Consider the following 60,948-nt stretch of genomic DNA (forward strand, 5'->3'; position numbering starts at 1 on the left):
TTAAAACCTAGCGAGCGGTGACCGTAGCAGCATCTATTAGAAACTGATTGAAGACGTGAAAGAAACAGCACAAACATGTGAAGGAACTCCTTGCTCATAGTGGGTTCGAGTGGGATGAGAGAGACAAGATGCTTGTCGCCAACGACTCTTATTGGAATAAATACATCAAGGGACATTTAATTTTCCTTCCGTGTTTTGAAATTTCTGGTGACATCAACAATAATGTATAGTTATAATTATGAAGTAAGCATGGTATAATTATTTAAAATATATATTATTAAAAATTAATTTTTTATATAAATTTTATATTTATTTAATTTTTTTTAAAATGATTGCACGGTAGTTATATATTCATGAATGCAAGTATCATTTTTTTAAAATCAATTCTCGTTCGACCTTTCATTTTTCTTTTTTCTTTTTTTTTTTTAAGTTAAAATAAAGAAAAGTGAAACCTAACTATGAATTTTGAAATGCTAAGTATTAGCAAATAATTCTCCGAAGTTGCTTCCATACACCTTTTACAGTTTTTTCTGTTGTGCATTGCTTAGTTAAGTGAATTCATTTCAGAGACACCCAGATGCAAGGCAATTAAAGAGACAGGTCTATTGAGAACCATGATGAGTTGCAATGATCGTAGGCAAGGAGCCATCAGATGGGCATTGGTTTAAAGCCAGTGCCAAACTTGATGGCAATCCTGCTTTGGATGATAAAGAGGGGTCGAAACTCCGATACCAATGTTTGCTAATGAAGAAATGAGCCAGGATGATGTTAGTGATGGCATGCAAGGTTCTTCTCAGCAGAAATGGGCTAGGCTGCCTTGATCATCACATTCCAAACGGCCATCGAAGAGGAGCCGTTCAAGTGATACTATGTTTGAAATGATGTGCTCCATGGCGGCAAATATTGGTAGGATAGCTGATGCATTGGCGGAAAATAACAAGACTGTGCTTGGATGAGCTGTTTGAAGTAGTACAGACAATACCTGGCTTTGATGACGATCTAATCATCGAGGCATGCATGTGAAATGTGAAGACCTTTGTTTTAATGAGAGGAGGGTTATCAAGTTCATGAAATTAAACGAGAGACTAAGAAAAAAGTGATGGTTAAAACATTTTGCGTGGTGAGAGTGATTAGAATACCCGGTAATGTGAGTACATTTTCACCTGTGAATGGATTGCATGGTATTCATTTTTCCTGCTTTGCACTTCTTTTACTTCCTTCATTGGGTTGTGCTTTGAGCGTTTGGCTCCTGGGACTGGATATGAATTGACCTTTGGAGTTTTCTCGACCAATATAACTATTCATCTGCCATTTTGTATTCCCAACAAGAGTACGACACAGGTGGGGGGAATGGTTATCAGACAAGCCAGCAAAGTGTCTAGAGGATTGTTTGATGGGTGCAAGTTTTTCTTCTTTTGATAAGTGCGTATTTTGGGGAATTGAAAAGTTTTCACCCCATACAGAAACCCGACGTGTGGGTCCAACGGATGATCATTGATGTACGTAAAATGATTAAAAAATCTTTCAAAAATCCTCTCAAACATATTATGCAGAGGAAATGCAAAATACTTTTTGGCATTTCCGCTGAATAGCATGAGAAAAACCAGAAGCTTTACTCTCGGACACAAGCTGGTGAAGGTATTCAAATAGATAATCCATCCCAGAAAGAACCACAAATGTACTACCACTTGGACCTTTCGAACTGAAACTAACTAGGTAACTGTAAGATCGTATAAAAATTGGAGTGTGGTGCAAAGATTTCTTCATTTCCTAATTGTATGACATTGTAGGAACCAGGAGGAAGGTTCTCTTCTTCATCAGTATCCTCATCATCTTTTGATTCAAGTTCTTCAATATTATAATTTTGTTCATTCTCAATGTTACCTGCTAAATCCATGTAATTTGACTGATCAAAGACTTTGTTCCCACCATTATTTTGCACTTCGAATGCCACAATTCAGACCCTACATGGAAGGCAAGAAAGTACCATGCACCAAGCTGTCCCATAAAAGTGTTGTTGACGTAGAGTATGCTTCACATATGGGAGAAGACTGCTTGGTGGTGTAAAGTGACTGTGCTTTCCCGAGTCCCGTCCGGATTACATGCAGGTGCGTCAAGACCTGGTAGAAACAAGAAAGACAGTAGCAGTGAGTGTATCGAATTGGCTGGACAAACATTTGGGTTTCATCCCTTATTTTTCACTTATCTACCACTCATTTGATGCCACATAATGGAAGTACAAATTAAATATATAACAGATGCTATAACCTGTGACAAACAACAGCCATGCACGATGAGTCACTGTCCAGAATCCACATCCCCAACTCTTGAAGCTGCATCTGAATTAAATTTGGACCTATCTCAGTCGACCAAAAAACCATCTTCTTCCCATCCCCAATAGAAGATTGATTAACACCATCCGCACCAATCTTAACGCTGAAGCTTGACTCATCAACCCTCTTAATCCTCACACCCTTCTGTTCCATTAACTTTGCTGTTATATACACAAAATGAATTCCATCTCCAGGCATCGCCACTTTCCTCGAGTCGTCCACCATTGCTGTGATCTTGGGCAATAAATCATCAACCCAGAATTTCTCGGCAGAAGATGAGCCACTAACATAAAAAAGTTTAAAGCTCTTCCCAACATAGAAATCATAGGTGGGATCAATGGTCTCGAGAAATAGGTCACTACGAACGAAAAGCATGTTCGCATCCACCATCCAAGAATTATACCTAAACCCCAAACAACTCTTGATTACATATGCCTTCACTAAAATCTCCATGATCAGCTCTGCATTGGAGTGTCGAGAAGGACTCGATTTGTACGCCCTAATGTTATTAAAAAACTTGTCTGCATTAATCACTGGATGCCCCCTTCTTGAGAGATCAAGCAGCAAGTCAGATTCAGGGCCCATTAGTATGTAGTTCCAAATATTTAGCCTCTCAAAGTGACATAGCATGTTCCTGGTGACCGACGCTGATACTCCAAAGAGGCTTACAAAAATAATGGTCTCCTGTTTCTGCACAGCATAAAGAATCGAGCCAAGTTCATCACCGCTCCCTATAGCTCTTCCAGGATGTACTTCTCTGAAACAGAAATCATACCATTTCATATTACTCAAAGGTGGCATTTCAAACAGACTGAAATCAAGGGAGGTTTCATCCAACAATTGAGAATCAGGCCCAGCTGTTTTCCCATAGTTAACACCAGCATCCCTGTGAGAGACACTAAGCGCTCTCTCACGTAAAAAATTGGTGTAGATATTAAAATAACCACGAGAATGAATAAATTTAATGAACCAAGGAGTCCATATTCTCTCTCCCATCTTCTTGTACCATCCAGTTGTCACCTGTGATTTCAGATTTAATTGAGCTAATATGTAGCACCTTAAGACATTACCAAGAAAGCCAGAAATCAACAAAATATGAATGAAATTTAAATCTAATTACCATCCCATCGAGTAATGGCTTAATTCCCTTGGCCTTGTGTTTGTCATACCACAACCTGAATTCTTTCCAAGGTTTTGGAAAGAGCAGTTGACCCCAAGTGCCAACTATCTGGTAGAAAAAAAGTCGTGTTCCACTATCCAGTTGTATTTTGTTTCCATGTTTACCTGTAATCAGAAAACAAAAGCACCATAGGAAAATCATATGAAGTAGAAGAAATGTAACAAGGGCCATTGGCAGAATAATAGTGCACAGGCATCAAAAGAGGAAAAAGGGGGGAGGGGGAAAGAAGAACAATGATTTCTTTATAGGTAATCAAGAATTTTTAATCATAAGAAAAGGAGGCATGGCCCGAGTACACAAAATGTATATATGAGAAGTATCTAACTAGGGTTTTCAACCGTGGAAGGACATTGATATAATAGTCTTCAATTGCAGAAAGAAAAATAAAAAGTAACACATGACCAATCAACCTGGTCATGAATGGCACACACTGTGAAACTCAGTCAAACAGTGAAAACTCAGAACTTCCATGGAAGAGAGAGACAGAAAAGTTTGGCTGTATAGTTTAGCATAAAAAACTGCTTCAACAGGCAAACGATTGTTCACAAGAATGATGTTTGGCACAAGGAAGTCCTAACACCTAGGAAAAATCAAAAACAGGAGAGTTCGTCCAGTTAGTGAAACCTCCCTGAGAAGTCCCTGGCGGTAGGGGAAGGTTAGTCTAGCTAGGAGAAAAACTGATTATGACCCAGTGAATCTGCTCTCCTACTCAGCATTAACGATAACGGCTATTAATTGGGATTGTTAAACTTTCTGGTTCTTAATCCTAAATCGGAAATCTTAACTATAGTATCTACTAACAACTTTTCAGATACACGTTCTACAATATTTTCCATCGTAACGGATTTTTCAGTAATCCTAGTATGGTATCAGGAACGCTAATTTTTTTCTCGACGTTGAACTCCAAAGTCAGTCTCTTTACAAAATCCTTTCTTTTTTCTTGAGGAAAACTAAATATGAATACAAGGATTCACCTATTAAACTATGTATACAAATTTATAAAACACTAAAACATTGTCTTCTTTCTTTTAACTTTCGGTAATTACAATCGGTTTTCAATATGATGAATCGATACATAGATCTGAGTCACCAAAGTAGACTCCTCGAATTATAGGTTACTAGAATTCTAGTCTAGTAAACAAAATGGTACCTGGGACGAACCTTGGTCTCTGCAGCGAAGCCCCGTAGACGGACGGACTAAAATTTGAAGCATTATAATAGAAATTCAATATCAAACTCCTAAGAAACTTGTAGTAGAGCGGCGAGACCTCCAAATCGTCTTCGACCACGAAAGCGAACTCATCGTCGGAGCTCGGCCACCACGTCTCCAACCACTGCGCCTGCAAACCCACGTTCTCAGTCCGATAATGCACAAGCTTTTCCCCGAACCTCCATTCGAACGCATCCACAAACCCCAGAATCCGATGCGAACCGTCCAATTTGCTGTCCAATTGAAGGGAGTCGTTGTTTCCGGGGGCGAAATGATCAATGTAAATATGGAGATGGACGCGGTCGGAGAGGTAGTCTGCGGCGGCGAGTGACCGGAGGCACCGGGAGAGCGAGTCCAGGCGGTTGAAGGCGAGGACTTTGATAATGAAAGTGAAATTTGGGGAATTAGGAAAAAGGGGATTAGCAATAATATTAGATTTTTGAAGGGAATGGATGAAATTAGTGTCAGAGTTAGGGGAGGAGAAGTAGGCGGGGCATAAGAAGAGGAAGAAGATGGCGGAGAGGGAGAGAAAAAGAATAGGAAGGAAGTGTCTTTTCCGAGCCACCATTCTTACTAGGGTTTGAGAGGTTCCGAGAGTTATACTGAAAGCTTCAATGAAGAAGAATGAGTGGAGTTCAGACAGGGGGAGCTGTACGAGATCAGGGACTCGGTCACACGGAGCCTCCATGAGAGAGAGCCGATCCCCAATTTTTATCAGACGTGGTCGGTCCCGATCAATTATTTTTTATTTTTAAATGAGGAAATTAGATTAATAAAATTAAAAAGTAAAATTGCAAGAAAACCTACCGGACGAAAGGAAAATAATTTAACTACAAAAATATTATATAAAATTACATTTATGAATTAATACGGGCTGATATAATCTGTCATATTTTAAAATTATTTTTATTATAAAATAGATATTACGAATCATATAAAATCACATTCAAATCAAATTATTTTAAATTATTTTATTCTTAAATCAGTATATAGCATACAATTTTCATAACTTGAATAATAAGATTTAAGTTGTAAAATTTAAATTTTAAAATTTTTCTTTCAATTTAAATTATATCATATAAACATCTTATTAAGTATGTCATTCACACTAACTTGTAAATAGAATTTTTCTACAATTATTCGTATTCGGGACGATCTTTGACGAACTCTTCTATTGTATATTTATTTTTATAAACTCTTGATTGCATTCATGGTACAAGAAACTGAAAACAACTTACAGCAAACACTACCAAGCTCTTAGTACAATACAAAGAATCAATTACAAATCAGCATCTACAATCACCCAATTTGAAATTAAATCAGGATAGGAGTGCCACCATTGTGTCGCATGTTCAATCCTTTTTGCATGTTGAGCTAATAAATATGTTGCTTCATTACCATGCCTTCTCACACGAATAACCTCATAATCCTTAAAGGAAAATTCTTCTTGTCATCCTCACACTTCACATATCACATTTATTTTAATTTTTTTTTTCATTTTTTCTATAATAAATATGTAGTGTGTGGATGATAAATAGAATAATTTAATTAGTTTAATAAGAATCAAATGAAATAAATAATATTTTAATACATAAAATGTGTAGTGTAGGATGATGTGTAACATTCCTCGTCCTAAAAACATTGTAGGAGATGAAATTTCCATTATCAAAGGCCCCTAAGTACAAAAACTAGATTATGGGACTTTATCACTTTAATAACTAGCAAAGAATCCTCTATTAATGTTAAACCAACATAGTCCAAATGTAAAATCATCTACAAACCTCTCAAAGCAGCTAAACCTTCTATGTCATCCACAATTTCAAAAAAAAAAACTACTTTTATATATATATATATATATCCATGGATATCAGGGCCAGTTTGAGCGCACCTGAACTAATCCCACGGGATCCTGTACTTAATGGTCAGGTAAACCTTTAGTGGCCATGGAGGTATTCGAACTGATGACCATTAAAGAGTAAATCTAAAGCCTGATCAACTAAGCTATCCCTCAAGGTTTCCTTCATACTTAAAGCAAACAAAAGACCACCTGTATCATCTTTTAGAATTGTCTCCACACCAGCAGCATCAAAATCACAAAATAAAACCCCATCAAAATTCAATTTAACTTTCCTAAAGTGAATATGTTGCATTCTCAAACAAACAAAGATTTTTATATTTCCGAACACTCCAAGAAATGGTAAGAAAATAGGAGACTAAAGACATATTGATTTTCATTAAAATCCACAACAACTCATCAAACCGAGTAGCACTAGATAGCAACTGAAAATATTTACCACACCAAGAGGCCCAGGTTTGGTTAACATTGAAGCACAAACATAAAGCATGAATTTGATCTCCATTCTGACAATTAGCACACAACCCATCAGAAGCCACACCCCTTTTCAATAAATTTATTTTAAAAATTTTATGTGTAGTCACTTTTAAGTATTAGTTATTCATTTCACTAATGTGATTAGCTGTGTTACTTTTATTTTAATATAAAATAACTGATCATATTAGTAAAGTGTACAAGAAATACGCAGAAATGATTATATGTAACATTTTTCAATTGATTTTTGTTGGAAAGCTATTGTTACAAGCTCTTCAAGCAAAATTCTTGATTTTGGTAAATTGAGACAAATTCCACAACTTCCTCCAATATTCAGGCTTCCTTTCCAACTGTACACTTTCAGGTTGGACAGAATTTAGAAAGAATCTCAAAGCAAAATAATAGTCTAATTTAACAGTATACTATCCACTTTTGTTACCACCCAAACAAGCTTATCAACGGTCCAAGAATGCAAAAGAGTTTGAATAATCTTTTCAAAAGGGGGAAAACATTTTCAATCAATTCTACATTCCACAATCGAGAGGAAGCATCAAACAGCATATTAACAGTTGCTTCTAAGGGTAATAACTGAGAAGCTTTAGTCCCAAGAGATAGATTCTAACCATGTTGATACCCAAAGATCTTTCCAAACATTAATCTATCTCTATTCCCAATTCGCCAAAGACACCCCTTGATAAGAATATCATTTGCTTTAGAAACACTCATCCACATATAAAAAGAATCGAGTTTTGCCACATATAAACGAATTTGTGTACTAATCTATGTACCTATGTTGATGCCTTCATATTCAAAATTCAAATTAACATTATTTTCAATAAAGTCTATTTTTTTTTTTTACAAATTATATTGGATGAATGCACATATTAATACGTAAAATTACTTACAATTAGATTTTCCCAAAAGGATTATACCTAATAGTTGACTATAAAAAAGAAGAATGGGGAAATACTCGGCTTTAAAAACTTTATATAGCAATGAATCAGAGTTAGTCAATAATCTCGTTGTTTTGCAAGCAATGAAAGATTAAACATTTCAAAGTCACAAACCCCAACCCTCCATGTATTTTAGAAGCACATATCTTAGGCCAACTAACTCTTCTATTGTATTGTTGAGAAATAGAGCTGACAAAAAAGGGACATGAAGCAAGCATGCGTAATGCCACTCTTTAAAACAAAAAAAATATCTTATCAGTTATAGTTACATTTATCGACGTTTTCAATTTCTTAAAATTTCTCACACACCAATTTATAATCGAAAATTATAATATTTTACATGAAGAACAACATTTCTCATATTAAATTATTTTTCAATTTGCAAACGAAAAAACTCTAATATTTCTACAAATACTATATAATAAGCTCTAAACTAAGTGGATAAAAAGGGTTCCCACTAAATTCCTTATCCTAGTCACGTTCAATTACCTTGAATTAGTTGCCATAAAGCCTCCCTTTTTTGTCCATGTTAGCCAATTAAAGGGCTATTAATAAAAAGTAATGCATTTTTATTGCAAGAAAAGGATCAAAACAAGGTAGACAACCAAAGGTCTACAACGCTACTCTCAATTGATGCAATTGATTAGATATATATAGTAAAAAACTTATTATTAAGAATCAGATTTGACGTCTCATATTAATTTATAAATTAATTTTTATAAAATAATTTTATAAATTTAGTAATTCTCAAAGATTTAATTTAATATGATTACTCAACTAAAGAAATCCTCTTCATTTGACATTCATAGCAAAGAAGAAGGGGACAAAAATGGATAATCATTTGAACGACACCGCCATGAGTTCCTAAGGCTTGCAGTGCGTAAAGAATTAATAGAGATATGCATTTCTCCTTGGCGTTTTATACGCCACAAAGCAAAATACCAACAAATTCACTACAAGAAATTAGCGCTTTTGCAGCGCTTAAAATCGTTGCAAATACATTCAAAAAATGCTGTAATTGATCAATTGCAGCGTTATTACCCTCCTTGCATGTTCGACAGTATAAAAGTGATATTTTTGATCATTAGCAACGTTATTGAAAAAACGCTGCAAAAGACTTCATTTACAGCGTTTTTAAACCGCTGCAAACTCACTAATTTCACGTTGCAAAAGGCCACCCCATGTGACTGCCATGGCGCTGCATTTGATCAATTGCAGTGAAATTTATCCTTGCTATATCATTAAATTTCGCTGCAATAGCCTCCCACCAACAGCAGCGCTACATTTGGTTCGTTGCTTTTGCCATTTTTTGCAACACTTAAAATCGCTGCAATTGATTTATAAGCGCTGCAATTTGTGTACGTCAAAAGCAACATACCATTCTAGCGCTGCTTTTGATACTTTTTGCAAGTACTAAAATTGCTGCAAAAATTCAAAAAACGCTGCAAATAGCCAAAAGCAACGTTTGCTTCCTTTGTTGCATTTTGCATTTTTTTCAAGGACTAAAATCGCTGAAACTGATGATTTGCAACGACTTTTGGCCTATTTGCATCGACTAAAAATCGCTGCAAATACTTAATTACAAAATAAAAAAAAATACTACTGAAACATACAGTTTCAGTAATTTTTTTCACTGAAACTTTTAGAAGCAAAATTAGTAGATCAGTTAGGATTTAATTTCCTTTATTTAATAATACAAAGGATACATAGAAAATAACAACAAAGTACTCAAGGATCCTTACCCAAGTCAAATTATAAATTCATTTACATTATAATTTATATAGACGGAGGGGTAGCTTGATACATTTTAAAGTACTGCTAAAATTTCTCTAATCATCCAACCCTTATTGCACCTATTCTTTGCAAAAATGAATAAGATGTTCCAGCAAAGCCACCTCCAACTCCAACCTGGCAGGAATTAATAAAATTTCCAGTCATATGATTGCAGATACTTATTGACTTAGCAATTTGTCTTGACGCTAACACATATTTAGATGCGAGGCTCACTGGAAATATGTGGTACACAAAAGCAAAATGCAAAACTAGAACCAAGATACCCAAAAAATAGCGAAACTAGAAGCCCGACTAACCATTAAATAAAATTGTTTACAATCATCTCACATTATAGATAGAATAAATAAACATAATTAAAATATTGTCTAACTACTGCGATGATAAGTAGTCCTAAAAAGATTGCATATTTAATTCATAATCCATTGGTGTATTGAACACAGTTGTTGAGATTGTTATAATAAATTTCTTTTCCAGGTTAGTCACATGGCCCAACATGTCTTTTGACATCAAAACTGGAAAATTTCAGAATGGGGATGGTATTCTTAATGAAATTTAGATGGTTCTGCTCTTAAGATGTTAAAGATTCCTAATTGGCTTTAGGAGGAAAAACAAAAGCCTGGAGATAGCACTTGTGGTATATAATTCTGTGATACTTTTAAATGGAGTATCTAACCCAAAACATGTATAAATACAAAGAAACTCACTGCACTTTTTATCTTTGCCACCTATTTTTATCAGTCATGGTATGCATCTATGGAATTCTAGTGTCTGTCAAGTGTAACAGCATTCTCACTAAAACCTTGTATCTTCAAAGGCTTTGAATTATAGTGTACCTGTTGACTGCTCTTCACAATTCCCTTCATTATTTCAACAAGTTTCATGCTACCATCAGCTAGAGTAATGGCTTCTTGGAACTTCACATGTTGGCATGTACAAGGAGATGTTAGTAGCTTATAGCAGTGACTGGAAATTAACATACCCCCTGCACATAATTAGTCATCAATTAAACATCTAGCAGGTCAACATCTTTGGAAGAATAAAAGAGTTGACTGATGCAATCTCATGTAGATTTTCAAAGTAGATGCAATAGGTATTGAATATAAAAGCACACCCCATCTATCATGAAAATGATATGCAGGTTCTTTCAAATAGAAAGCACATACTGCAATTGAGTTTAAGTGCAGTGATTAGCAGAATAGCAACTAGACTCTTGCTTTTACAAAGGAAGGATTAAGGTTTTCCAAAATAGACTATCCTCTGGCATATCAAGGATTCCTTTTATTTTCTCTAGTATTTTTCTCTCTAATGAGTAATGAGGGCATCTGAAATCTCAAGATTCAAAGAATCAAACCAGATAGTTATTAGATTTTCTTGTGTGATACAGAAGATTTGCAACATTATTGGGTGTTTTTCAAGTTTTTAATATAGTAACTTACCCATACAATTTCCATATGGTTGTCAAAAGCTATTCAGATTTCCATTCCTTCTGCCATCTAATCAATATCATGCTTACTATTTAGAAGTCCTTAAGAAAGCTAAAGAGGTGTGTTTCTCTGTTCCTTGGGCTGTAATGGGTTTAGGCTGTTAACATGAGATTTATATTGCTAAGTATAAGTTTGTGGATTGTCCTTTTGCAACACCATAGAAAAGGAACAGTCCAAGCATGATGTGTTACAACAGGTGGCTGATAAATATGTTACTTCCTCTATTTAGTGCCAAAGTTTGGTTTGTAAGTAAGTTTTGAGGTTTGTTGTAATGCTGCTGTTGCCAATCTTGTTGAGTTTTATTGCACTCGTTACAATATATTGAGTAATGGGCACGTATGAGCACTGACCATAGTCTGTGGGGTTCTCTTTGAACATTGCTATTGTATTAATGTCTTTTTGAAATTCAAGAAAATAAAAAGATATCAAGTCAGAAACACTCAAGTACATTCGTCTGATCTTCTTTGCTCACTAATATCTTTTTTCGGTCCTTTGTTTTCAGTCTAAGCTACCCGGCAAGGCCTCTGTTTCTAAGAAGCATGATTCAGTGGGGCATGGGGTGGACAAGAAAACTGCTTCTTCAAAAGAAGGTGATACTCTCTATGGAGGATCTGCTAGTCTTGATATACCATATAATTATGACAAGAAAGAGAAGTTTATGCCACTAATTGCAAAGTCTAAGAAGGATGGGCAGGATCCGCCTTCCAAAGCCACTGAGCCACAAATTGATGCAGCGGCTACTGCATCAATTCTTCAATTAAGCTACAAGGGGTATTAAGAATGCTGGTTTAGAATTTTTCCCTAGGACATCACCAAATGGTAGGACATCACCTCCCTAGCATTGAGGGTGGGCTTACCTCAAGCTTTGGGAGTCTCCAGTTTTGGACTAGCACTAGAATGCAGTAACTTTATATGAAAGGCAGAGAGGTGAGAGCTTAGTATATGTATATAGAAAGGAGACTATACTAATGATCACTACAAGGAGATGATTCTGGGTTCAGCTCACTGAAAAGGATAGAAAAATCTAGAATTGTTTACAATTCCAGTGAATTAGCAAACATTAATCACATTGTAATCTGCAAGTTAGACCTTATAACCAATTATCCCTAAGAAATTCAAGCCCATGCAAAAGCATTAGTAGTGTATACTGTAAAGGCTTTGTATTGAAGTATTGATTGAGTTTCCAAGCCAATAAATTATATAAATGGTTTCAGATTTATATCCTATGGGAGATAAAAGAAATTAATAAAACACAGGAACTCACTCAATGACAGGAGCAGAAACTAAGTGAAACTAACCCAACAATAAAGGCACAATCATCAACTTGGCATGAAAGAAAAATATGAAAGAAAAATCTAAGGAAATACAGAACATAATGCACAAAACCTCACGAGATAAATCCCAAACTATTTAGGCAGCACATTCTGCTGCAACGACTCAATACAAGTTAGAAAAGACATTCATGCCCAACTGATGTTTCCCTGAACCTTACATCATCAGGTTCCACTCACTTATTGAATGACCCTTTGACTTAACATGGAAACAAAAATGGAACAAAAATATCACTGTTGACAGTATATAAGGACAAGATCTTCAACAAACTAAATGGTTTTCATCCTACCTCCTCAAAATGAAGGTAACAACTCGACCTGTTCATTGCTATCACTGCTCCTTGGAGACCAAATCAACCCTTGTATCATGCCAGTAAACTTGTTTATCTTATTGCCCAAAACAGCTAATTCTCTCCAACCCCTTTGGCCAATTGCATCATTACATCCATTCTGCATAACCAAAACATCACTGGTTCTGATTGGAACATACATTTTTTGTGCAATTTTTTAAACAAACTTTAACTCTCAACAATCAAATTGGGTGAGAAATATATATCAAGGAACATGGGAAAACAAAGTGCTTAAAGACTATTGAAGAGGTGGAAAGAAAGATTACCTTCACTAAGGAATCGATAGCACCTAAGCTAGTAAGCCTTAGATGTTCATAAGGCCTTTCCTTGTTCTCAGTGGCAAGTAGAGGGAATAGATACATTGGAATCCTAGATGCAAAAAGATCATGAATTTCAATTAGAAGGTCACCATATCCTTAAAAGGCAGCCAACTTGTAACAATGCTTAACTCCATCTAACAGTGAATATTTCTATGAAAAGATCATGCAAAAGCTAGAGGTTATTGTAATAATTGCAAAATTGACTTAGTACTGCAAGGTATAATTATTGTAATAATAAGACAGCAAAGCTAGAGGTTAGAAAAGGAAATAACATTATGTGATAAATGTATGCCCCTGCATCTTAAAACAAAGCCAACTAATCTCTTAAACAGTTAAAACAAATAGTGATGAAGAAAGATGACTAACTTAAATCCGAAAGCCAGGCTTGAGAGTTTGATAGGAAGAATCCCATCTAATCTCAATCTCCATGAGCTCACAGTAGCATCCATGATCTCACAGTGGTATTGTTTGCAATAAAAGAAGAAAAGGGAAATTGGTGTTTTAATTAGATTTGTTTGATTATCAATCCATTAATGATTACTTCTTGTATTAGGCAGCATTGCTTTTCAGACTGGCTGGAGAAAGGGAAATTGGTATATCACTCAATGAATATTCTTGTGACCCCCTTCCCGTTTGGAAAAGATACTACATATCATTCATATCATAGCTTATAAAGACTGAGAATCTCTAGACTTTCTCATTCTTTAATTACCCTGTCATGGCATAAAGCAATACACTCGGTTTTCAAATTAATTACCCCGTTTTTCTTCCCCAATTGAGGCCATTCGCCTGAACCAGACAACTAATAGTAATAGTAGGTCAACTCGTTAAAAGCCACCACTGTTCTGTTTGGGATCCAGCTTTGAATTCCCCCATGCTTTCGGTTCCAAAATCATAACCATTTGTTTATTAGTCAATCTAACAAAAGAATGTTTGTATTGATTTTAAAATACATTATAAGCAATTCCACAGTTACATTATACATACACAAACACATAGGCAATTTATGCATAAATTGAAAGAGCAAACCACCCCTGTTTCTACTTGACCTAAACGGTTTCATTAAGAAAATATTCTATCTAAAAAACAGAATATCTTACTGAGTGGAGGGGACGATGGGATGGAAGCGAGTTGGATAACCCACTACTACAAGAAAAGGGTTTTCTTGATGTCGAACGGCAGATTTGGGAATACCACTTTTTGAACTGGAACTAGTAGAAGAGCGAGTCATGCACGAGGATGAGTGGATTTTGATCCCGCGGTCGCCACATCGGTGGAGTAGCTCCGCTGATGGTGATGGATTTCGGTGGAAGAGACAACCGCGTAGCTTGTGGCATTCTAAGTGGGTTTTGCTTCATGTGCAGGTAGAGAGAAAATTAATGGAGAAGAAGAAGTTGGGGAAGAACGTTCGGGATTTAGGAGTGTACGCAAAGTGACGGGGAGGGGGGGAAAATGTGATTTTAGGGCGTTTTGGCGCCCTTTCAATATCAAATGTAATTGCAGCGAAATTTTTCATTGTTACAAGATTTTTTTCTTTTTACAGCAATTTTGTCCGCTGCAATTTAAGTTAAAATCGCATGTATTTATTTTGCAGCGAATTTTTTCATTGCAATAAGTAAAAATCGCTGCAACTCTTTAAAAAAAATAATTTTGTTCTAAAAGTCTGCAGTGTGTGCCAAAAATGCTGGAATTGCTAATCAATTGCAGCGATTTTATTTCCAACAAAATTAAAATCGCTGCAAAAAGTCAAATTTCTTGTAGTGAAAGTCTCAAATAATTAAAGCTGATATATCTGCATGCTTTGATTATAATTAGGTAATAGTCATAATTAGATACTCTTGCTCCAAAAAATAAAAAAATAATCTTGATCATCCAACCTTTGTGTTACCTAATAGCTAATTATAATTCAGACCAGTAATTAATGTTACTTATCTTTTATTTTCTCATCATTCCATTATATGAAATTAAATGATTAAAAATTATTTATTATGTTTTACTTATGGGACCTATCATCTAATGCCACATTTATAAGAAATGTTGCAGAGAGAATAATGATAATAAATAGATTTTTCCAATTCAGACATATAATTAATGCGTTAGTTTCGATAATACTTTTGAATCTAAAGTATAAAATTACAGATAATTTATGTATTAAAAGTGAATTTAATACAAAATAAGCAACAAAAATACTCATTTATTATATAAATTCTTTTGGTAATTTGTTAAGCAGGAGATGGAAAACCATATTTTGATTGAATAGTTGATCTAGTTATAATTTGTTGGTTAAAGAAACTCTCAACTTCAATTGGTATCTTTCGCTTAAAGCTAGCAAATGTGAGATAGTAAATCCAGTACTCTTTTACGAAGATTCTGAATAAGTATATATCTCGAAATTAAGTTGATTATGTTTCGCCTCTTTTTCAGAAAATTAAAGACGATTAAACAATTCTAGGTCATCATGATTGTTGCAAATGGGATCATCAATATATAGAAAAAGACTACTGATCAACCCACAAAATAGAAATAGAATTAATGCAAAAGTGTCTCATCAAACTACTCCAATCACAAAAAGAAATAGTGTATTGATAGAGTTTTATATTATTTATTTTAATTTATGATGTCATGTTTCATATGAGGACATCTTGAACTGTATCCAATCATGAATATAAATTTCTCTAATAAATGAATTATGATAATAATTTTTGTTAAAAAAAAAACTATCTCCAGTCTACTTCCCTTCTCTCAATCCAGTATTTCAAAGTCTTTCAAACTTTTAACGATATTATTGTTGCGGAAAGACGGATTTTCAAATAATATAACGTCATGAAGAGATGAATTTTTAGAATATTACTGTTGAGAGAAGATCATGTATGTATAATTTTAAAATACAATTTTTAGGAATATAAGAACTTTAAAAATTAAGAATAATATAAGGCATCTCACAAACTCACATGTAATTTAATATTAGGCGCCTACCAAGATGGTTTTGATGATTATATACATGCAAATTAAAAATCCATCTTGACTATTTCAATAACTCTAAATATATCTTGAGTTTTGTTGTGATTTTCGTCTCAAGAGATCATACGAAGATCTTTGAAGATCATATACGAAGATCTTTGCAGATAACAAAAGACTTTTGAATATATAATACGAAGATCTCAAGACCGTCTCAAATGGTTTTGCAGTAGTATCTGTGATTTTCTGTTTTTTTTTTTTTTTTTTTTTTTTTTTTTTTTTTTTTTTTTGCTGGGTTGGCTGGGTATAGTTTTGCAACATTTTCTATGATTTCTAGGTGATCACAGAAAATACTACAGCTAGTACTGAACGGGAAAAACACTAGAAAAGGGACGACGAAGCTCAAACGACGGGCTGGATTGAGTTTAGGGACTGAAGCGGTAAAGGTAAATGAGTTTCAAAAAACAATTAATTAATATATTACAAAAGCACGTCAATTTATAAGATTTTTGTATACTACTATTTAAAAAAAAAAAAATATATATATATATATATATATATATATATATAACAGCTTTTGCAAAACAAAGTTTAAAAAGGATGAGATTAAAAGAAAGAACAATTATTATTATTATTTTTTAAAGAGTGTTTGATTAAATCAAGGCTCGAAAAACCAATTCAATTCAAGTCGATTTAATTTGAATCAGTAAGAAATTGAACCGATTTTAGTAGGCATTTCAAATCATTCACTAAAGTACTACTTCAATTAACGTAACCGATTCTAATCAATTTTAAACCGATTTGAACCGAATCCAATCGATTTAAAACTGTATTTATTTTTAATTTGTCTAACAATCGGATTTTTCTTTTAATTTTTTGTAGAAAAATATGATAGAACTAAACATATATTAACTTTTTCATCATTGTATATATTCAATAAGAGTTGTAGAAAAATTGAAAGATAAAACATGTAATTTTTTTACTTTTTTTAGTTGAATAAAAAATTAAGGAGATGAATAGGTATTTTATATTAAATTTATGGTTGTGCATAAAATACTACATTTTCCATATGTTTATAACTTAATGATCTTTATATTTTTCTTATATAAGGCAAAAAAAAATGTTGACTATTGAGGTTAAATACATAAATTACATATTTATTGAAACTATTTAGATTCATATCATATTTTTATTGAAACTAGTCAATAAAATTCTATTTGATATAATATGATTAAAATGCTTGAATTGCATCAAATATGATTTTTAAAACTTTTTATTAACATTGAAATATCCGATTTAAAATTGTCATAAGGCTATTCATTGAATCGATCCTTACCCAATTCCGATTTTCCAAACTTTGCTTTAAATAAAGTGGGGAAAAATAGAGTATGGGATGCATGATGTTTTGAAAAATTGTCTAATTAAAATAGGAAAAAGAAATAAAATTTGGCTAAACTTTTGAAGAACCCTAAATCTAAAAGGACTAGATTTCATTTTCTATATTCCCTCGTTAGCCAATATATAACTTAATTATTATAGATTAACAAAAAATCTTCTCTCCTTATCAACCGATCGAGAGTTATATTTCTGCCAAAAAAAAAAAACAATAGTAATTCTTTTGGCTGATTTTTACTAAATCATAGAAACTCACAATTTTAGTACCATTTCAACCATCCATTTAAACTAATATTAATGTATTTTAACGGTCAAAATATATAAACATTCTTGAAACTGTTCAAGAATAATTTAAATAGAATAGTTATGAGGTGAGGGAATCAAATTAAAGAGGTGAATATACAATAAGATCATGAATGAATAGTCTTTTGTCGTTCATGGAAAAATAATAATGAAATGACAGAAGAGTTAAACAGTGGAAAAATCAAAGAGAGTACTAGTAATGGAAAATCAACAACTTGTAATTATAAATTAGTAATGAAAAGTCCTTTTTTTTTTCTCTATTCAATTAGTAATTATAAATTGTAGAAAACCATTTGTTTTCAAACTTCCTTTTTTTTCAAGTCTTAATGCTAATAAATTAATTAAACAAGTGGGTTTAACTTTATAATTATGATAATAAGAACAATGAAAGCTTGTTTATGAATGTAAAGTGTTGTGATATTTCAATAAAACAAAATGATATGATGAGATAGTTCAATAGAATACAAAAATGATTGCAAACTATATAAATAATAGATGTTTAAGATTTTTATGCCCTTTTATCTAAAATCAAATTTCTATTGGAAGAAATCTAGCCATCCAAAGAACAGAAACAAATCGAAGTACTTAATGGTCTATTTAAAAAAAAAAAAAATAGACTAATTAATACGTGAATTCTGCAATATTTAATATTGGTTATATAAAATGTTCAAAATTACATAAAAGTAAATTTATAAAATGACGTAACTTGATGTAATACATCAAATTATAAAGTTATTAATTAAGCTATGTCATTTTATATATTTATTTTTATCGTAAAATAGATCTAATAAATAAAATAAAGGACAATGCCAGGGGGTTGCCCAACTCTTACCGCTAGGTGTGCACCCTAGTGTATTTCAAACTTTTATTTTTATTTTTTTTTTCTCTCTTTTTCTTTTAAGTGTTGTTTTGACATCCTTAATCACTAAGAAAAAATTAAAAAATATATAATTTCACTAATAGTTACTTTCTTAGCTATTAAGAAAAAAAAATTAAAATGCTCAAGCATTAGTAACTTTGAACGGTAACTTTAAGGGAGTTAAGTAGCATTTTTCTAAAATAAATTCACTTCAATTTATGAGCTTATTTTTATATAACCCGTTTGTATATGTTACACTTCTATGTAGGGGTGAGCATCGGCCGGTCCGGACCGGCAAAACCGACCGGACCGGCACTATTTGGACCGGACCGGACCGGACCGAATTGGGTCCGGTCCGGTCCGGTCCCATTTTTAAGGGACCGAAAAGATTCGGTCCGGTCCCGGTCCGGGAGTTTTTCACCCCGGACCGGACCGGACCGGACCGAATAAAAAAAAAAAATATTATTTATATATATTATTTATATAATAGTATTAGCATATTACTAATATATATAATAGTATACTATATGTATATATATTAAATATATTACAATATAATTACATAAATATTAAAAAAAATGTCATTAAATATTAGCATATTATATAAATATATAGTTATCACTATTACTATTATTACATATAGTTATTAGTTATAGTATAGTTATTATTACATATATTTATTAGTTATAGTATTATTACTAATAGACTAATAGTATTAGCATATTACTAATATATATATAATACTATATGTATATATATTAAATATATTACAATATAATTACATAAATATTAAAAAAAATGTCATTAGATAAAAAAAAAAAAAAAAAAAAAACCTTGGACCGAATGGACCGACCGGACCGGACCGGACCGAATAGGACCGGACCGGACCGGTCCTGATGGAGTTCGGTCCGGTCCAGGGTTGGAAAACCCTGGACCGAATAGGTCCGGTCCGGTCCACAAAACCTCCCCGGACCGGACCGGACCGGACCGAACTCACCCCTACTTCTATGAACATAAAGAAAAAGTGATCTACATGTTTTCAAAATTTAGTAAAATTGGTATATTTTATTCATATATGTAAATGGATAATTGGTAATAAAATGTAATTCGAACTCCCAACCGCCTTCAGAATTTTTCTCAAATTAATAAGATTTTTCTGGATGAGATCTCAGCCACTCTTTCCTTTATTTAAACGCAACATAACGTACATTCATTCCCCACAGAAAATTGCCTTCTCTTCTCTTCTCTTCTCGTCTCCTCTCTAAGTGCGCGCAGTACTTCATTAATATGGGTACTGCAACGTGCTTGTTAACAGGAGTCTTAGTTATTCTTCTAAGTATCGTTGGTTTCTGTCATGGTGGTGTAACCAGTAGTTATGTTAGGAAAGCTGAGGGATCTCCTGACTTGCCGAAAGAAGCATTTCCTCCTCCTCCAGGATTCAATGCACCAGAGCAGGTATTCAACCTTAATTTACCATATACTTGTTGCATTAATCTCAATATCTTTTATTAATCACACCCAAGTGCGTGCATGCGTGAAAGGTTATAATTTTCACATTCAAATGTTAAGATATGGACGTGCAAACATTTTCTAGTCCACATTTGAATGTTAACTATTGACGTTCAAACATTAATACTATTGACGTTTGAACATTATTAAATCCATGTTCAAATGTTAAACTATCCTACGTTCGAACATTCAGTTGTTACGTTTGAATGTAAATTTATACGTTTGAAGTTCCGTAACATGGGAACATTTGTTGGTATATTCAAACGTACATTTTGTGACGGAAACCAACCGTTACCAAAAGTTGATCATGTTTAGACATTCAATTGAACTTTAGGTCACAAATGACAAAAAAAAAAAAAAAATTGTGACGATTGAATAATAAACCGACACAACATCTATTTGGTGGCATGGTTCTTGTGTCAGTAGGTGTTTTTCATCACACAAAAGATTGTATCGGTTTTTTTTTTTGTGATTGTTTCATCCGTCACAAAAGCTACTATCTTTGTTAGCATAATATATGCCATATGTGTTTATCAAATTTCTAAAACTCTGAAATTTGCTATATGTGCAGGTTCATATAACCCAAGGAGATAGTGCAGGACAGGGTGTGATTATTTCATGGGTTACACCGTTAAGGTGGCATCCGAATTTTGTGACCTATTGGGCTGCAGAGGGCAATCTCATGAATTATAAGCTTACTGCTCCGGCCAAAATCACCTCTTACAAATACTATAAATATACTTCTGGTTACATTCATCATGCCACCATTAAAGGATTAGAGGTTAAGTAATTGCTTTTTTAATTAATTTCTATACAGTTCATCTTTGAGATTATGTATCTATAATCTATATACAATAAAATGTTCATACTCCAATCTGCAGATATGCAATTCATATATATTAATCTCATTTTAGGTGATACTTGACATGATTTTTTTTCCTCTTTTGGTATATATACTCAGTATGACACTAAATACTTTTATGAGATTGGAGTTGGCGAGTGTGCCCGTCTGTTCCACTTCAGAACTCCTCCCAAAGTGGGGCCAGATGTTCCATACACATTTGGCATCATTGGTCAGTATTAAGAATTAATGCTTCTTATCAGGAACAAAAGAGATTTTGTTGTTGTTTTTTTTTTTTTGGTTCTTTTAGCATGCGCGCAGTAGATATATATATATATATATATATATAATGAAGCAATGTGCCTAATTTGCAGGTGATTTGGGACAGACAAGTAGTTCTAATGAGACGCTTGAGCATTATATTGCCAACCCGACTGCGCAAACTATGTTGTTTGCAGGTGATCTTTCTTATGCAGATGATCACCCAAACCATGACAATGAGAGATGGGACACATGGGGCCGCTTTATTGAGAAGAGTGCTGCGTATCAGCCATGGATTTGGACTGCTGGCAATCATGAACTTGATTATGCTCCAGATATTGTAAAGACTTCTACCTTTAGGAATTAAGAACCTACTTAACATACCACAATGACATGTTTCCTCATTTTCTTATGGTATTTTGCTTATATACAGTTAGAATTTTTGTTTTGGTTAACATTTCAAAAGAAAAATGAGTGTCATTTTTTCATTTTATTTTCCCTTGCCTTTACCTATAGAGTGATACAATCATTGAAAATGTAAAACTTGAGAGCAAAATTTTCAGTACTAACCTGTATCTAGCTCAAATAAACTTTCATGGTATATATCCTCCTACTTACGTAGCTTTGGTGCATGGTTGATATTCAAAGTGAGAATATTCTTTGGTTTTTTAACAGTATTTTCTGAATCATGATGTGTTTGTATTCATGTAATATCAGAACGAATTTGTTCCTTTCAAGCCCTATGTGAACAGATACCACGTGCCCTACAGATCATCGCAGAGTACATCCCCACTTTGGTATTCCATCAAGCGTGCATCTGCACACATCATTGTCCTCTCTTCGTACTCAGCATATGGTATGAATAGAGAATATGGTATCTGTACGTAGAAGCAAGCAAAGTGGCCTGGTCTCATCATGATATTTAGTACTTGCTGTTTTTGTACAGGTAAATACACTCCTCAATACACTTGGCTCCAAAAGGAGCTCACCAAAGTTAATCGAGCTGAAACTCCATGGCTTATAGTTCTTCTTCACTCACCATGGTATAACAGCAACAACTACCATTTTATGGAAGGAGAAAGCATGAGAGTGACTTTTGAATCCTGGTTTGTTGAAAGCAAAGTAGACATTGTTTTTGCCGGTCATGTTCATTCCTATGAGCGTTCAGTAAGCCTCTTTAATCTCTTCTTTTTCACAATATTACAACAGCATTAATATGTCAAATGGTCATGAGTAAATCCCCTAATAAAATCATTATTTTTCTAATGTATTAATTATTGCAGGAGCGAATATCGAATGTGAGGTACAACATAACAGATGGACTCAGCACGCCAATAAAGGACCAATCTGCACCAATTTACGTAACAATTGGTGATGGCGGTAATATTGAGGGCATTGCTGACAGGTATAGTAAAAATTGGATAATCATCCGTATCGATCTGCTACTGATCCCTTACTCTTTTATTTATATCTCCCTATTGTTTTCTGCATGCAGTTTTACTGATCCACAACCAAGTTATTCTGCATTCCGGGAAGCAAGCTTTGGGCATGCAATTCTGGCTATAAAGAATAGGACCCATGCCCACTATACTTGGCACCGCAACCAAGATAGTAATGCTGTTGCTGCTGATTCTCTTTGGCTATACAACAGGCACTATTATCCAGTTGAAGAGCTTAGTCATTAATTAGGAGGCACTAAAGTCCTAGTCCATTTTTCATTTTGACTGCCAATTTGGCGCAGCTTGGTTTTTCATGTTTGTTTAGATGGTCTCGGTTTTAATGATTGTCAAGTTAGAGTTTTGCTGGGTAGCAGTATTTATAATGCAAATAATTTGAATTAATGTCAGATAATTTGTTAGCCAGCAGCTCTGTCTTTGGAAGTCAAATCAATGATCAGGTCTCCCCAAATCCATTCAGCTTTATATTTCCCAATTATTGGAAGACATTGCTCGAGTACTAATCCTTGGCTTCCTCCAATATTTCTATTTCATTCATCTCTTCAGAGCCCACAAAACTTTTCCTTTTCAACAAACAGCTAATGCTGAAGTACCACCACCTATTTCAAAGTTTGGTAGAAAGTCGAATGCACTGTAGGGCATATACTTTTAACTGCTCTTCTTATCATCAAACTAACCGCTAGAGTTAGGAAGTAATGGTAGATAGAGAGTGGCATTGCCTGAACTTTCTCCATCTTTGTTTTCAGAACAAAGAAAAATGAGATCTTACAAACTTTATTCCCCTTAATAAACAGATATTGCGGCTTGTCTACATAACAATTGACTGGATTTGTCAGTCTTGCTCTGCAATTTCAAAAGTAATTGTGGTTGATGTTTACCAATAATATGGCAGTTATCACCTCAAAGATTTCTAAAAGCAATCTGTAATCCAAGTTACTAAAAACTCTGGTTTGATAGTGCGAGCGCATGAAAAGAATATCATCAAACACTTGTGTGGTATGACTTTGTTGAAGTCTACTATACTTCGACTGTTAAGGATACGTTACCTTAATACTCGGATTGACATATTGACCTTAATCTTAGGAGATTCATTTGTACAGATTAATTCTTTCTTTCCATTTTCATTGTAATTAGTCTTTATAACTTTGATTTGTAATTATTCTTTTAAGCGTTGTAATTGACAATATATAGAAGAAATACTCACCCACCCTTCTCCCTTTCAACACCATGATTCACATGGTGACCATAAAACTATCATCCTCCAATTATCTCCTATGGAAGAGCTAGCTTCTTCCTCTCCTTGAAAGCCAAGAACTACTCGGATATGTGGATGGAACTCTTGAACCTCCTCCACGCTTTGATCATGTTGACTCTCAAACACCAAGCATCAAACACTTTGGCATGGAAGAATACTGACCAACGCCTCTTGAGTCACTTGGCGTGGTTAGCACTCGAAAACACCTTCAGTCACAAATCAAAAGCTAGAGAAATTCATCTCAAGGACAGCCTTCAATTGATGAAACGTGGGACACGATCGGTAATAGAGTATGCTCGAGCATTCAAGGCTCTTTGAGATCAACTCCATGCCATCAAAAGACATGTCGACGGCATTGATAAGGTTCACTAGTTCCTCCAAGGACTGGGTTCGAAGTTCACCAGTTTCTTCACCGCCCAAATGGCCCAAACACCCCTGCCTTCCTTCACCGATTTGGTCTCCAAGCCTGAAAGTTTTGAGCTTTTCCAGAAGTCTCTTGAATCCTCGGGTTCACCAATTGCTGCTTTCACAGCCACAAATCGCAGCCAACCTCGCTCAAATTCCAAGAACTTAAATCGCAATCAATAAGGACGAAATCCCTCTTCCAATTGCGGCAATGGTCATTCAAACTTAGGGCAGGGATGTCGTCCGCCGCACTGCCAAATCTGTCGACAGGAAGGGCATTATGCCGATAAGTGCAACTAGAGGTATGCACGAGAAGGAGATGTTGTTGGCAACACAGCCCATCTCGCTGAGGCCTTTAACACTTCCTGTTCTCTTTATGGGCTGGAGCCCAATGATTGGTACCTGGACATAGGGCTTCAACCCACATGACACCGGACCTCTCCCAATTGGATCAAGCAAGTAATTATACGGGTAAGGTAAGGATTGTGTAATTGTAGGGAATGGTGCTTCCCTACCCATTACTCACACTCGTACCATCTCTCCTACCCCCAACACTTGATTTATTGAATGTATTAGTTGTTCCTCACCTAACTAAAAATCTCCTGTCAATTAGTAAATTAACATATGATTTTCCTCTCTCTGTTACATTTACTAATAACCTTTTCTCTATCCAAAATCGTCAAACGGGAAGGGTGGTGGCAACCTGTAAAAGAGATGGCAGCTTATATGTGTTGGAGTGTGGAAATTCTGCTTTTATTTCTGTTCTTAAAAATAAAGCTCTTCATGCCTAATATGACTTATGGCATGCTCATCTTGGACATCTAAACCATTCTGTTATTTCCTTTTTAAATAAAAATGACCATCTCTATCTTACCTCATTATTGCCTTCTCCAGCATTATGTGGCACATGTCAAATTGCAAAGAATTATTGCTTGACTTATTCTCGTAATGAACGCTGCGCGTCGAATGTGTTGGATCTTATTCATTGTGATATTTGGGGTCCTTCCCCAATCAAGTCAAATTTGGGATTTATTTATTATGTATTATTCATTGATGATTAATCCTATTTCACTTGGCTTTATCCTTTGAAATTAAAATCTAAATTTTACGATATTTTTATTCACTTTCAAAAACTTGTGGAAAACCAACATTCCACCCTCATCAAAATTTTTCAAAATGATGGTGGTGCTGAGTTTACAAGCAATTGCTTCCAAGCGCACCTTAGCACATCAGGTATTCACCATTAACTCTCTTGCCTATATACACCAGCCCAAAATGGCCGCATTGAAAGAAAACACCGACATGTGATTGAAACAGGACTGGCACTCCTTTTCCATTCCCATCTTTCTCCTCGTTTCTGGATTGATGCCTTTAAAACTACAACATACATTATCAACCGTTTGCCCACACCACTTCTTGGAGGTATGTCTCCCTTTGGGCTTCTCTATGGTTCCTCACCAAATTATGAGAATTTCCATCCTTTTGGTTGTCATATATTTCTAAGATATAGCCCTTCCCATTAAGGATTTCACTGTCTTGATCCCACTACCTCCAGGCTTTATATCACCCTCCATGCCCAATTTGATGAAACCACTTTTCCTCCAGAGATAGCTCTCAGGCTCAACCCACTTCATCTCTCCACTTTTCGAATTTTCTTGAACCAAGCCCGCCCCAGACTGACCTAACTCCACTTTCTCCTCTGCACCATTCTTCGCATATTACTCCATCCAGATCTAACCCATGTGTTATTTGTACTAACCCAGTGGACGAGTCTTTATAGGTTACTGAGTCTCTTGCACGTCTCTCTTCACTGTCTCAAGAGCCTCGACCACCTATTGTTGACTCTAATGTTGCTCCGCTTCTCACTGATCCCACTCCTGCTTCAACTCCTCAGTTGGGTTCTCATCCCATACTCACACGAGCTAAAGTTGGCATTTTCAAGACTGTTATTCGATGAATCTCAGTGTTTTGGGATCCTCTGGACTTCTCTCTGCTCTTCTTGACTCCACTGAGGCTTAAGGATTCAAGTCTACAGCTAAGAATCATGCATGTCTTACTGCCATAGATGAAGAAGTTCAAGCTCTGCAACATAACTGCACTTGGGTTTTGATCCCTAGACCTACCAACACCAGTATTGTCGATTCCAAATGGGTGTTTCGGACCAAATATCTGCCTGATAAATCCATTCAGCATCTCAAGGCTCGTCTTGTGGCCAATGGCTACACTCAGGTACTTGGTCTTGATTACACTGACACTTTTAGTCTTGTTACCAAGGCTACTATTGTTCGTGTTGTGCTCTCTCTCACTGTCACCAATAGATGGCCTCTTTGCTAACTTAATGTGAAGAATTCATTTCTCAATGGCACTCTCATTGAAAATGTCTATATGGAACAACCTCCTGGGTACATTGATCCTCGATACTTGAATCATGTCTACCAATTGAAGAAAGCTCTCTATGGCCTCAAACAAGCTTATCGTGCCTAGTTTCAGTGCTTCAGTTCTTTTCTTCTCATTGTTGGGTTTTCTTGCAGCCGTGCATACACATCTCTCTTTGTCTTTCATCAGCAATTTTACACTATCTATCTGCATTTATATGTTGATGATATTATCATTACCAGCAACAACTCCTCTTCTTGACAGTTTCGCTTGCAAGCTCAATTCTGAGTTTGTCACCAAGGATTTGGGCTCTCTCAGCTACTTTCTTGGCCTGGAAGCTATTTACACTACTGATAGTCTCTTTATTAGTCAGCTGAAATATGTCCTGGATATTCTGACTTTAGTACAGTTACTTGACAGCAAGCCTATTCAAACTCCTATGGTTGTCTCTCAGGCTCTCAGCATCTGATTAGCGATGGTCCTGCTTTCTCGGACCTCACTCTCTACAAATCTCTAGTTGGTGCCCTTCAGTACTTAACCATCACTCGCCTTGGCATTGCTCATGTTGTTAACTTTATCAGTCAATCTCTGCATGCCTCTACTACAGATCACTTTCTTGTTGTCAAGCTCATTTTACGTTATGTCAAGGGCACACTTCACTTTGGTCTTACTTTTTGCCATTTTGTTGCTCCTAATGCCCTAGTTGCTTACCCTGACGCTGACTAGGCTGGTTATCCAGATTCTCGCCTTTCCACCTCTAGCTACTCTATTTATCTTGGCGATAATCTGGTTTCTTGAAGTGCTAAGAAGCAACCCGCTATTTCCCATTCCAACTATGAATCTAAGTATCGCTCCCTTGCAACTACTACAGCTGAACTCTTTTGGCTCACTCATTTACTTCATGATCTCAAGGTTCCCATTTCACAGAAGCCTATTCTCTTATGTGACAACAAAAGTGCAATTTTCTTAAGCTCCAACCTAGTTTCCCACAAACGGGGCCAAGCATGTTGAATTAGATTATCATTTTCTTTGAAAACTTCTTGTTGCTGGCAAACTTCGCACTCAATATGTGCCCTCTCATCTACAGGTTGCCGACCTTTTCAACAAAAGTATTTCTCGACCTCTCTTTGAATTCTTTCATACCAAGCTTCATGTCCATTCAAATCCGATGCTAAGCTTGCAAGGGGGTGTCATGGATATGTTACTTTAATACTCTACTTGACATATTGACCTTAATCTTAGGAGATTCATTTGTACAGATTAATTCTTTCTTTCCATTTTTATTGTAATTAGTCTTTATAACTTTGATTTGTAATTATTCTTATACACGTTGTAATTGACAATATATAGAAGAAACACTCACCATGATTGAGTGTGGTGGTTTTGCTCAAACCTTTACATCAACCAAGCTAAACCAAGCTTCAAGCTAAGGGACAATCAGTAGGCTCCTGACTAGAATAACATTGTCATCAAGGAACATGTTGTTCTTGAAAATGTTGAATAAGATAGCACCTATAATCAAGTAACCAGGTTATTGAGTCGAACTGACTCTACCTAAACAGATCAGGAGCTCGTGGCACAGTGACACAATGAAGTGAGGCTTCTCTTCAAAATGGTGAAATATGTGGCTTATTTATCAATCCATAAAGTTATTAATGTAGTATGACTAATTAATAACCAAGTGGACAATATTGAAGAGTTCTCTGGTGGATTTAACCGGCCAGGCTTGGGATGGGAGTCTCTCACATAAACTAATACTGTTGCCAAAAACTACTGAAGAAGAAGCTATATGAGGTGACTGTAAGCCGAGCTGGATATTTCTTAATGTGTAACGGTTTCAGAGTGAAGACGCAAATGATCGAGTTTGCAAAATTTTTCAGTCCAAAAGATATTTTCTCTTTATTACTCAAACAATCTCATCTCATCTAATCATTACAATTTTTTAGACTTATATATAAAATATAATAAACAATTCAATTTTTTGAAATCTCAAAAAAAAAAAATAGTATTAAAAAATTATATTATAATAATATTTTATTCAACTTTCATCTCATCTTATATCATACCATCTCCATCTTTGATTTTAGTCTATGCATTTGTTCAGGGGAGTTTTTAGTTTAATTGACAAACTGGAGTTTGGAGTTTCGGTAATTGGGTTCAATTGGATTAAAGCTTTGATTTTTTAAAATTAGTATTTAAGTTTAAGAGTTTATTAGGTTGTTTCTTTGTATTTGGCCTATGATTACGTATTTTATTGATGTTGAGGTGTCTTGGGTTTTATGTAATTAGGAATTTTCTATAGGAATAAACATTTTATAGTAAAATTTTATCCTCATATCTACGTAGAAATAAAAATGTCATCACATTATGAAATGAATCATGTTTTTCTACTCGATCGTCACTTCCAGCTAGTTTGCTTTTTCTCGATAAAAGGTTGTTAAAATAGTTTTTTTTTGTTTTGGCTTTCCATGCTTCTCTTGATCTTTCCTTGGTTGGTAATTTTGTTCAATGACTTTCTTATTATTAAGACTGGTTTATTTGTTATATTTTCATATAGTTGACAATCATTAAGATCATGTTTGTTAAATAAGGTTAATTCAAATTACATCAACTAGCAGAATTTCTACAAGGCCAGATCTTTGCTCATCTTACAGCCCATGTTGCTTTGTTGTTTGCATCTCTACATTGCTTAAGAGGCTATTAGAGTCTCCTAAAAAATTTCACGCTTTAAGATCATGAGATTTAGATTGTTTCTCTAAGAAATTATAGAGAGATAGGAGAATTTTTTTCTCTTTTGTAAACTCTTATTTAAAGAGTTTTCACATGAGAAGTTAATTAACTTCCTTGTAGTTGTGGTTGTGATAAGGAGTTAATTAATAACCTACTCAGCCATGTGGACAAATCATGGGTCATGGGTACCAGTACCAATAATAATTAACTTTCATGTTTGTTCCTCATAAAATTAAAATGTGCACTGTTACTGGTTAACTAAAAACTTCATTGTTAATAGAGTGGTTCTTATAGGTTTGTTTTTATTTTGGGACTAATTGATTTTGTGTATTAATGCAGCTATGTTTGAACTATATTTGCTGATGTTAATGTTTTGGAGTTAAAGGTATAATGAATGTTCATCTGTTCATCAATCTTCTTCATATCAACTCACATGAGAAGATCGAATACGAAGTTCAATTAAGTTTTCAAGCATCTAATTGACATCGGGCTTAGATTATGGGAGCTCAAATTTTCTATGATAATAGATATGTGAATGAAATTGAGAAATAAAAAATATGTCTCTCATCCACCTAGCTAGTTAAAAAATAACTTTTAGATCCCGTTTGGTTTCACAGATAGTTTCAACCCATCTCATCTTAATATCTAAATACTATTTAAACACAAACACTTTTTAATTTTAAATTTTAAATTTTTTTTATCTAATCATTACAACTTTTTCAAATTTTCAAACAAAACACAAAAAATAATTCAAAATTTTCAAATCACAAAACAAAAATAATATTATAATAATATTTTAACTTTATAATATTATCATTCAACTTTTTCTCTTTCATTTTCTAAACTTCCGTAAAATATTTTAATTCAAACTATTTTACTACTATTCACAAAAATCTTTGCTACTCATAAGCCCATACACCACACACCACATAATTATTTATTTTTTTATTTTTTAAATTTTATTTAGTTTTATTCTTTTTAAAATAATAGAATTCTTCTATTAATCATTCATATACTATACATTCGGTAAAAGAAAAAAATTAAAAAAATAATAAAAAGAGTGGTGTGTGGTGTATGAGGCTTATGATAGAATTTTTCATTCACAAACTATCTTACTACAGTTTACAAATTTCTTATCTCATATCAACCCATCCATTATTTAAATAGAGTAATGTTACGTGCAGTCCTAAAGTGTGCAAACGCCGCGTAATTGTTTTGAATAAGAGGGATCTAAGATTAAAAAATTAGTATTTTTTATCCATATAGGTTTCATATTAATTCATTTTTTTCAAAAAGACTGCACGACACTTATACAACTACGACTACAAATATCTTTTTTTCATTTCAATATACGTTATTTGCTCTAATAAAGTATCAATGGACATGCATCACATGGTACGAGGTAAGGAATCAGTGATACAGAACGTTTAATCGCATCTTCCTAGGATTCTCATATTCTTATCCGTTTCCAGTTATCAGCTCGGATGTATACACGCTAGAAGACAGGACGACAATAGTTGTCCAAATGTGTTTGAGAATTCATGAGAGCAATGAGTTAATTTGCATGTTTGGACAATGGTTGTCCAAACATGTTTGACAAGAACGTCTGAATATTGCGTAATACTACTCTTCTTTCTTAAAATCATGCTTAAAATCTGTCACACAACAGTTGGTAATTGAAATTGAAAAAAATTTAGATGAAAGAACAATATTTCTCATACGAGAACTCTTATAAACACAAAAAAATTATATAAAATAAACCTACAATACCATCAGATCTACTTTATTATAAAAGTAACGTTACAATCTGACGTACCACAATAAATTGCATCAATTTATATGTTTATTTTTATATAATCTTTTTATAGCTAAAATATTTTCTTTATTATATTAATAGATTGAAGTTGCCATAAAGCCTCCCTTTTTTTACATGTTAGCCAATTAAAGGGCTATTAATTAAAAGTAATGCATTTTTATTGCAAGAAAATGATCAAACAAGAGAGACAACCAAAAGTCTACAACTCTACTCTCAATTGATGAAGTGTATTTATTTTCTTGTGGGCTTCACACGGTATTAGACCGTCATAGGTGTTTTGATTATGATTCTCGAGAGTGGTTAGTTGACTTTGCTGAAATTAAACGTATTTATTTTCTATGTTTTTATAATTATTTAAATCCTGACATTATGCAATTTTATATACCAAGAAATATTTACTTGAAAAAAAAAATCAATATGTTTAATACATTTAATTATCTTTTATGAACTCTTTTTCTCTCTTTGGAAGGGATTGAAAAGAGCGAGGACCGGATCTAAGAACATTCCTCCTAGAAGTAATGATTTCTATTTATTTATTTTTAAACTGATATAATGTAGCATACTAAATTATAAAAAAATTAATTATGATAAAGTAAACATGACATCTTACATTAAAATTAATACAAAAATTTTATATGCAGTCACTTTTACGTATTTTTTGTATACTATACTAATGTAATTGGCTACGGTACTTTTTTAATATAAAATAAATGTTTAGGCCAATTACATCAGTATAGTGCATAAAAAATATACAAAAATGACTGTACATAACAGAACTTATATTCTTGAGCTGTGAAATTGTAGCATCCGTCCCAAACTAACATCTTAGGTGACATGCCAAAATTAGACAATCTTGCTAAAAAAAAAAAATTACAAAGATAATGTTTATCATTAGACCTTTATGAGTGTGTTATCTAATAGTCAACTATAATTGAGAGTTGTAATTTGTTAGTTTTGGATGTAAAGTATAAAATAACAGATAATTTATATATCCACTAGTAATCATCTATTATATAGATATTTTTTTGTAGTTTTTTAAAATAATTTTTCAAGAAGAGATACGAAACATGTTCAATATCATTTAATTGAATAGTTGATCTTGTTGTATTTGTGAAATTTGGTTTATTCTTATTGCGGTCCGATTTTATAACCAGATTCCCCATGGATTCTTTACCCATATTTTGTGGAGTTCTAATGAGGCTTGGGTCAATAGGCCTAAGCTGAAGCAAACATAGACGAGCCTCATGGGATTCGGGGGCAACATCATTGAGATAAAAAAAAAAATGACCCAGTTTGTGATTCGAGAAATATCAGATAGAAAGTTTGCTTGACAGGTCGTTCGAGCAAAATTCAGACAGAAAGTTCACTTAACAAATCGCTCAAACGAACATCAAATAGAGATTTCACTCGAGACTTGCTCGATATCTCACTTAAATGAATATCGCGATAATTATGAAGTTAGGATTTCTACCGTATAACTCTATAAATATGTCTATTATGAACAGTATGATTGTGATGAACGGTGAATTTTTCTCCACAATATATTTTGACATTCTTTAAAATAATAATAAAATTTGCAGCTTTGTGAACGTAAACACGTTATCGAATTGTGTAAATATTTGTATCGTATAATTTATTTATTATTTTACCTTAATTTTGTGGTAAATGTGAGATAGCAAATCTAGTCTTTTGCAAATATTTTGAATGGTCGTTGTCCCACGTTTAAGAGGATAATGTTTCACCTCTTAGGAAAAGACCATGAAACAATTCTAAATCATGGTTCTTGTAGATCGGATCATCAATATATTATATATACAAAAAGACTACTCTCCCACAAAATAGAAACCAGAGTTGAAGCACCAGGTCAGTCTGGTTTGAGGGAAAACAACTTTTGATAATAACAAGACACTGATTCTGATTAAACCAAAAATTGGATAGTCCAAATCACAGTTATTTCTCCCTCTCGGGTCCACTTAAAAGTGCCTTAAACAAGCTCCAGTCTAGTTCTTTTCTCTCAGGTCCGCTTCAAAGTTCCTCCAATTGGTTCGTTAATTTCTAAATTATAAAAAAAAAAAAAAAAACCAACATTCAAAAACACGAGATCCAATGCAACTTTTACAAATTTTAAAATAAAAATAATATTAAAAAACTAATTTAAATAATTATTTAATTTTATAGTATTTTTATTCAATATTTTTTCTTTCATTTCTTAAAATCCAATAAAACATTTTGTTAATGTCGTATTTCGTACACATAGGCTAAGCTCCAGTAATCCAAGTCGGGATTTTTCTAGCTGCAATCGCAAAGATGAAGGTGCCTTGGTGGTGGTCCAAGGAGTTTTTGATGCAAAAGTCAATATTTATTCTTCTTGAAAAATTGTTGGAGAATTAGAGAGTTCAGAGATTAAAATTCATTTGTCCCTAAAGCATGGTTTTTATACGAGGTTTCGATGAACATCCTGTACCCTATATCAAGTGTCTGCATCAAGCCTAGAGTTGCCCAAGTCATGGCTTTTAATGCGTAGGGTCTACATCAAGCCTAGAGTTGTCCAAGTCATGGCTTTTAATGCGGCATGGCTTATTAGGTAGCATCTCAATGCTAAGTAATCAACAAGGTCATTTCTCGCCCCATCGTTAGAGAATGAAGGATTCTTCATGTTTTCCATTTACTTATAGACAAAGATCTTTTAATGGTAGGTGTTATAGGTGAGTGTCAAGGTAAATGCGTCCCATTTGTCCCTTAACTTGTTTCCCATGCGATGCATTCCCTTTTTTCCAGTATAGTTTGCAAGCTGGTTCCATTGGCAATACCTGGACCACAGGAAAGGAAGATCTAGGCCTAGATGAACTTTAATGTCTTGCCCAAGTCTAACTTAATAGGTCGGGAGGAAAATATATTTTCCACATCTTAACTCAAACCATTTTATTGTTATTCACAACATTATAAAATATTTGAAATGTCTAAATCAGACTTACTCATTGAGCATTCACATTGGGTTTCTTATAAAATTTCCTATAATGTAACTAAAAATGACATCCCTAAAAGTATTTCTTAAATTTTACTCGTCTTTCAAAAACCTCATATATCACATTCCCTTTACTTTCTCTACTCTATTAAAATAATATTTCTTTATTATTTCTTTATTAATTTTTTTTTTCACTTTTATTTACGAACTTAACTACTCAATATTTTTTTTATTATGTTTTGAACTATTACTCTAGTAAATATTTTAAACAAAAATTTAAATTATTTTTTTGTGGGTATGATAATATTTTTAAAATCATTTTTTTTATATTTTCGTAATTATTTAAATTATTTTTAAAATTATTATTTAAAACTATAACGAATATGAATACGATAGAAAGTATAGATGATTGAAAGAATAATTTATTTTATGAATTAGAATAAAATATTGATAAAAAATAGTTTAGAGAATATGAGGAATCACTATTTATTTCCTAAACATTTTTTCTAAAATAGAGATCCGGATGTAAGAGATATTTTGATCAAAACTATAAAATAAATTTTAAATTATAGAAAATACAGTACTTTGGGATACAGAATGTGAATGCTCTTGATACTACACTAAAGCTTTCAAGTGATGTGAACATGATGTAAATATTTTAGTACTGCTATCCGATTTGATAAAAAAAAATTAGAGAAAATATGAATAGCCAAAGTATGAAAGTTTGTTTATTAATTTAGCGGGAGAAAGAAGCAAAAATGAGGAAGAAAGGACAGAAGAAGAAGACAGGGGACCGCCAAGAAGTTTCAAGTTTAAAGCGTACGCATGGGTCGTGACAACACGCTGGTAATCCCAATTCAACTCTCCCCTCACCACCCAATCTCAACCAAACCCATAAGGCCAAAACCATAGACAAAGTGTCACCATTATCATATGTATTTTTCATAGAAAGAATTCTTCATAGACTCTCTCTCTCTCTCTCTCTCTCTCTCTCTCTTGCTTTTTCAAAAAGCAACAACCCAACGCCCTTCTCTGTCTATCTTTCTTTGTTTGCATATTCTCTTCCTACAGACTCTCTCTCTCTCTCTCTCTCTCTCTCGCTCGCTCGCTCCTTCATCATGTCTAGTGGATGATCGAGTCGAAGGGCTCTGCCGTGCATCTGATCCAACGAAGAATCTTCAATCCTAAGCTCTCCATTATTTACTTCTTCCCACTTATTTTTCATCATCTGTGAGTCCAAGTCTCCCTTTTTGTCTCCATTGTTAACTTTTGTTCCTCTCTCTCTCTCTCTCTCTCTCTGTGAAATATAGTAAAAGGAAAAAAAGGAATTCGAAGAACTAGGGTTTTTCATTTCCTTTGTCTTACCGCTTGTTTTGAGTTCAAAGCTGAAATGGGTAATTGGCAATTGCATTTGATATTCTTGTTCCTTGCTTTTTCTGTGTATCCGGTCTGATTTCTCCAGGCTTTGCATATTATATGGATTTTTATACTACTGCTCGAATCAGCAGTGATCGGTGTGAGTTGTCTGGTTTGTTGTGTTTTTGACAAAAAAAAATTTCAGGAAATGATTGTAAGCCGTTTATGCAAAGGTTTCATCTTTTTCGAAGATCATATATTTTAAAATTTTAGAATAAAAACATTTTCGAACTGACCTCACCCTCCACATCCAATTTTTTATTACAATAAATTGAGTTTCCGTTTTTCGCTAGAGCTCAGCTCATTGGCGAGGTTGAGAGGTCTTTTTACAGTTAGTTTGTTCTTTACTCTTTTTTCCAGGAAGCTTACTTTTGTTGGTTAACAGAGTAGTTGGTCTGTCATTATGACGAGGGTGAGCCGTGATTTTGGTGACACGATGCAAAAAGATGCCGTCCCGGCAGTATCTGCGGATGTGATATTTAATTCCAGTCGTTTTCCAAATTACAAAATTGGAGCTAACAATCAGATTGTGGAGTCGAAGGATGACCCTAAAGTACTATCCATGAAGGAAGTTGTCGCCCGTGAGACTGCACAACTGTTGGAACAACAGAATCGCCTCTCGGTTCGTGACCTCGCGAGTAAATTTGAGAAGGGGTTGGCTGCTGCTGCTAAGTTGTCTGAAGAGGTTAAGTTTTATTTACAATTTTTATGCTCTCTTATGCTAGGAAATAATGTTCCGTTTGTGCTTATTCGTGACTTGTCAATTTTCCTAGGATTTCATTTTTAATTTTCGTTTCTCAATACGTTTTTCTTTGATTTTATTTGTTACTTCTTTTGGCTGATCTTTTGTCACTGAGTAAACTAAGGTCGTGGAAAGTTTGGTTCTGTTATTAAGGTTTTGGAAAATTTAATCAACTCAGTTAAGATGTGCCAATTAGAGTTACCACGCTCAGTTGAAAGAAGACTAAATTTTGAGTAATTCAATTTTTGAAAAATATAAGATGCGCAGATTAATCTATTGTATTTTGTATATCGTAGAGGGTTTAGACAGCTTGGAATATTGTTGGTTTGTTTCATGTGACAATGCTTCGTTCTTATGTTGCTTTTGTATCCAATTGGGAAGAACTATAAGCAATTTTTTCTGAGAAGAATGGACGATACAGAGAGAACTTATAAGCTAGTCATTTGTGGACTTCAGAATAGACTGAGGGAGGCAGCTTCATTGGAGAAACACGTTCTTCTGAAGAAGCTTAGAGATGCACTGGAATCCCTAAAGGGGCGTGTGGCTGGTAGAAACAAGGATGATGTAGAGGAAGCTATCTCTATGGTTAGTTCCTATAACATGCTCCTTTTATTTGAGTTCTTTTTTTCCCTTTCAGCATTCCTATGCCTTAAATCTAACACTTTTAGTCGGTTACTGAACTTGAAATGTAACTAAAATACAATTGCAAATGCAGTATGAAGAATACGCGAGAAGACAGCTCATCGTTTTGTTTTGAGTTCCTTATTAAAGTAATTTTGTAAATGTAACAGTACAATCATGAAATGAAACATAATTTTTTTTTTATCCTTTTTCATTATTCATTATTATATAAGATGTGTATGGCCCGTTTTTGCTCTTTTGAGGAAAATATATACTTTTTCCACTGTTTAATCTTTTGTGTTCTAATATGTTAGAAACTGCAGCTGCAGAATGTTTTACCTTTTGCTTCTTGCTTGAGAAATTCAATTGTTGTTTATCCGCTTGGCATTGGTTGGTAATTGTTCTCGGCCCGGTCCCATAAGCATATTTCACTCTTAGTGTCAGCTATATGTACTTGTGGTAGAGTATATATTGTTGATAATATTTCCATATAATAGAAAGCTGGGGTTGTCCTTGAATTGATGCTTTTATTTCTCCCCTATAATGGATATTTTGGTTGTTTAGGATTTTTGTTCGTATTAACTCCTTTTTGGTTAAGTATTAATTCTATCAATTCTATTTCCAAGTGAAGCAAGTAATGGCTGCCAAACTGTTGTCACTTCGTGTAGGTAGAAGCTTTAGCAGTTCAGCTGACTCAAAGAGAAGGAGAGTTGCTACAAGAGAAGGCAGAAGTGAAGAAACTAGCAAATTTTCTTAAGCAGGTGACATGGGTGATACAACTTTTGACAGCATCATGATTTTCATTAGAAAATTCTTTTGAAAACTGATACAATTCCAATGCATTGTAATGACTAAAGGAATTAAAAATTCATTGCATTAATGCTTGTGTGTAGCTATTAAAAAATTATTTTTTATAGGTTGAGAATATGCAATTTTTATACAAATATACTGAACTGATTTAGATGATGTTTTGATGGCTATTATCAATTATCAAATCCCTTGGAAGTTGTATCATTGGGACTGGGATGCACTTGATAGGTAGTGATTTATCCAATCATCTTAGAGTTAGTAAGGCTATTGATGTTTTAAGTTTGGACAAAGGAAAGATGGGAAGCTGTTTCTTTACCCAGTTAAATAAGTTTGATTATTTTCACTATAGCTAACAGGAAGCAATACCTTACAGTACCTGATACGATAGTTCTGTCAAGAATGTGTTCTCGTGGCGGATCCTAATATGTAATAACTTGCAACTGCCATGCTCTCACTCTCTATCTCTCTCTAGATCATCTTGTTTCTTAAATGTTTCACCTCTTTATTACTCAATCCATCCCTTTATCTACTCCAGATTTTCTTTTATAGGCGCTCAAGATATTTGCCCATGCTAAAAGTAACGCATAACATGCCTGTTTACTTTGTTCTGCAACGTTTACCAATGCATTATTTAGTGAGACATGAATCTTTGCAATTTTTAATGTAAAGTTAATGGCAAGATTGCATTATAGATATGAAAAATAGGGGAGAAAGCTTAGTTCTCTACCCTATTTATGTTATTTTCCTTCTTCATGTTCCACACATTTCTTGCCTCCAAATCAAGTACCCAGTACAGGAGTGGGAGGAAAGCTATGTCCTACCTCATGGCACCTCTGGAAACCCTTTTTTCTTTGGAAACTTTTCCCCAGCTTGCTCTGGTCTTGTGTTCCTTACGATACCACACAAAACCTGCTCTCTCTCTCTCTCTCTCTCTCTCTCTCTCTCTCTCTCTCTCTCTCTCTCTCTCTCTCTCTCTCTCTCTCTCTCACTGTTTTTTATTGCATTTGTTTTTTGTTTTAGGCTTCAGAAGATGCTAAAAAACTGGTTGATGAGGAAAGAGCTTTTGCTCGTGCTGAAATTGAAACTGCCAGAGCAACAGTACAGAGAGTAGAAGGGGCTCTTCAGGAACAAGAACGTTTGTCTCGGGCTTCTGGAAAGCAGGTACGTGTCCTTCATATATTTTCAAGAGTGCTTGGCTGCTGCAGCCCTAATGTAGTATTTGAGTTGGGTTTTGTTAATTTGAAAAGACTGGAATCGCTCCTGTTCTGCATAGCTAATATTCATGATCATTACAACTTTGCTATCCAAACCAGGCCTTAATCTTTTTGCGTCTATACATACATATGTTCATGCTTGTCCTTTATTGCTTAATGTAAGTCTATGCTTACTGGATTGGTGACTTTAATGGTTGAGGGTGGATATTCCTAGATAGTTGCATTGTGGTTTATGTACTCTTTAGTGGTGCCTCGTGTTTGAAACTTGGCAGTGTAGTGATTGGAGCATCACTGATATGACATACCTACTTTATTATCTATTTTTTTTTAAAATAATGATATTCATACAACTATTTTACACCCATCAAGGAACCAACCAATATGATAGTGCCACTTCATCAGAAGTATGAAGTTTTTTCATTTGAATCTCAAATTTTACATAACTGCCCTTTATTTAAAACAGAGTTGTTAAAAGAGTTGTATATGAGGTCGTGCCTGTATGATTACTCTTTTATCTTTTGAACACGTACTTTTTTATTTGGGACTTTTAGGACTTGGAAGAATTGATGAAGGAGGTTCAAGAGGCTAGACGAATTATAATGCTGCATCAGCCAAGCAAGGTGTACACTGGATCTCTGGTCTTAATTATATGCTTATCTTGTAATAAAAAATTCCCTTAAGATTTCTTCCCTTTGGGCATGTGTGAACATGTGTGCTGTCAAAGTTTTGTGAAGTTTTCATAGTTTTTTCTGTAACATGATCATATGTGGAGTTCTACATTGTTTCCTCTGTTAATCTGTTCATCTTTACGTTGTTTTCATCCAAGTCTGATTTAATTGTTTCACATGTTGTTTAATTATAAAAGAAAAAGTGTTTCACATGTTTGCTTTGTCCAGCTATTCAGGTCATCCAAATATGTTTTAATTGTTTAATGTCTCTATGCTTCAATAGAAATAATTAAAACTACTAAAAATGCTAATTAACTTCCTAAACTACCATTTTCAATTGCACCCATTATCTCCAATTTGACCATTAAGATCAATAAAAAAAGGATGTGGCACAATATTAATGATCTAATCTTAACTGATGGTGCAAATTTTCAAAATTTAGTAGGTTAAGGTGCCAATTGCAGTTCTGGTAATTAGAGGGTAAACTGAAAAAATTGTGGTAGTTCAGGAGTGCAAAAATGTAAGATTCTCCCATTACTAAATATAAAGTCCAACAATGGACATAATTTTTTTATGATCGAGTTTTATTCATAAAATAGGCAAAGCCCATGCATACAAGAAGTATACACGAGAAGTTCATGACTAGAGTTTACTACTGACAGTAAAAAGTCATGGACATTTAGTCCGTTACAAACAATGACCCCACCCATAATAAGAGTGTTTTAAAGAAGAAAACTTCCAGCTCCTCCATTGTTCTCTTTTGGTTTTCGAAGCTTCTATCATTTCGCTCCCGCCAAATAAACCAACACATACATATAGGAACCATTTTCTAGATTGCAGCGACTTGTGAATTACCTCAGAGGGCTCCTAGAAAATCTACCAATCAAAGAGGCATGACCCATGATAATCCAATTCCTACCAAAACAAAAAAAAAAAAAAAAATCATCCCACATGGTCTCAGCCACCTTGCAATGTAAAAGTAGATGACCAAATGATTCATGATTCTTCTTACACATGCAACACTAGTCCAACACCATTACCCAACGTTTCCTTAAATTATTTGTGGTAAGTATTTTGTCCAAAGATTCTATCTAAATAAGAAAAGTTGCTTTTGAAGGAGCTTTCGTCCTCCAAATACACTTCCATGGGAATGTGGCCATGCTTGGACTCGTTAAAACTTTGTGAAATGATCGGATAGTGAATTTACCTTTCTGGGAAGGGCTCCAGATCATCTTATCTTTGTACCCTCAGTCATGCTTACGAAATATAGTACCTCGTAGAACTTTGTAGCCTACAACTCCTAGTCTTGGGCTACCTTAGTGAAATCAATATGCCATTGAGGGATGCCATTAGAAAAGGCCAAGAGGTCCGGTATTGCTGCATCCTTTGCTCGAGCGAGCTCAAATATGGTAGGGAAAGTGTTTTGGAGGCTTTGTTCACCACAACATTTGTGAAACCAAAATTTGACACAAGAGCCATCGCTCACTACGATATAAGCATGTCTTTTGAAGGTATCCCAACCTTTTCTAATGTATTTTCACAAACCCACCCCATATGGACCACGTACATCATTCAAAATAGAGAAATAGACCCTCAAATATTGGATATGCCTGCTATTTATTCCATAAAAATGTAATGCCTTAATGGAAGGTCCAAACCATAGCCTATACTCCAAAAGGACTAGTCAATGATACAATTGGAGCCCCATTGGAACCTTATAAAAAGCAAGAACTTTTCCTTCCTAAGCAATGTGGGATCTCATACACCATCTACCCTTATCTTTATCATATGGGGCAACACAATCTCCCCCTTTAAATACCCAATGTCCTCATTGGGTCTATCTGTTGTAGGTGACACAGCTCAAGTTCCACAATTTTGGTTGGGATAGACTCTGATCTATTTATAAAGCTCCAATCAAAGGCCTAAACCACATGGTTTATACTCCAAAATGACTAGTCAATGATACAGTTGGAGTCCTATTGGAACCTTATAAAGAGAAATAACTTATCCTTCCTAAGCAATGTGAGATCTCATACGCCACCTACTATCATCCTTATCATATGGTATCACAATGTCCCCTCTTAAATTTTCAACATCCTCATTGGGCTTATCCTTCGTAGTTAGCACGGTTCAAATCTCACATTTCTGGTTGGGAACCTAGCTCTAATACCATTTGTAATGCCCTAATGGAAAGCCCAAATCACATGGTTTATACTCCAAAATGATTAGTCAATGATACAATTAGAGCCCAATTGGAACCTTATAAAGAGCAAGAACTTCTCATTCCCAAGTAATGTAGGATCTCATACACCACCTACCCTTATCTTTATCATATGGGGTAATGAGAGTATCATCAACAAAAAGTAGGTGAGAAATATCAATAAAGCCAGCCATAAATACCAATCCCACCCCCCCTCCCCCTTCCTTTTTTTTGATAAGTAGCCATAAATACCATTCCTTGCAGAGAAACCATAGAAGAAACCACCTTTCACAAGGCCAACAATCATCTTACTGAGTGCTTCCATGATGAACAAAAAGAGTAAAGGGGAGAGCAGATCCCCCTATCTCAAACCTTGGGAGAAGTCAAAGAAACCCACCGGTGAATCGTTCACCAAGATAGAAAAGTGGACTATTGAGATGCAAAATTCGATCCAATTAAGCCATTTCTCACTAAAGCCACATCTTGCAAGTAAATAAAGTAAAAACTTTCAATTGATGTGATCATAGGCTTTTTGCATGTCTAATTTGCAAAGTAACCCAGGTTCTTGAGATTTGAGTCAACTGTCTAACGCTTCATTTGTAATTATAACCGAATCTAGAATTTGTCTGCTTTTGACAAATGCATTTTGCGGCTTTGAAATTAACTTCTCCATCACTGTACTCAATTGATTCGCTAGCACTTTGGAGTTTGGAGAGAACATTGTAGACCCCATTCATGAGGCTAATGAGACGATAAAATCTCGAATATTCACGGACCCCACCTTTTTGGGAATGAGTGCTAAAAATGTAGCGTTGAGACTTTTTTCAAACCTGGCATTATTGTGGAGCTCTTGAAAACCCCGCATAAGGTCGCCTTTTATTACTTCCCAACAGGTTTGGAAAAAGCCTACGGTAAAACCGTCAAGGCCTAGAGTCTTGTCACTAGCCATACTCCTTATTACTTTGCTTACTTTATCTTCTTCAAAGGGCCTCTCGAGCCACCCTGCACAGTGTTGATCTAATGCTAAAAAAGCCAAACCATTTATTGTCATCTCCATGTTTGTTGTTCGGATAGGAGATGTTCGTAACACCATGCAATGAAGTTCTTGACAACTAACTGATTTGAGGAAATTGCTTCATCTACCATCAACATATCAATAGTGATGTTCTTTTGATGTGAATTAGCCACCCTATGGAAGAATTTCGTACACTTGTCTCATTTCTTAAGCCATAATATCCATGATTTTTGTCTCCATGAGATCTCTTCAGTTAATATTACTCTTTCAAGTTTTGAGATGACCTGGCTCTTGCGAGCTCTCTCGGATTCAAAGAGTTCTTGCCTCCTCCTCGCCCTCCAGACCTTGTAATTCCTCTAAGAGGGACCCCTCTCTGTAGAATCACATTGCCAAACACTTGTTAATTTCATTGTTTCAAATCATGTTTAAGCACTTTTAACTTTCTTGCCATTATGAAGCTTGGAGAGCCTTGGAAATCATAAGAAGACCACCATTGTCGAACCTTGTCTACAAAACCTTCAGATTTAAGCCGCATATTTCGAATTTAAAATACCTTCTGCCCCCTTGTATGCCTCCACAATATAAGATGATAGGAAAATGATCAAAGCATACCCTAGGTAATCTTCTTTGGGTTACATCTGGAAAATTTAACTCCTATTCTAGAGTTAGCAAAAAATCTATCAATTCTCGACCAGGATGGGAGTTCATTGTTGTTGGACCAAGTATATGTACCTCCTGTTAATCAAATGTCCATGACCGCCTATTTTGAAATGAAATCAGAAGACTCCCTCATAGCTAGCGCAATATAGGATGTACCTGACCTTTCGCTTGGGAAACGAGATACATTGAAGTCACCCCCTATCCAACTTGGTAACTCCCACCAACTAAGAAGTCTCCAATTCTTCCCACAATGACCTTCTTTCTGAATCACTATTAGGGCCGTAGACTCCTACGAATGCCCATTGGAAACCGTCTTCTACATTCACGGAGCACTTGTATACCTTCTTGTGTACTTGGGCTACGCCTATTATTATTAATACTACCGTTTACTTATCAAAAAAAAAAAAAAAAAAAAAACAAAGGAGCAAGCCACAGTGAAATCATCCACAGATTCCTCCAACCTTTCCACCACCTTTTTATTGAACATAATTAGAACACCACTGCATGCTCCTTTAACAATGGACATAATTATCTGACAGCTTTTGTCATGGGTCAAGTTTATGAGGTATGTGTCTGTACACAAATTATGCCTATGGCCTTCATCCATAAAACTCTTGATTACTTATAAAAAAACAAGAAATATTCTTAGGCTGGAATGACTCTCTAGGGTGGATGGAACTTCGAGGACTATAGCTGTGAGCTTATTGATTTTGATTTTAGCTATGGGGATTTCTTGTTTCCCTTGAAACCTCAAGGGGTTGGCCCAAGTGGTGAAGGCCTTGGTCTTGGGACATCACTTCCCTCAAAGTCCAAGGTTCAACACCTCATGGGTGCACATCCCCTGGTGAAAAGCCAGCGATTTAATCAGTTCCATGTAGGAAAACTTCCGAGGGTGTGGTGCACAGGACCGGGATTTACTCTGCAAGTGTGGATCCGAAGGGCCCTACCTTGGAGAGGTTTCCCGATCAACCTCCGATCAAAAAAAAAAAAAAAAAAAAAAATTCTTGTTTCCCTTGACTTGTAAAAAAATTTCCAAAACTCAGACAGAGCTGGCTGGTAGATGAGATTGTCTAGACATCAAGTTTTTCCACCTCGTTTTTTTTCTTTTTCTTTTTCTGTTTAGTTATTTTATTTCTAGTGTACCCGGGTATTCTTTGAGCTTTGTAGTTGAAAGACAGCTCATCCTCCTTTTTATTAGGAAAACTCGTTATCCTCCAGCCATGTGCTGAAGTAGAATATCATCGCTATTGTTTTTGCATTCTGTACATACATGATCTCTTTTGATCTAAAAAATATTTACTGTATGTTCTTTTCTTAATGATGAGTAAATAAAGCATTAATTTCTAGGTTATGGATATGGAACTTGAGCTTCGAGCATTAAGAGCACAGCTTGCAGAGAAGTCTAAGCATTCTCTTCTGCTTCAGAAAGAGGTTTGTTTATTACTTTGCACTATATTTACTGGTCAAAAAATATTTTGCTCTATTTTTGTAGGTTTTGTAAAATTTGACGTGTTTTGAAGTGTTCTTGGCTTAATTTATGCTAACATATGCTTAGTTTACAGGTGCCACATTTTTTTTATTGCCTTAGCTTAATGTGAATAAATTGGTATGGTACATCATAGGTTCTGTAAGGGTCCAAGAGAGCCAAGTGCATGCATCTTTGGAGTTCATGATATGATTATAAAGTTAGTTCATATTAATGTCCTTTGGTGTGGGTTCTTAACTTCAAAGCTTGAACAATTAATGTATGCATGTTTTTTAGGCAAAGAGTTGCAATAAATGTTAATAAGGAGCTGGAGTTTATCCTATTGGAAGATTGTGGTGACATGATTGTGTTTCTCATGCTCTTGATGTCATTTTAGTGTTCTTACTGTCAATCATCAATTATTTTGTTTGTTCCTTATTACTTAAAAAAAAAAAAAAATTGTTTGTTCCTTATCTTGCCTTATTTATATCTGGAAATGAGGAACATATTGCATGAATTAGCTGATCTGACGAAACAGATCATATTCTCCCTGCCCCCTTCATCCTCCTCCCCATCTCTCTTTCTCATGAACCATATGCATGAAATAGGAATGACCCGAATTCTTGTGTTAAAGGCTTTGTTGAGACAAAATTACTTGTGTGTACTTATTAGAGGTGGGCCAAAACCTAGCATTAAATATCCCTTCAGAATTCTAGCTATGTCTTAGTCCCTTCTTTCTTATTTACTGAACTCACTGAATTATTCAGCTGAATTTTCATAACTAAACAGAAATATTTAGTTGGGGTATGCTGGTACATGTTTTTACCATGGATTTGTTGATCTTTGCGGTGTGTGTAGTTGGCTTTGCTGCTGTAGCATAAATGAAATTTCCTCGCATGGAATTTCAAGTTCCTCCATTTATTATATATGCTTTTAAGGTTTCCCCCATATCTTCTTCAGCTGGCAAGGAGCAAGAGGGTTGTGGAGAACGGTTCCCAGATATTTGAATTAGATGGGCATGAAGCTTTAGGTTCATACTTGAGGATTCAACCTTGCTCTGATAATGCTCCAGAACTTTTTAAATGCTCGATTCAGTGGTATCGTGTATCAGCAGAATTTGGAAAGAAGGAGCTTATATCTGGTATATGTGCAGTATTAGTTGGTGTTTTGCATTTTGTGGACTTTGGTGCCGTGCTTTATGAATAAATTACCACAATGATTGCTCTATTGTGTTATTCCAAAATACCTTCCAAGTTTATGCCAGATATTTATGCTTTTTCCTTTGCAGTATTTCCCTTTTTGCAACAAAAGTTTATGGCTGTGTCTTTGAATTGTCATTAAGAGTATATGTCATTAAGAGTATATGATTGGAATGATTGTGTGAAATAGAGAATGTAGAACATATATTCATAAGTTGTGCATTTTCATTTGTTCTCTAGTGGTCAAGGACTGAAATATTGTCATGGAAGGTCCTTTGGCTCATACTCCCTTAAGAAAATGTTCACACAATTATAAAGACTACATGAAAGAACTTAGTAATATAACCTGAAAGTTATTCTGAAAATGCTATTACCTTGGTGTTAGCTATTCCCTTGTAGGGGCAAAATTAAAGGAATCTTGGTTGACATGGTTTTGTTTGTATGCCTGGTATGCATTGTATTGAAGACTTGAATATTAACAATTCTCCTAGACGAGGGCGAGACCATATAGATGGGTGATGGTAGTGAAAAGTCACATGCTGGCATCTAATACAACAGCAAGCGTGGCCATAGTTGAGAACTGAGATGACTGGTTGACAGACCCCTATTGAAGGCTTTGTAATGTATTTCAATGTAGCTGACACATGCCATTGAGAAGATGCAGTTGACATGTAAATAAAGTAAAAAATATCAAACAGTCATGACATCCCATTGACAGTGTTTTAAATGCATTAATTTTGTAACTTCAGTTCCCCCTTCTTTTTTATTTTAAAAAAATGTCTCTCAAAGTGAAAGATTAAGAAGGATTTGATTAATTTAGTAGTTCAATCTCTCAAATTGCCTATCTTATTAGCACAGAATATATATATGGCAGAACAAAGCTTGATGAAGCGGAATTTTGGTTTTGCATAAAAGTCTTGGTTGGCCATGCTCAGTCTTCTCTTGGTCCTTGTCTATTCTCTCCATGTGCTTGATCTAGACTTGACATAAGTTACAGTCATGTAAATTTGTTAGTGCTTAATGAGCTTTGTTGTTCACCAATTCTGGAGAAGGAATTCATAGAGTAGTAGGCCTAGTAAGGAGTTTTCATTAACAGGAAAATTTCCTTGAGAGAACTCTATATAAAGAGGATATTAATCCCATCCAGCATAGGCAGGGAGAGTTCATTCATCAACATAGAGGGAAACTAAACAATGAAGCTTGGGTTCAGTTCCATTGAATTCAAAATATCACTTTCCCACATTTAACTTGTAGGTATTATGCCTGTGTACCATTTACCCTCAAATTTGACCATTCAAGTTCTAGTTTTTGAATGTCATAAAGGTGGAGCTCTCAGCTCTCTCAATTGCTTGTGCTGTCCCATTGCTTCTCAACATAGTTGCTTAAGCTTGGTAGTGAAGAAAGACGCAAGCCCCCTTATTGAAATATTGGATGAGGTGGAACAGGGCTTAAATTAACTAGAGGCAGCCTAGAATGTTTTTTGTCAAAATGATAGAATCCGCATTTCTTCCATGTATCCTTGAGGTGCTTTTAAACTGTGGTGGAAACCTTCACAGCTGGACTGCATCGGACATTTCTTTTCTGCCCAGGCAGGGCTAGTGTGACGTGTAAAGTAATGCAAGTGCCAAAGTCTATGCTGCAGAGTTCATTTGTTGTAAATATTTTCCTTTTCAAATTGTTGATCTCTTAGATGAGTAACCAATGAGCATGGAAAATGGTATGAATGTTTGTTAAATCTCTGAATGGCCACCCTGATGTACTTCTAGTTTTTATATCCACATGTTAAATTTTTATGAATTGTTTGCTGCCAACTGGTCATTTCTGATTCAACTTTCCCTATCTCAGGAGCTACCAAATCAGTTTATGCTCCTGAGCCTTTTGATGTTGGAAGGATCTTGCAAGCTGACATTGTTTCAGAAGGACAGCAAATCACATTGACAACTGCTGGTCCTATTGATCCAGGTCTAGTTTTGATCCTTACTCTTAAGTGTTGTTTCTCTGATGCTTTTTATTTTTACTGGTTAGTTATACATGCACCTAGGGGGTCTTTAACTGATGATGTTATCATCTTCCATGTTCCATGAGGGGAGGAGCTACCATTAGAGCTGGTATTCATTCGTATTGTTTATGTGGGTTCAAAATATGAGTTTGTAGGGTTTCCATTTAGCACCATTTATTCAATATTCTTAATATGACATCTTTGTAGTCCTCATATAATCTGCAATGAATGTATGCTTGTCTATAATGTTAAAATGAAATTAAAAAAAAAAAGGCTGATTGATTTTCTTGAGCAGCTGCTGGTTTGGGAAGCTATGTGGAGGCACTTGTACGGAAACATGATGTTGAATTCAATGTATGTTGTCCTAATTCTATTCAGGTTTATTTTCTTGTGCATAACTAAATGTATATCAGCTTCAATATCTGGTAACTTTTCAGTATTCTTGTTATAACTACGAGGATTTAGTTTTAAGGGGGATATGCATCATTTTTCTGCTTGTCTTGATGATGATACTAGGTTCACTGTTCTACTTCTAGTGTGTGCACTGCTAGTCATGAGTGGAGCTTAGACTAGGCTGACCACCCATTGATTTAATCATGATCTCTCAATTCTTTTTTTTATATACAGGAGCATCACTGATTTAAACCATCAAAAAATAATTTAAACCATCAGGCACTAAGGCTAATACCTTCCCCCCCCCCCAAAAAAAAGAAAAAAACAAATGCCTAGGCAGCGTTGCTCTTTATCCACTTAACACCTCCCTACCTCTACCTGTTCATATTACAACTGAGTAGAGATCTCATCATCAAAGACCCATGGGGCATGTTCGTGGGTCTCATCTTTAGAGAGGACGAAGAAAGAAATAAAAAGGAGGAGAATAAAGGAGCAGAGAAATGAAGAGGAAAGAAAAATGAGAGTGCTGTAATCAGTAGATTAGGGGCTTTTTTATGTACAAGGGTATATGGGCGGGCAGGTAAAAAGGGGCAGGTGGGATACACCCACCCCCCGCCTGCCCGGCTCAGGGTACCATACAGGCCAGGCTGACATGCGGATGGGCCAGGTGATGGGGGCCACCTCTGCCCCGTCTCCCTATTAGGCACAAATAGGTTTAAACCCATAATGCGGTAAGATTTGATATTGTTGACTTCAGTCATCTGCTTGGTTTTATCGTTTCAGAAAAACCACTAGTTGTTATTTGTCTATTTTTTGACTGTCGGAGGATGTTAGGGAATATCTGATTTTAATTTATCTCCTGGACGTCTGGTATTTTTTGACAGTTGTTTCTCACACTTTACAGGTAGTTGTTACCCAAATGAATGGTGCAAATTACCCATCAGAATCCATTCATGTGCTTCATGTGGGAAAGATGAGGATAAAACTCTGTAAAGGAAAGACAACAATTGCTAAAGAATACTATTCCTCTGCAATGCAGGTATGGCTGATTTTAAATTTGTTTTGGGCTTGAGAAGGGCCAAGAAGGGTTTGGTATTTATCTCCTGTCGCTTATTCTTTAAATATGATTCCTCTGCAATGTAGACATTGCATTTACTCATGGAAAAGGGAAAATGAGATGGGGAGTGTTATGTGAGGGATAAGTTAAAGTGGAGCACAATGAATATATAGAGATATATATTTATATATTTATTACTGGTAACTATATTGGATCATTTTGAAATATCTATAGTAAAATATGATAAAAAGCTTACACTTCCTCAAGGCTTCCGATGAAATATGCAATGGAAAAATAAACTGACTATTTTGGATTGACAACTTCTAAACATCACACGAAATTTAAGCTCCATTCCTTAATTTGAGCGAGCCATCCTTGACAACCTCCAAAATTTGGAAGAATAACATCCAGCAAGCTGTCTTTTATTCTTTAGAACTGAAGTTTTAATATGATTTATGCTGATTTTCACAGCAATTAGCTTGTAATTAGGTTTACCTCTTGTATACTTCCTGTGTACTTGGGTTATGCCTAATTACGTAATTAACTTATAAAAAAAAGTTTTAAAATGAAAGGAAATAATATTCTTAATGCGTCTCTCTCTCTCTAGTGTACCTACGCTTTAATTATCGTTGATTAAAAAATTTCTCTTGAACCGAGCTATATACCTGCATCTTTGGTTCCCAGCCAGTCTGACTGGGATATCCTTCATTTTGATTGTTTTCTCCTTCACTTTCCAAAATAATAATTTCTTTTCTATATTACCCCTTGCATGCGCATTTGGTGGTTCTTATTATCTCAAGTTGTTTCCTCCCTCACATGCTACTAATTTACTGAATTTTCTGTTATTGTGATTTGTTTATTGTAGACCCTTATATATTCTAGCCTTAGTTTGGCTGAAACTTCAACGGGCTTGGGATTTTTTGTTTAGGAAGTAAAAGTATTTTTCTTTCAACCTTGGCCCCTCGACTGAGTGTGGTTTACCTTGCCTGACACTGTTTTCTAATGCTTTAGCTATGCGGAGTTAGAGGGGCTGGGAATGCTGCAGCTCAGGCATTATTTTGGCAAGCAAAGAAAGGACTTTCCTTTGTAATAGCCTTTGAATCGGATAGACAAAGGAATGCAGCTATTATGCTGGCCCGGAGGTTTGCTTTTGACTGTAATGTATGTACTCACTAAATTCTTTCAAGCTGTACCTCAGATTAAATTCTTTCAAGCGTTTGAAATTCTCCTCTCTTTTCCCTATGGCTTATGTAATCGATTGCACATGCTTAAAATGCCAGATCATGCTAGCTGGACCAGATGACAGAGCTCCTTTGGGAACCTAACTGACTTCTGAGGATCTCGCTTTCACCAAGTTATAATTATTTGAGTTTTTCGACATATCATGTATTATATGTTTGCAATAGTATAGATGGCGTTGTATAATGGTGAGATGGGGTTCCATTTTTTGTTTTATTTTGATTCTTTTGATCCTTTCTTCTCCAACAAGGCATTTTTTTTATTTGCCGTTGTCAACAATCATTTGAAGAATGACTGTACTGCTGCTCGTTGTAAAAATCTTTTAACACATTACTTGAGGTATTGAATGATTGATATATTTGGTGACTGGTGCATGATTGAGCGTGGCTGGAGTTCAGGGTTGCATTGTTTTTCTATGAAGAATGATGCATAATATCAGAGTTCATTATAGGAGTTTGCTTGCCACCCCGTTCAAAAACACTTCGATCTTTTGCTCATTTTAGGAGTTTACTTGCCATGTTAGACATGAAGAAATGCTGCAAAATGAATTGTTGGGATCGTTGAACATGTCGAATTCACCAGGATGGAGTAGTGGGTAAGATACAAGGGAGTGTTACAGAGAACTAGAATCCATTCAAATTGTCGGGTCTCCGATTAACACTACATCTAAATTTCTGCTGAAACATTATTTAGAACAGTAACCTGTAAATTTTAAATGTTTTGAGTGTCCAAATATGAATCCTAAAATTTTGAAGTTTCAAATTCAATGGAAAATGGCACCTTGATCATGTGGTTTTATTTAAGTATTCAAAACATAATTTTTTGGGTAATAAAAGATTAAATTATATATTGATGGTAATATATTATTTAAAAAGAGTAATGAATAGTTTATGAAATATGTGAGGAAAAGAAGTAAGAAGAGAGAATATTTTAGATAATTTGTGAATAATAGTGAAATAATTTGTAAATAGTAATAAAATAATTTTATAAATAGTTTATGAATAATGGTGAAATAATTTGAAAATATTTAAAAACAGTTGTGTTCCCAAATAAGTCATCAAGTCAACTCCAAGATTTTATGCTCAAGGGCATCTTTTATTTGTTTTCGGGGAAATGCTACACAACCTACCAACACACCACACTCCACTTTTTTTTAATTTTTTAATATTTTTTTAATATTTTTTTTTGAATTTATTCTTTTTAAATTAATTTAATTCTTTTATTCATTATTTATATATTAAATATTTAATAAAAAATAAAATAATAAAAATTAAAAAAAATGTGGAGTGTGGTGTGTTGGGAGATTGTGAAGATTTTTTCTTGTTTTCGTTTCTCAAATAGACGTGCAAATACACGAGCTTGTACGACTTATAAAAACTGTAGGATATTTATCTGGTTTTCTCTAATCATCAGTAGGGATTAGCTGATTAATTCTCCCGACAGACAACTAGGATATATGCGGCAAAGCAGTGTCGGATTTTCATCGCTTACATTCTTAGACAGCCATAAAAAGTGAGAGCAATATTCAATGAGAAATGCTATCTGTACAAAGAAGAAAAAAAATGGTAAAGTGATGTAACTTGATATAACTCGTCATATTTATTTTACAATGAAAAGAGTTACAACCTGTCATAATTTTAACTAAAATGGAGATTACAGATCATGGGTTCGTCCCATAATTTCAATCTCCCTTCTAATAAAGTAACTACATATCTATTTAGTTAAGAAAAGTTGGAGATGTTCCTGATATATATATATATATATATATAATTACTAGCATTAGAGACCTTAATATACTTCATTAATAACATTTAAACAAGTCCTTACAAACTGTTCATATAGGAGAGACAAACTCTATATTATAGCACTTTATAATTAATTTCCCTCGAAAGAGAGAATAGGGCATACTCAATCAATCTCAACTAGGTAAACAACGTCCAAGCCAGGATAGTTGGCCACAGCATAGGAGAAGATACCAATATATGACGTCCTTTTAGCAACATAGTTGAGCCAAGATAGCCATCCCCATAGCTAGCTAGCTAGGGCCTCCTCAATGGCATAAAAATGCACCGAATATGAGCAGCGAAGTCACATTTTTCACAATAATAGAACCAATGGTCTGGATTTCTTCTCTCCTCACATATAAAACAATAATATTCTCCAGAATCATCTTCGACACCATATGTGAGTTTGAGAAAATCATGTAGATCATATTCATACCTAGCTACGAGCGGAAGACTTGCACATCCAAAACACAGGGCAAAATCGCACTCAGTACATACAAATCTATGCCTGTAGTATCCATCGTTGATCAATCTGGAACAAGCTTTGCACTGGTCCGTTGAATATATAGCAAGGAGAAGGGAATGTTGATGGCTTTCATGTTTCAAGGTTTCCGGGAGTGAACTACATTGAACATCGAAGCTGAAGGAATTACACTCATCACATGTGTAGCTAAAGCCCTTGCGATAGCATTCACAAGCTCTGCAATAGAACACGCAATCACCCCTTGAGACGAGGGTGAGAGGGTGTTGGTGAAGCAAGTGCCGCTTCTTTTTGGGTAGTTTAGCACATGTTTCGTGAAGGAAGATGTTGCACTGCTCACAATTGTAAAAAGAGGTGTCCAATAATATCAGTTGCCTACACCCTTCACAAAACTTATCGTCGAGTTCTTTATTCATGCTGAGACATAAGCTATGACGTTGATGATCACTGCAATGTTTGATCTCCCCAAGTACCGTTTCACCCTCATCTTGTAGGTTTATCTGCTCATGAAATTGCGAATCAAGAGTTATATTACTGGAGTCTACGGGGCACGACGCCTGCAAATCGTAAGCGCAAGTCAAGTGGGCCACATAATCACATCCTTGATCACAATAATAAGCCGAGTACTTCGTGTCCATCTTTTTGCGGCAAAGTTTACAAAATACGTCGTCTGGCTTCTTAACTTGGCATAGAGAAAAAGCGTGAGTGAGGGAGTGATCATGAGCAAAAATCTTGACCTTTCGTGGAAAGTGAGCACATTTGGTATGAATCAAGAACTGGCAGATGCTACACATGCTAGCAATGTCCTTGCTTTCCACACCACAGGCTTCACAAGTGAACTGAATCTGCTTAAAGATGGGGGTAAACGTGTGTTGAGGATGATCGTCCCCAGTATTATTGATTCTCCAGCGAGAAGCACATTTGATGTCAAGGGCAAAAGAGCAGCTATTGCAATGGTAATAGAAGTTTTTGCAAGACTCGAGGCATGCAACACAATATCTAGACCTTCTTATATCTTTTGATGGTTGTTCGAGAACAAGGGTGTGGTTTGGGTGCATGGGGTGTTGTATTTCATGGGGCAGTTCATAGCAGGATTTATGCAGGAAAAAATCACATACAGTGGAGCATTTGTAACCGAGACCCACCAAGGATTCCTTGCAGCCTGAGCAAACTACTTCCTTTTCTCCATCACCTTCCAATGCTTCGACAAAGACTAAGGGATGATTGTGGCTGAAATGTTTCGTCTCCATTTTCTATAAAGTTCTCTCTGCCTCTCTCTCTTTTCCACACACAGATACAACGAACGGAGATGTAGTGATCTGCAGATTTGGGATAAGAGCACTGGTTAAGCATTATCAAATTATGCTAATAAAAACAAAGTAATGGTAGATACAATCATAGGTTGTACAAACACCACGCATTCCTTTTGAAAAATAGCAGGGTCTATTATTAAAAAATTATTTTTTATATGAATCTCATATTTATTCACTTGTTTCAAAAGGAGTGCAACGCGTTTGCGCATTCTATAACTACAAATATAATTTCTCTAAACATTATTTACATATGCTAACAAATATTGGGTGTCTAAATTTGTAATTCTATAAACAACCAGCTTGCGGCACCCCTGCGGCATCGGCTTGCCACATCAGCCGATATTAAAGAAAAAAAACATGAAATAGTCGAAAGGAGGGAAATCGAAATGGGTCTTTGTTTTCTCACTGAGAGAAAAACCAGAGAGTTCCTGTGAAGCTCCTGTGAAGTATTTCATCTTTGGTCACCGTCGTTGGTGAAGGATTCCGGTTATTGCGATCGCCTTCGTCACAAAGTGTAGATATCTGAGTCACGGTTGTCGTCGTTGGTGAGAGAGAGGTCTACGGTCACCATGAGAGGTCCACTGTGATCCGGTTCTTCAAAGAGTGCCTTTTTTTTCCCTTCCTGTTGTTCTCCTAGTTTGACATTCTTTTCACATTTCTTCAAATTTCGTTTTAAAAAATTTTTGGTAACATGGTTTCGATTCTGTTTGTGTTGCCTTTGAGAATCCAAAACATGTTCCTGATTTTGCTTCTATAGCTTCGAAGGTTGTACCGATTACTTGGTTCGCCGTTGCAGTTGGTTGGTTTCGGTTTTGGGGCAAAGGAAACATGGAAGTGAAGAATCAACGTTCAATCCTGAAAAATTACTTTGACCCAAACATTTCCTTGAAAGACTCGCTTTGAAAGAAACTGATCAAAGTAAGTAATAGCTATGTAAGCCGTATGAGATTTAAAACCAAAGATTGCCCAAGTCCTTAATCTCCCCTACACCTTCTCTTTACCTGCACCACTCAAGATAGCCCGCCTGGACTGCAAAACCATAGGCAACGTCCTCATCAAAATTGATGCTTTTGCAGAGCTTGCTGGACATGGCCGTAAGGAAATATCAAGTGACAATCAAATATGTGAGAAACAGTGGGGAAACGAATGTATACTCCATCAGGAAAGAATTGAAAAGTTTGGAAAATATATGTTTGTTTCTCAAGAAAGTGTAGGCAAATAAATGAATCTGAGTGATCCCCTTTCTCATATGCCCGAAAATCGCTTGAGGAGATGAGAAGCAGAGAAATCGTATGGCTGGAGAGATAGAGGCAGTGAGAAGTTGAGAAACTGAAGATTGATTACCCCGGGGTCAAATTTCCATCGAGTATCGAGAGCCATCCCGATGGGTTCTCCTTTTTCAATCATTGTATGGGCTTTGTTTGGAAAAATTGATGGGAGGGAATGTAAGAGGAAATAATTTGTGGGAAGTGATGGAAACGAAAATCGGAGAGGGAAATCTAAGTGTGAAAAAAAAATGGAGCTCATTCAAAAGCTGAATGTGGAGAAGACGAAGAGAGGTCTGCGGCTTCATGAGGAGTTGATATCGTGGAGAAGACGAAAGGTAATCGTGGGGATGGAAAAGACGAAGGTGGAGAGAATAGAAAGAGAAAAGATGGACTTCATGGGCCCCCAGGGGATGGAGGCCACCAGAGCCCCTTCTATCTTCGAGCTGCAAAGAAACGACCTCGTTCAACATTTTCGCCACGTCGGACCCGTTGCCGCAGGGGTGCCGCGGGCCGGTTGTGTATAGCATTATCCCTAACAAATATACTGAATACCAACAGTTTCATTGTTATGAAGGAAGAAAAGGAAGAAGAGATGAATAGCAAACGTTTGATTTGTTTGCCTTCTTACCTTCTTAATATCCAACAATCATCCCAAATCAGCTAATACAACGCAAGAAAAAGAAGAAAAAAAAAAGATCTGGAGGCAATGACTTGAATTTTACCCATTTCCCACAAAGGGGCCACTTGAAGCGGTTTTGGTACAGTTAGAAAAACGGATTGCAATACTATGACTTTCACTATCTCTTTTTCTCGATCATTGGTTAGGAGAAGTGAGAATATAGGAAAATAGCAAGTGGCAGATGGTTTGAATAGTAGACATATGACTGTCAGTGACTGTGGAGGTGCACAGAGGCCACAAGCCACTCTTGGAGAGAGGAGGTTAGTTTTTAGATTCGAGGCCGCTGACCCAGATAGCGCTGTGTGAGGTGACAAAAGACTCCATGATGTGGTGGCACTTGATTTTCACACTCAATTTGAGTCACGTGTGAGATGTATGCACCATTCTTTTTTATGATTACTTTCTGTCAGCCAAAGGATCGGCAGTTAGAGAGTCTTGTGGTGTGGTGTGTGGCAGTCGTGGATGGCTAGAAAGTAGTATATTGGCAAATCTCTATGTTATGGTTGGAAAACAAAGAAAAACTTGTCCACTCAGACTCTAACTCAGAGTCTAAAAAATCGAAGTTCGGAATCGGAGTCAGATTTTAATATTATGATATATGTAATAGGCAATTGAGTGGCCTAATGGTGCATGCATGGGTTGCCTCCTCTCTGGCCAGGGCGGAAAGGGCAAGACGGGAGAAGGAGGCTCCCCCCTTTGGACGGAGACGAGGAGATTTTTAGAATTTGGCTGAGAGCATTCGACTATAGAGAGAACGAGCAAAAATGAATTACGATTTTGAGTATCCCTATTATTCTCTATCTTTAGTAGTAATATTTGAGTGCAACTTCAGGCCGGTTGGGTAACTAGTGTCAATTTACACCAACAAATCACAACTTGCCAAGTAAGAAATGAGTAAATCACAACTGCAGGACAGTTGGGCTGTTATAGATAGAAAAACAGCCCTCCATTGACACGATTACACCTAGGAAAAAACACAATAGACTGTGTAGAACTCACCGCATAGAATCACCGCAGGTTTTCTCTTTTAAGTAAAAATCTGAACTTTCTCACTCTTCTGCAAGTCTTTAGAGAGAGAGAGAGAGAGTATGAGAGAGCTTTAGGAGGCAGCCATTTGCGTCTTCGTCGTCGTTTCGGAGCTTAAGCACTATGAATTTAAGCTTTACAAAGCCCCGAGTTTTTGATCAGCTACTGAAAAGGACCTTCTAGAAAACGCCGTCAGTCCGAGCTTCGAGTGAATCTCCTTCATTTCCTCTACCTTCCGGAGTCTTTCTGTGGTTTTGGGTTTTTTTTTTTTTTTTTTCATAAGATTAATTTGTTGATTGTATGCCATGGGATCGTGTCTGGACTTGCATGGAAGTTTTGATTTTGTTGATGATACAATCGGCTGGCATTTGTAGATTGGCTTCCAAAATATGCTTCATTATAATATCTTGAATGAAATAACGTTGATTGAAGATTTGATTTTACATCTCGTATAGTGGTCAAGCTCCGTCCTTGCCACTGTCTGGGTCGAGTGCCGTAGGAGATGAGAATGGGGTGGGATTTCGTTTAGTTGGGATGGTATGGAAGACGAAGGAGTGAGGAAGGGGACAGTATTTGTGGGTCTATGATCAAGTGTATGTAAGTGTAGCTTAAAAACACTACACTGCTTACGTGGCGTACAACAGTTGGAGGGCTGCTTAACGAGGGAGAGCAGCCGGACCGCTCCCCAGCTTTTCTCTTATTTTTTTTTACAGTTCTGATTTATCCCACCCTCCGTCGCTCTGTTTCTCTCAAGGACCGAGAGCGCTGTAGGCATCGACGAGAGGTGGTGGTATTTACATTTGAAATCGATTCTTCCACCGAAATCCATGGAGGCTAGAGTTAGGGTTTTCTTGTACCCCAGCAATATATGAGCTCTCAGGTTGTGTACAATGCCCGATTGGGTATATGACTGAGTTATGCAGATACTTCTTTTTATCAGATAAATTTATGTCATATTTTGAAGCCAAATCGTTTTTGTTTATTAAGGTTGGTGGATGGAATATTGTTTGAATTTTCTAGTTTCGTAAAGAAGTAATTGCCACCTGTTTGTTTCTTGATTTAAGCTTTCAGAGTTCAGACTATCAGTATTTCATAGAAATGGATATTGAGCAATATTGGTTTTAGGTTTTTTTTTTAAAATAAAGGACGAAAATAGCCGTTGCTTTGAGGAGAGAGAGAGGGACGAAAATCACTGAGGAGAGAGAGAGCGGAAGGGAGCAAGGGAGAAAATCACTGATGATGTATCTATTGTTGCATCTGTTGCTCCTTCGCCAAATGCTCTGTTGCTTATGTGCTGTAGATCTGCTTCAGCAAAAGGCTGGTTGGTAGAGAAAGAATACGAGGAGGAGGGAGAAGATGAAGATACTGGAAGAGAGAAGGCAGAAGGAAGAGGGGGTTTAACTGGATGCACATCCACCATAAATACGATAAATCAACTGTGTTGAATTTTTACTGGTAGGTGAGAAATACACACCCGACCCGACCGCTTTGAAGGCTTTCCCATAATATTTTCCTGATAAAAACATTAAAAAACGTAAAAGTCCAAAAAAAAAAAAAAAAAACCTTATTCCAGATAGAAAACTAGTCTGCCAGAAAATTATTCACAAAAGCAATTTGGTGTGTTTGGATGTTCGGAAAGAAAGAAAACAGATCACAATGTAATTTCAACTTGGAGAAGATGGTCGCTAAGCTACAAAGAAACCATAGAAGAATGCTTCTTCAACTATCTTACGATTCAAAAGGATAAACTGTATGGCTAGTTCTCCCACAATTACACACAGAGACAGAGAGATTATAAATCAGCAAGAAGCAGTATAAGAATTACACAAATTCATAATGAAACTGAGATTTTAGTAATTAAATTAACTACTTATAACAAATAAATAGATTTGTTCACCTTTATGATGGAGATTACCAAAAAGAAAATTCACGAGAAGTACATACTGCTGGAATCCCGCTGTTCCATGAACAGAAAATCTCTTTTCTTATTTTCGGTTGGTTTACTGCAAGTCTTCTGTATCTGTTCTATCTTCTCTTTCATTCAAAAGGGAATGCTATACCGAGATGTTCAGTTTGGGATCGTCGAGATCTGTACGGTTTGATAAAAAGTAACAGAGCTAAAGCTCTCTATCATTGTATTTAAGAGAGGAAAATGTCTATCATTGTATTTAAGAGAGGAAAATGTAGTTATAAGTATAACTGTATATATTAATATGTGTATTAATTTAATATGATTGGTTAAAAAATAAATTTTATTAAAAATAATATTAATTTAAATTTTATATATGAAAAAATTAATATTATTATGTAGATTAATACGCGATTTTACTTATAATTGACAAAACCCTTTAAGAAAACCCTACTATACCTTTAAAAAATGACCGCTACATTTGACCATTCGTCTAGAGCGGGCTCATTGATTATGTTGCTGCTTTTATTAAACGAGGAGCACACTTTTGTATTATATAAAAAATCTAAATTATTTTTAAAATTTTATTAAAAAAATTTCATCCGATTTATTTTAAAAGAATTGTAAAATACAATTAGCTACTAAAACCGCTGCATGTAGTGGTATTATTCATCCTGTAAAATTATTATTATTATTATTTTTATTTACTCCTTTTTTTTCTACTTTAATATTTATCATGTAAGCAAATTTTTTTTATTGTTCACCATTTAAAACACATATATTTTAATTTCTTATAAAAAAATATCTTGGCAATATTTTTAAACCAATTTTTTCAATTTTTGGTTTTATTTTTAATTTTTATTTGGCTTATATATTTTTGTTTTACATGTATAAGAATGAATTATTTTACATTATATATAAAAACAAATTGTAAATATAAAAAATATATTGATATTGTAAATTTATTGGTAGAGAGGAAATATTCAAAAAGAATAAAAAAAATTAGTTAAATAATGTGACATCCCGTTTTTACGTGTATTTTCACTGAAAGAGTTGTTTTTAATTTAAATAATATATTAGTTCTTTTATTTTAAATTATTGTATTTTAAATTGGTTTTATTTTATTGATGTGGTGTTTAATTTATTTTAGTCATTTTATGGTAATTAAGGTGTTAGGTTCGACAAGCTTTGGGGGAAATAATTAAATTTTAAGTTTTAGATTTCGTAGATTCGGATGAGTAATTTGGTGGCAATTTGAGCTTTAGATTTTACAAGCTTTTAAGGTTAATGTTTTGGATTAAAGTCACCAATCTTGAGAATTTCAAAAAATGATTTATTATCCATTAATGTTTTAGAATTTGAAAGATTTGGGAGAA

At 35.1% G+C, this 60,948-nt stretch overlaps 4 protein-coding genes and 1 long non-coding RNA gene across 9 annotated transcripts; 3 read left to right on the plus strand and 2 right to left on the minus strand.

Moving 5' to 3' along the window:
- Positions 1–1,589: 1,589 nt before the first annotated feature.
- Positions 1,590–5,449, minus strand: LOC122294553. The gene is made up of 4 exons (XM_043103394.1): positions 4,664–5,449; positions 3,454–3,617; positions 2,269–3,353; positions 1,590–2,120 (listed from the first exon to the last, which is right to left on the minus strand). The coding sequence occupies exons 1-4, from the start codon at positions 5,409–5,411 to the stop codon at positions 2,114–2,116; spliced, it is 2,004 nt and encodes a 667-aa protein (XP_042959328.1). The 5' UTR covers positions 5,412–5,449; the 3' UTR covers positions 1,590–2,113.
- Positions 5,450–11,275: 5,826 nt separating this feature from the next.
- Positions 11,276–12,309, plus strand: LOC122294943. Its single transcript, XR_006237809.1, has 2 exons — positions 11,276–11,342; positions 11,786–12,309. It is a non-coding gene; the product is annotated as an uncharacterized LOC122294943 (long non-coding RNA).
- Positions 12,310–20,026: 7,717 nt separating this feature from the next.
- On the plus strand, positions 20,027–23,370 carry LOC122294009 (purple acid phosphatase 5-like). The gene is made up of 8 exons (XM_043102477.1): positions 20,027–20,254; positions 20,880–21,089; positions 21,270–21,381; positions 21,524–21,750; positions 22,128–22,266; positions 22,357–22,577; positions 22,694–22,815; positions 22,906–23,370. The coding sequence occupies exons 1-8, from the start codon at positions 20,087–20,089 to the stop codon at positions 23,093–23,095; spliced, it is 1,389 nt and encodes a 462-aa protein (XP_042958411.1). The 5' UTR covers positions 20,027–20,086; the 3' UTR covers positions 23,096–23,370.
- An 11,965-nt stretch (positions 23,371–35,335) lies between these two features.
- Positions 35,336–51,486, plus strand: LOC122294163 (stomatal closure-related actin-binding protein 1-like). 4 transcript variants are annotated; one of them, XM_043102664.1, is made up of 13 exons: positions 35,336–35,644; positions 36,191–36,515; positions 37,029–37,157; positions 37,862–37,954; positions 39,024–39,164; positions 39,769–39,837; positions 45,108–45,191; positions 46,186–46,366; positions 48,270–48,386; positions 48,719–48,777; positions 49,721–49,855; positions 50,885–51,034; positions 51,154–51,486. In XM_043102664.1, the coding sequence occupies exons 2-13, from the start codon at positions 36,234–36,236 to the stop codon at positions 51,196–51,198; spliced, it is 1,485 nt and encodes a 494-aa protein (XP_042958598.1). In that variant the 5' UTR covers positions 35,336–35,644; positions 36,191–36,233; the 3' UTR covers positions 51,199–51,486. The 4 variants fall into 4 exon arrangements, with proteins under 4 accessions (XP_042958598.1, XP_042958599.1, XP_042958600.1 ...); XM_043102665.1 differs by having other exon boundaries at positions 36,216–36,515; XM_043102666.1 differs by lacking the exon at positions 35,336–35,644 and adding an exon at positions 35,655–35,808.
- A 1,405-nt stretch (positions 51,487–52,891) lies between these two features.
- On the minus strand, positions 52,892–59,790 carry LOC122293375. 2 transcript variants are annotated; one of them, XM_043101931.1, is made up of 2 exons: positions 59,608–59,790; positions 52,892–54,696 (listed from the first exon to the last, which is right to left on the minus strand). In XM_043101931.1, the coding sequence occupies exon 2, from the start codon at positions 54,625–54,627 to the stop codon at positions 53,152–53,154; it is 1,476 nt and encodes a 491-aa protein (XP_042957865.1). In that variant the 5' UTR covers positions 54,628–54,696; positions 59,608–59,790; the 3' UTR covers positions 52,892–53,151. The 2 variants fall into 2 exon arrangements, with proteins under 2 accessions (XP_042957865.1, XP_042957864.1); XM_043101930.1 differs by having other exon boundaries at positions 59,561–59,790.
- Between the last annotated feature and the right edge of the window lie 1,158 nt (positions 59,791–60,948).

Source organism: Carya illinoinensis, chromosome 14 (genome assembly GCF_018687715.1).
Source record: "Carya illinoinensis cultivar Pawnee chromosome 14, C.illinoinensisPawnee_v1, whole genome shotgun sequence".
Classification (NCBI taxonomy): Eukaryota; Viridiplantae; Streptophyta; class Magnoliopsida; order Fagales; family Juglandaceae; genus Carya; species Carya illinoinensis.

Bases quoted from the DNA above. Each gene is read 5' to 3' on its own strand.
- LOC122294553 (XM_043103394.1), bottom strand. From the start codon at position 5,411: ATGGAGGCTCCGTGTGACCGAGTCCCTGATCTCGTACAGCTCCCCCTG. The intron at 3,618-4,663 runs GTACCATTTTGT...TTCTGATTACAG, and splicing joins GAGACCAAGGTTCGTCCCAG to GTAAACATGGAAACAAAATA. The intron at 3,354-3,453 runs GTAATTAGATTT...CTGAAATCACAG, and splicing joins AGCCATTACTCGATGGGATG to GTGACAACTGGATGGTACAA.
- LOC122294009 (XM_043102477.1), top strand. From the start codon at position 20,087: ATGGGTACTGCAACGTGCTTGTTAACAGGAGTCTTAGTTATTCTTCTA. The intron at 21,090-21,269 runs GTTAAGTAATTG...ATATATACTCAG, and splicing joins CCACCATTAAAGGATTAGAG to TATGACACTAAATACTTTTA. The intron at 21,751-22,127 runs GTAAAGACTTCT...ATGTAATATCAG, and splicing joins TTGATTATGCTCCAGATATT to AACGAATTTGTTCCTTTCAA.
- LOC122294163 (XM_043102664.1), top strand. From the start codon at position 36,234: ATGACGAGGGTGAGCCGTGATTTTGGTGACACGATGCAAAAAGATGCC. The intron at 36,516-37,028 runs GTTAAGTTTTAT...TGTGGACTTCAG, and splicing joins CTGCTAAGTTGTCTGAAGAG to AATAGACTGAGGGAGGCAGC. The intron at 49,856-50,884 runs GTATGGCTGATT...CTAATGCTTTAG, and splicing joins ACTATTCCTCTGCAATGCAG to CTATGCGGAGTTAGAGGGGC.
- LOC122293375 (XM_043101931.1), bottom strand. From the start codon at position 54,627: ATGGAGACGAAACATTTCAGCCACAATCATCCCTTAGTCTTTGTCGAA.